At 36.4% G+C, this 50,589-nt stretch overlaps 2 protein-coding genes across 3 annotated transcripts; both read right to left on the reverse strand.

Annotated features, from left to right (window-relative positions):
• Nucleotides 1-216: 216 nt before the first annotated feature.
• Nucleotides 217-38,767, reverse strand: GTF3C3 (general transcription factor IIIC subunit 3). Of its 2 annotated transcripts, none has more exons than XM_026492276.4 (18): nt 38,571-38,767; nt 37,602-37,713; nt 35,081-35,271; nt 33,976-34,099; nt 25,504-25,695; nt 24,830-24,995; nt 21,466-21,613; nt 20,872-20,941; nt 16,910-17,013; nt 15,832-16,003; nt 13,617-13,819; nt 13,191-13,292; nt 11,693-11,828; nt 9,591-9,828; nt 8,788-8,978; nt 6,616-6,740; nt 3,235-3,387; nt 217-1,625 (listed from the first exon to the last, which is right to left on the reverse strand). In XM_026492276.4, exons 1-18 carry the CDS (start codon nt 38,670-38,672, stop codon nt 1,503-1,505), a joined length of 2,652 nt encoding a protein of 883 aa, XP_026348061.2. In that variant the 5' UTR covers nt 38,673-38,767; the 3' UTR covers nt 217-1,502. The 2 variants fall into 2 exon arrangements, with proteins under 2 accessions (XP_026348061.2, XP_026348060.2); XM_026492275.4 differs by having other exon boundaries at nt 35,081-35,295; nt 38,571-38,745.
• An 8,664-nt stretch (nt 38,768-47,431) lies between these two features.
• Nucleotides 47,432-49,573, reverse strand: CUNH2orf66 (chromosome unknown C2orf66 homolog). Its single transcript, XM_026489500.2, has 2 exons — nt 49,454-49,573; nt 47,432-47,611 (listed from the first exon to the last, which is right to left on the reverse strand). Exons 1-2 carry the CDS (start codon nt 49,571-49,573, stop codon nt 47,432-47,434), a joined length of 300 nt encoding a protein of 99 aa, XP_026345285.2.
• Nucleotides 49,574-50,589: the final 1,016 nt, after the last annotated feature.

The raw sequence follows: 50,589 nt of genomic DNA on the forward strand, positions 1-50,589 counted from the left end.
CCTGGGATCATAACCTGAGCTGAAGTCAGATGCTCACCCAACTGAGCCACCCAGGCGCCCCAATAGCCCAGTGAGTTTAATTCAAAAGAAAAACTCAGAACATGGAATACTTAGTTCAATAGGATTCAAAGATAGAAACCTAACCTGCACGCTAGCAGTTAGCTTTATCATTACCTGCAAATGGCATGAAATAAAATATATATAAGCATATGAAACTAACTTTATAAAAATAGAATTTATTTAAATTATATACACATTTAAATACACACATGCAGAGTGCATGATACATTTATTTATTATATGCAAACTTTGCTTTTCAACTACAAAGTTATATATACAGGATAAAGAGCAGTTAAGAATTCTTAAAAAGCCCTCATTGTATTTCTTTACCCTAAGTCTCTTGTTTCCCTTCTACAATTAGACTAGGTCTTATAATCCACACGCACATTTATTATAGCATTTTGCTAAAAATGAGAAACTTTTGAAAGCTGTTAGTAAACCAACGGTGTATCTTAAAAGTATTGTTATCTTAGATTCAAGAACATACCATATTTAATTAAAATTTTTAATCTAGTTTTTGTAGTTTATCACAGCAATACTTTATTCCATACATAAAATTCCCTAGTCTTCCTACATTCCTAGTGATCTTGAAATGCAAACTAGGTCACATTATTGAATGTGGTCCTCTCTTTTCTATTTTTTTGTCAGAAAGCCACCAACACTGGTAATGAATTTTTTTATCTGCCTCAGAACAGGATGTTTTGAATTATGCCAGCCTCCCAGGTCTTGATCTATACAACTAAGATATATGCAGGTGAAAAGTAAAAGATTAACTCAATTATGTGTCTTCCTACTACATAACCATTTCTAATAATTTTCTTAGGAGCCAAGTGAATTACATAATTATGCTGACATGAGAAAGAGTCCCAATTGGTCTTTCCTTTAATAAGGAACCTCCTTTTCTATGTATTTGAGAAACTGCCCATGCAATAGCAACAGAGCAAAAATAAGTGGATGACTGAACAATGATAATGTAGGCAGAAATACAGCAAGCATCTCTTTCAAATGAATATATACTTAAGTTCTGTATTTAAAGAACTGTATGGAGCGGTCACTTCTGCCCTACTACTGTATTCCAAGCACCCATCACAGGGCCTGGTACACAGGTGTTTAATACATAGCACTGAACGCACAGATGAATAAATGACATGAGTAAAAAATTAGCATATTCCACCCCAAGCTGACTTAAAGGCTAATATTCTCCATTTCACCCTTGGGGACAATTTTACCAAAAAATACTAAAAGAAAATGACAGAAGAATGTACAAATTCTTATAGGAATGATAATTTTGCATATCAAAAGATTATCACATATTAAAAATTAAATACACAGATAATTCTCAAATTGTCATTTCCAATTTGGGGTTAATACTAATAAGCCCTTAGACAGAAAATACTGGTCCACACACAGAGCACCAATGCTTCTTTCTCAGTTGAGGTACTTTATATACAGCAATAGGTATACAAAAGCTTTTGAGCCATTCCAATATTCCCGCTGCTCTGATAAATGAGAGACAAGTTGTAGGCAATATCTCTTCGTAAGTCTAACTGGTCAACTTCTATACCCTAGGAGGAAAAAAATACATGAATGAGTTATATTTCAAACTGACAACCAGACAATTTTACGGCAAATAACAGTTTCATAAGTGTAAATATTCAAATATTAAAATTCATTATACTAAAAAAAAAGTATAAAACTAGGCATAGACCTTGGATCTAAATTTTTATTAGGCAATGCTGATTCAGTTAATCACTATAATAACTGTATCATTAAAAAATTTAAAATGTCTCACCAGTAAGTTAAAGAAAACAGTCTCATCCACAAGCCACAACAGAATAAACTCCAGATAAATTAAGAATTTAAGATTAAAAAAATGAAACCATAAAAGAAAAAAAATTATAGTTCAATAATATAACAATATAACCTTGGGTAGGAAAGGCCCTTCTAGTATAATACCAAAAGTAGAAACTATAAAAGAAAAGGTTAATAGATATGATTTCATTAAAAAACGTAAAAATTACGCATCTAAAAAAGAAATAAATTATAACACAAATGACGAGATGGGAAAAAAATACCTCTACTATATAACAAAAAGGCATTTTAAGGATAGGTCTAAGAAGGCATACACCAATTTAATAATAATAATTACACTAGGGGTGTTATTACTTTTTTTCCTACTTAAATAGCAAAGCAATGAACTCAATGGAGCACATTAGATCTATGTTTCTAAATCTTTCCCAATACAAAATTTTGGAGTCAACCGTAAAAATATCTGCAACAATGAAAAATGATACCTATAAAGCTTAAGGAGCAATACCCAAAGGTATTTACGAAATAAAGAACACAAAAGTGTATACATTTCATCAGCATAACTATAAAAGTATGTATTCATTTGTTTAATGACTAACATTGAACAAGGGTAATACAAAACAGTTGTGAGGGCATGCAAGGATTATGAGTGCGACTTAAAAAAATTAACAATGAAAACAATATTTTTCTTCAGAAATTAAAATGAGACTTTAAACACAGATTATCATAGTACTATCAACACGTTACCCTGTATTACATTATCTTAAACAAAACTACATTTATACTGGTTTTTCATCTTTATAAAGAAACATGTTAGTTACACTTGAACTTGAAAATGAACAATGGCTATATTACTAAATACTCAGGCTTTGTGTCTACCAGCTCGTACCTGTAAACCACAGGGGCTACCTTAAGGTAACTGAAATGGTCATAACCACAAGTTGTGTACGTGTCCACATGGTTGCTGATCAGGTCACAAGGCCAGAATGACAAAGATCTACTTGTTGCTGAACACAATTACATAAATACATTCAATAAAGAAAAAATACATTCTAATACATAATTTATTTCACTGTCTGGACTACAACATGAGCAAACTGCACTTATCTATAGATGAAATGAAGTGACTCATCAGTTTTTAAAGTAAATCATACAGGGGCGCCTGGATGTCTCAGTTGGTTAAGCACCAACTCTTGATTTTGGCTCAGGTCATGAGATCAAGCCCCATGTCAGATGCCGTGCTCAGAAAGAAGTCTGCTTGAGATTCTCTCCCTCCTTCTCCCTCTGTCCCTCCACCTGCTCATGAGCTCTCTAATAAATAAATAAAATCTTTAAGAAAAAAACAAAAAACAAATCATATAATACCTCTACCACAAGTGGAGGGAGTTCCAGGGCCTTCTGATAATAGTGGATTGCAAGATGAATCAGCCCCAGTTGGTGAAGGCCACGGCCCAAATTGTAGAATGATTCCTGGCAAGGTCCACGTATACTGAGGTATCGATTAAGGAAGGAAAAGCCCTACCAAAAAGATAAACAATTCAGTATTATAATCACTTGACAAGTATGTATTTGAACCAGTATATGTGCCATGTATATTCTGTACAGAATACAAATACTAAAAAAAGAGAGAGTCCCATCCTAAAAGAACGTATGTGTAGTGCAGTGCCATATCACAGTGTAGTCAAGAGCTCTTCTGAAGGTATAAAACATTTTTTTTTAAGCTAAGGACAAAAATATTCACAGAAAACAAAGCCGAATGCCACAACTGTCAAAGATCCATAATCTATAAGAACACAGGATTTTTTTTTAAGGATCCAAGTTGGCTTTTGTGACGTGAGAGGCCAATAAACTTTTTGATTTAGGATGTCTAAAACCTGGAACAGAATATAAAGTCTAAGCCCTTAAGATAATTTTAGAAAGGTGTCTTCTCAGGGAGAAGAAGCTTTCTGAGTAAATGGTACCTTTTTGTAAGTTACCTCAGGACCTTAATAACTTAACCCAAAAACTTAATTTTTTTTCCTTGAAAGCTTCTGACTCAAAGACTTTATGGAAAAACAGGTTATTTCAGAGCACAGCTATAATAATGCAAGCTCCATGTGTGTCACAATGTCCGAGAAGCAACTTGCTTCTTTCCTCTCCCTGTATTAATTTCCCCCTTTAATTAGCTTCAAGTTACTAGCCACAGAAAGTTACAAACTGCAAAAGTGCAAGTGTCCTATGTTAAGTAATTAAATAAATATATTATCTGTGAATAGAGAATATAAAATGTAAGTATTCCCTGGGTGATCTGCTTTCTAATAAATGGTCACAAATTTTTCTTCATAAATAAAAAAATAATAAAAATGAACGAATTCTTTAGAATTAAAGCATTTTAGGGATAAAAATAATTATGTTCACTAAACAAATCATACTTTCTGCATAATAAAAGAACCTACTTATATATGTGTATATGACCTCTATGCCACTGAAAATTATGGTTCTGTCTTAAGTAAAGCAGACAAACTATTAGTCTCAGAGAAATATCAAATCTTCTTATTTTAAAAATGACAAACTGCAAAAATCTGGCGGAAAATAGTAAGTAATCACAGATGAACTGTTGCAACCCAAATAAACTTGCAAGTCTTTTGATACAATAATAGGATTTAAGTTACCAGCTGCATTTTAAGAAATTTTTAACAAATTTAGGAGACCTCTGAAACACTATTCAAATAATTAGTGATTTAAAAACTAGGTCATGGGGACATCTACTTTATCTCTTAGGTATACTATGAATCATCAAATATAAAAACTACAAAAATGTGACAAAAAATTTTTAATGAAATAGAAACAAAAGAGTTCTTTTTTAAGTATGTTACACTTCAAACATTTTTATCACATTATTCACTAACAGGCCCAAGTATACACTGTCTATAAAATACTAAATACAGATAGAAAAAAATCATAAAAGATTTTACTTTCATAGTATAATATAAAGGTAGGAAAGACAGTAAAACGCATGAAATTAGTTTGTTTTTAAGTACTCCAAAGGGAAACAAACTGGTCATGTAGCATGAAGAAAGAGATTCATTCGAAATTAAAACAATTTAAGAATCATGGTATTTACAGTAAAACTTGTTTTTAGAAACTTTTTTTAATGGACAATGTTTAACACACACAAAAGTACAGAGATGAGGACAACAAACTCCCATATACCAATCTCCTGTTGTTTGATCTCTATCCCCAACCAATTAAAAACTGTGGTTTAAATATAAGTGATTTGAAATTTAGCTTCTAAATTACTTTGAAGTACATAAATTTTTTCCCTACCAGGCCAAAGAACTACATATTTTAACTATTTAATAATGAGTAAATCCATAAAAATTTCCTATTAGTATTTACCAAAATACTTCATGAGGGCAAGGAATTCTGCCTGTATACTCACTGCTGTATCCCCAGTTCCTAGCACAGTGCGTGCTCATTATATATTTGTTTTTACTTAATATAGCAAAAGTATCCATTAAGAGAGAAAAAAAAGCATAGAGCAAGAAGTGGACAAATATCACAAATAAATACCTAAGAAAAGGAAAATTTCTGGGTTTTTTGTTTTTATTTTTTATTATGAAAATTTTCAAATATACAAAAGTAAAGAGAATATTATAATATAGAACTCCAATACCCAGCTTTAACAATTACCATCATTTGAATTTAGGTTTTCTTTTAACCATTATACTTTAAAACACTAAACAAAAAATCCTTTACTCAATCCTGCTACTCCATTCAAGCCAACATTTTCTTTCCTTCCATAACTATTTAAAAGAAAATGTCTTTGACATGCATCAAACATATAAACATAAAAACAACACAAAAGTTTTAAAGACACAGTGGTGAACAAAACAGACTCTCTGATCTCTTGGAATTTATATATTTATATATATATATAAATATATATTATATATATTAAATATATATATTATATATACTTATAAATATATATTATATATATTAAATATATATTATATATATTAAATATATATAATATATATTATATATAAAATATATTATATATATTAAATATATATAATATATATATATATTTTTTTTTTTTTTTTGAGAGAGAGAGAGAACATGCCCCTGGGGGGGTGGGGGGGGTGGAAGAGGGAGAGAGAGAATCCTAAGTAGGCTCCTCACAACCCTGAGATCATTACCTGAGCTGAAATCAAGAATCAGACGCTTAACCAAGCGTCTGAGCCACACAGACATCCCTGGAGTTTATATTCTTATTAGAGAACACAAGCTATATAAAAAAGTAAACAAGAAAATAAAAAGGCTAATTTCAAATCGCTGTAAGAACCAAGAAAGTTTTAAAAGAGCAATTTGTTGGTGATGATGTGAGGAAACAGTCACACAGTCACATATTCATATGTTATTGAATGTATATATTACATATATTTTTAAATGGATTTACAATAAACCAATCTTTAGGACCGAGAAGGCTGGAGGCCTCAGGGGCTCCAGAGTATAGGGAAACCTCCGGATTCTGCCGTGTCTTCTTTCTGTATGATCTGGCTGTGTTCCCTTTCTACATGGCTACAAAGCCTTAGCCAGGAATACCACTAGTCCATGAGTGCTGAACACAGGAATAGCTACTGGGAACGCTCAACATATATACTAAGCAGGTATTACTTTTGAAGCAGGACAATAAAAGCATTATGTATATTCATTTTTAAAGAACATAAAACCAAGTAATGAGAAATCCAAATGAATTACCTGCACAGTAAGAGCATGTCTCCTTAATACATACTTCTGAGATGCCATGTGAATAAATGTTAGGCCTATACAGAGGCTATAGAGAGGTTCATGGGGATGGGTGCGAAAGGCTTGCACATATTGTCCTGAAAAAAAGAACAGTGATGTCAGATGGTGTGACATGAGCATTGTTCCTTATTTCTTCACTTATTCAAATATATTTTATGCCTAAACAGTACTGATTTTTAACATATGCAAGGTGTGCTTTCTAAAATATCAACCAGAAGCACGTTAATTTGAATTTTAAAACAGTGTATAAAATATAACAAAATGAGGAGGATTTACCTATAAATGTATCCTGACTATGAAGATTAAATATGAGCAACTAAAAGTAACTTTCTTTTAGGCGCAGCTAGACACTTCCATGTAGAGTAGTATTTCCAAAATAAACGATTTATCAATTGTGATCATAATTCTATTTTATGATTTTTTTTTTAAGTTTTTATTTATTTATTCGACAGAGGTAGAGACAGCCAGTGAGAGAGGGAACACAAGCAGGGGGAGTGGGAGAGGAAGAAGCAGGCTCATAGCGGAAGAGCCTGATGTGGGGCTCGATCCCAGAACGCCGGGATCACGCCCTGAGCCAAAGGCAGACGCTTAACCGCTGTGCCACCCAGGCGCCCCTATGATCTTAAATCTATTTTAAAAGAAACAAGCAAATGTATCTTCTGGCAAATTCTTTTGTAAAATTAATTGATCTGTCTTATAAATTCAAATATGATGGATCTGGAGGTGAGAAAAAGAAAAATAGTTCTGTTTTGTTTTTTAGATTATATGTGTTTTTTCCTAAATGCAGCACTATTTTGTTTTTCCTGAGAAAAAGATGTTTTCCTTTTTTCCATGTATTCTATATATGCAATTATTTCATGTCAAAAGCTTAACCATACGAGACAGGGGAATTGAAACAAATTTTTAAGCAAATTTTTCTTATAAAGGGATGATCTATCTATAATTTATGAGACATAGATAAAAACCTCCCTTCTTTCCAGCTCCTGTGCCAGAAGGAATGGCACCACAAAATCTCGTTAGCAGCACAGATGGTAGACTGCTACTTGGACTTTCTATTTTTATATCTGTAAGAGGTCCTAAATATAAGACAACAATATAAATCTCTATATTCTTAACATTAAACAATTCCAAAAAGCACACAAAATAGAGGACAGTTTCAACATCTGATGTTCAAAGGTTACTGGCCGAACAATTATAAAAATACCAGCCATACATGAAGAAACACTGTTAAGTATTAAATAGCCAACATCCTAGATTATCCAGAAGTGAACCTGACAACACTAGCTTTTAGGCAGCAAGAGATACATGCCTCATTTTAGGTTTAAACATTTGGCCAGGTATTTTTCTACTTGTTTGCTTTTGATTCATTATTACAGAAAATTTCAAGTGATTAATTAATTTTCTGAGTTTAATTAGAATTAGCAAGCACCATGTAATAAATCTTGACATAAAGACTTGTCTCTTAGAGGAACAAACTATCAGCAAATCTTAAATCCCTTTTTGTACTACAGCAAATTAAAATCAGGTGGCAAAGCATCCATTATTAATGATAATTATTTTAAAAACAAGCCGGGGCGCCTGGGCGGCTCAGCTGGTTAAGCTTCTGGTTCTTGATTTCAGCTCAGGTCTGATCTCAGGGTCATGAGATAGAATCCTGTGTTGGGCTCCACGCTGGGTGTGGAGCCTCCTTAAGATTCTCTGTCTCTCTCTCTCTCTCTGCCCCTCCCCCTGCGCGTGCATGCTCCCTTTAAAAAAAAAAAAATCAAGCCTAATCAGGGAGAATTGTTAACCTTTAAAATGAATTATGACTTATTTCAGCCTTTTGAAACCAAAGCTTCATAAGGAAAACAAGTATTATTATCATTGTTGCCAAATCCTATTGCTACTTACTGTATGTGCCAGGCATTTTTTAAAATACTTCCTATTAACTCATTTAATTTTCATAATAATTTATAAGGTAGGTCCAATTATTACCTCCATTTCAAAGATAAAGAAACTGAGGCAGGGGGAGGTAGAATAACTTGTCATGAGGGAGCCACGATTTAAACACAGTTCCGCTCCAGAGGCCTAGCTGTTAACCACCACACCGTCCACACTTGACAAAGTCATGTCCAGGACACTTACCAAGCGCATGCTTAAAACTACCAGATACGAATGCATTGTGTCCATTTAAGACACACAGGGCATGATTATCTGGGTTTTTCAGCATTAGGCGAAGACAGAAGCGATGATGTCGTACTTCTTGGGAGTGCATGGTAACCTGATTGAAAATGTTCCAGAGCTGCGGTTTATTGACATTTTCCATTACCATTACCCTAAAGTTGCAGAAAGAGGGTGAGAGTAAAAAATTATGTAAAAAGAAAAACTTCTGATTTCTAAGAATGAAATCCTTCAGTGCAGCAACATCTTCCAAGGAAAAGCAGATTGTCTCAATGTATTTAAGCAGAAACATTTACACAAAGATTTTTCCCAGAAAATGCTGCTTAAGTTAGTATTTCTACACCTTGTTTGTTCTTTTCACCAAACTTTTAAACAACAAAAAATCAAATAGTTTAAGTTTCACCGTTTCTCCCCCTGCCCCTACAGCTGCAGTACGATGAACAGTGAAAAACAGCTAACAACGATGTGTGCCAGACTTTGTTAAAAGGTCTTATATATATAATAATTCATAATAATTCACTTAATCCTCACAAGAATCCTACCAGGTGGTAGTATTATGATACCCATTTTATAAATGGGGAGACTAAGGCACACGAGGTTAAATATGTGAAAGGGTATGCCTCTGAGAATCACCAATGAACTGAATTAACCAGTAAGCAACAAGAGAGTTAAAATAAAACAACTTATTAATTCTTGAGCATAAGAGACTAAGTCAAAGTAAATACACATACTCTCAAAGAATCTAAAATAAACTATTGGAAAATCACCTGATATAGTTGTATGCCTTTCTGAAATTTTTGTCCAGTATTGCAGCAGAAAGACCAAAGTATTCTAGTTCTTTGCGTTTCTGCTTGTCATCATAAAATGAATAATATTCCAATGAAGAATCCACAAGTAACTCAGCCTCCTGAAATCGGGATAGGTCACACAAGCAGTATATGGCCTTCAACAGAAGGTTCCACCAGTCATCTTTTGTCAAGACACTCGTGAGTACAGCAAATATTGCTAAAATGATACCAGTGAAAATCAGTTAGAACACTATATTTTCAGAAATAGCAGTATTAGAAAAATTCATATGATCAATTTTAAGGTTACACTTAGTAACCACAGTCCTATGGCTCCGAATTCTTGCCAACGCTCTTCTGACAATATGAGAAGTGGATAGTTGCTTGTTTACACTACTTCAACACCACCCTTTCTGCGCTGCCTAACAATGTGCAATCCCGGTAATTCTTACTTTGGATTTGTCTTTTATAAAGTCCAGCTATCTCATTTATATCTCTCAGTGCTAGCTAGAATATATGGTCCTGTAGGGCAGAACAAGTGTGTGTTCCATGACTGAAGTTGGATACAGGATTCTACACATACAAAGCATTCAAATGTGTGTTTAACAAAGGACTTGAAATTCGTACTTTGAGATTCAGATTGTTCTTGATCTTTTTATAATCTTAATTTTCTTTTCTCTGCCTCAAAATTTCTTTTCCTTAAGAATCTTGCCTTATTTGTAAGAAGCCCCCTTTTTATAAATTTATAATTCTTGACAAATACCAAAAGCCACAAAAGTTTTTTAGTCTTTGATCCAGAATTCTGAGACTCTATCCTACACAAAAATATGGATATACAGGCATGAAGATGCTCACTACAGTATTATCTATAAAGGAAAATTATCAGAAGCAACCATATATCAAAAAATAATAAGGGAATAATTTAAAGTATGGAACTGCTATCCAACGGAATAGTACACATTCCTTAATGATAACAGCTATCAAGAGAAGAGAGCAATATGAGAAAAAATCTGTGAGAAAATGCTGAGTGAAAAAATCAGAGTACAAAGATGCATGTAACATAAAGAGGGCTTGTATCCTATCCTGGTACATACCAGGGTAATGTGATCTCCACCAAGAGGAAATAAACTAACAAAAAAAAAACGTTATGAGCCTAAGAAAAACCAACAATGGATCTGAAATGAGAAAATACTGAAAGAGAAAACCAGGCAGGATCACATATACAGAAAAATATAACTTAAGGAAATATAATCTTAAACACATGAAGCGGAATCTACCTTTGGGATGGGCCCAGAATCCCTGGACTGTTGAGGGCAGGACTCTGAGGCATTTATGGCTAGATTATGAACAGCTGACCCTCATTCCTCTCCTGATTCTCCTCCCCTGCAAAACCTTGCTTAATGTTAGGCCCTTATAATGTGCTTACAGAGATTCAGCTCTTCCGGATTCTAAAATCCTATCCCATGGCACACTGCCATGCCTGTAACAATTATTTAATAAATGTCTATTGAATTAATTAACAATGAAATAATTTTCTGCCAGACTGATGCCTCCAATTTAGACTCTTTTCAAGTTTTCTGAGTAATAACCTCACCCAAACATACTAGCTAAAAATAGATGCCTTTTAAAGTCACATTACTTGAGATTGGGTCAAAGCAATTTATTTTCAGAGTTTCTGTGACTATTGCTACATTTATCAAACATGAATTTAACAGAGAATGAAATATGTAATTGAAGTCACTGGACAAATATAGTAATTTATATTGCCATCTAGTCTTCACAAATTTCTTAAAATAAGGTATATTTTCTTTTTAAAAAGTCAAAAGTTCTGTTTAGTTTTTTTCACAGGAAGATCCAAGCAGATGTTTTCCTTTTAATTTTTAAAAGTTAAACTATTTACATAACCTTCCTTTTCTTTTTTAACATCAAATGAGTTTATTATATACACTTAAGGGATCTGGATAAGAAAATTTCATTTTATTTGAATAGGGTATATTTTCAATTAGGTTACTATCAGGTGATACTTCATAAGTACTTTTTCAACTCAGCCAAATTTTATGTAATAAAGCAAATGAAAGAATTACCTTTTGCATCACAATTTGCTGTCTCTTGGTCACTGTTGTCTGATATTTTGTCTCTTGACACTTTAATAAGGTAGAGATGCCTCTCTCCAGATTTGGAACTAGATATCAAACAAACCTGGGCTCTATTCATTGCTACCTGAATTGAAGATAATAATTTGAGAATTTTTAATCATATAATTTCTTTTTAATATTTTAAGTAATCTCCACACCCAACGTGGCACTCAAACTCACAACCCCAAGATCAAGAGTTGCAAGCTCTACTGACTGAGCCAGCCAGGTGCTCCACTCATTTAATTTTTTAAAGAAAATCTATTGAGGGGGGGTGTTGACTGGGTGGCTCAGCTGGTTAAGTGTCTGACTTCGGCTCAGGTCATGATCTCAGACTCCTGGGACTGAGCCCCGCATTGAGCGCTGTGTTCAGTGCGGACTCTGCTTGTCCCTCTCCCTCTGCTCATGCACTTGCTTGCTCTCTCTCTCTGAGATAAATAAAATCTTAAAAAAAGCAAGGAAGGAAAGAAGGAAGGAAGAAAGGAAGGAAGGAAGGAAAGAGAGAAAGGAGAAAGAGAAAGGAAAAGAAAAGAAAAAAGAAAAGGAAAGAAAGAAAAGAAAGAGAAAATCTGTAAGACCCAAGTATTGCAGGTATGCCTGAAATCTTTAGTAGGGGGAAAAAAAGGCCAAATTATTGTGTATTTAAACACCTAAAAGAGAATGAATAGACTTATTTTTTTCTTACCAGAGGAATTTAGATCACACCTTAGTAGGGAAAAAGAAGGTACGTAAATTAACTTATACACACACACACACACACACACACACACACACACACAAACTACTTCCCTGCAAAAACACTGGACTCAGAAATGATGTCACATGTGGAAAACATTTTTGCAAAGCGAACAATTTTAGTACATGGTAGTGTCTTGCAGGCCAATAATCGATTACACTACGGTTCTCACTTTTCTAGATATGCACTAGCAAAGATTTTACTTCACTTACTTTACAGTCAACTTTACACTTTCATGTAGAACTTTCGATTATAGTCGACCCTTGAACAACACGTTTGAATTACAGATTCACTTATACAAGAATTTTTTGTAGTACAGTACTGTAAATGTATTTTCTCTTCCCTCTAATTATCTTAACATTTTCTTTTCTCCAACTTCCTTTATTGTAAAAATACAGTACATAATACATACAACATATAAAATATATGTTAATCAACTGTTCATGTTGTCAGTAAGGCTTCCATTCAACAACAGGCTATCAGTAGTTAAATTTTTAGGTCAAAAGTTATACATGGATTTCCAACTGTGTTAGGGTTGGTGCCCCTAATTTCCATGTCATTCAAAGGTCAACTGTACATACCATTAACTTCTAAGTCTTCTGTCTATATCTGACTTCCATTTTTTAAAGTTTAATAGCTATCATCTATGTTTAAATCAAATTCTAAACATTTAAAAAGTCAACAATGCTAATATACAGAAAGACCATTACCCACCTTTAATAGCATGGCTAACATGGTAAGTAAGGTGTCCACATAACCACACATTTTGCCTTGAGAAAATAGCAGAGTAGAACGATGAAGCAGTAACTTCAGTTCCTAAATAAAGGAGCACATGATAATGAATGTGACAAGATTCCTTTCTGCAAGTTGTTTTGTTTGCACAGAAGTTTATTTTAGAATCAAACCTTAAGAACATTTGCTTTATGATCTTTCACAACTTATGATCCAATAGATACTGTAATTTACAATGTCTAACAAGAGTCTGAAACTTAAGATTCAAAAATCACTTTTCGAACACACTGAATTTAATACACTAAAATAAACTTTTTGGATATATGCTGTAGAGATATCCTTAATGGAGGAAAAAGTTCAAGAACATAAGCTACCAATAAAAACTTCCTTTTACGTGACAGAGCCTACCTGCTGTGCAGCATTTGCATCTTGTGCTAAAGTATCTGGATCATACATTGGTTCCAGAGCTTCCAGAGCTTTCTCAGGACGGCCCAGCTGCTGCTGAAGGGTTGAAAGTGAAATTCTTGCATCCAAATGAAGCGGGGCCAGATCAACCACTTTGCCATAGCTTTCCGCAGCACGTTCCATATAGCCTAAGGCCTTTAAACATTCTAAGATGATGTTAAAATAAAGCATAAATATAATCTACATATTTGTAAGCTTGCCAAGATTATTTTTCCATTTTAAGGAAACATTATGGCAATATAAAAAGAATTATAACAAAAATGAAATGCATAGTCCTAGTACTTTAAAACAACTATCCCTTCTAATCTCCATCTACTGATTGATCAATCTATTGATTTCTCTAACTAAATCCAAATAGCTACAAGGATGTAAACAACATATATACACTTTGGGGTTCTGCTTTATTCACTTAGCATTAAGCTTTCAACACTTCCTACATCTTCCTTACCATTTTGAATGGTTGTAACATTCAACTGATTATTTATTTAACCATATTATCTGATATTTAGGTTATTTCCAAATTTTAACTCTAATAAACAACACTACAGTAAACATTTTCATGTATATAAGCCATAGTTTAAAACTGGCAAACCAATTTAGCCAACAGATGTGTTTTTTAAGCCACAGTGCTGTTAAAAACAATATATGTCTACATTTTTTAAAATTAGGATTTTTATGAACTCCCAAGTTACTGGATTCTTTTGAAAAATCTGGATTTGGCAACATGAGTCTCCTGTTCCCAAATGGCACATCAGCCTATGCTGAAAAACAGTAGCAGCAGCCTTTAGAGAGGGTTCTCCAGTTCTTCCCCCACGCCTGAGCCTCTTCACTTGCCCACTTCACTCATCTTTGTAACTTGCCAGGCTCCTGGGTTTTGTGATCCCCAAATATAAACTATCTCCCCTCATCTCACTCAATTATTTCCTCAGGATAAGTTCTCAGAAAGGGCATTACTAGGCTCTATTCCTCAAATTTTATGTCAATTAATCATTAAGTCCCATCAGTTGAACTCTCCACTGTAATAGTGACAACATTAATCTAGGCCTCTTTCATCTCACTCCTTTTACACTGCAATTACACCTCCTAAAATGGTACTTCTGCCTCCAATTGCTTTCTTAAATCTCAAATTTCTCAACTCTCTGCTGAGTATCTTTAGGTTAAACTTCGATAACAAGCAATAAAAACACAACTCCCTGCTCATGTTTTTAAAATTCAAATACCACAAATAATGTAAGTTTTTGATGGTATCACATTTGTATTCATGTTCACTCATCAAAACCGTAAAGAGTTATCTTTAAGTGTTTTTTTGCAATTTCTTATCTGTGATATGTCTCAAAATAACCCAAATTGTCAATCAATGCTTCTCTAGTTAGAGTACTTTCAACCATTATGTAATATTTTAAGAACTATTAGAACTTTCTGCCATCATGCAGTATTTTAGACAAAGACTATTCAAATTTTAATGCATCTTTTATGTGAATTCAATACGAAATCCTGCTAGAATATTTTTGGCTTTTCTACATTTAAAAAATTTAGTTGTTTTTCTTAAGATATTTTTCTACTTCATTTCAGATTATTATAAATTTACATACAATAAAATGAAATGATACATAAAACCCAATCTTGAGCATATCTGCAGTTCAAAGAACACTGAAAATACATTAACTTTTTTTCTCAAAATAACATATTTAATATAAATTCATTAAAACTCTTTAAAATTAGACTGTACCCTAAGTCTGACATCTATTACTAGAAATTACAGCCTATGGTTAAGACAGGTAAAAGACATTTACAACGTATTTTTTTTAACACAGACATATTAGTCCTACTTCATTCTGGTACCATTCAATGAATCATTCCTCCAAAGCATTAGTGTGGGAGAAATCATGTAGTGGTATACCAAGACAATTTAAAATACTGGCATTAGTAGGATTGTTGAATCACTATGTTGTACACTTGCAACTAATGTAACATTGTATGTCAACTATACTCAACAAGCAAACAAAAAAACCCGACTTTCAAAAACTGCCCTGAAACCAGAAATACTTTGACTTTCACCAAGATATTAGTATTTTAAAGTAATTACTGCCATCTTGGGAAAGAAAGGTCTTGCCTGCTTATGTGATTAAAACTTCTCTCTCCCACAAAAAATTATTACCTGCATGTCGAAGCCAAACTACTGCAAGGTTGTATCTTTCAGAGCAGACTAGTGCACTAAGGAGGGGAAGTGCAGAATTATATTCACCAACATCCAGAAAAGCTTCAGCAACATCTAGATAGAGGTCTCCCATATCTTCAGGATTCTGTTCCACTAGTGTGGTCAAGAGAGGCTAGACCCCAAAATAAAAAGCCTCAAGTCAAACATTCATTACATATATGCATATCTATGTGTATTTCTTTTTTTTTCATATCTATCAGTTATCTGAGGCAAGCCTAAAAGGAGCAAGGCTTAATGAAAACAGCTTTAAATAATTTTTCTGTTCATTTCTGCATCTCTATTAAAAAGAACTCATACTGCCATCATTCACTCATTCAACACAGTACTTTTGAAGCCTGCTATAAGCAGACATGGCAGGAGGTAAGAAAACAGAACTGCTGTGCCCTTCCTCTGCCAAGTCAAACATACCCAAACTTCAGGGCCTCTGTGTTTGCTATTTCTGTCATTATCCAAATGTCACCTTTTCAGAGAGGCCTTTCCTGACCACCCTATTTAAAACTGCAACTCCTCCTACCCCTAATATTCTCTCCTCTGTTTGATTTTCTTCCAGAGTATTTATCTCCAACTAACATCCTATACTTCACATATTTATTTTAGTGTCTATTTAATCCCATTAGAACAAAAGATCCATGATGGCAGGGATTTGTATACTGTATTCAATACCTTATCTTAAGGTCTGCAAAGTAAATGCCCAATAAATATTTTTATTCAATGAAATACTTAGTCCAAAGTTGGCAAAAGAGAAGAGCTGTCAGAATTTACCAACTGTCTAAAAAGCCAAACCTCAAATTCTGATCTCTGGATTGTTCTCATTTTAAAAGAAAAACAAATTATTGCAAGACCTGTTCAGCTTTTATAAGATACTCACACACAAATAATTTAAGGCTTACGGTGACTTCCTGGTTATTGAAAAATGTGAAATTTAGGGTAAATTTACAATTTCTTACAATCTCCTGTCAAAGAAAATAATGTGGATTTGATCTGAAGTATCTCAAGGGCAGATCTTAATGTTACTTACATTAAGTGGTTCAAGGATGTTGAGATGTACAAGGCAGACCATCAACTTCACCGTGATATCTATTGGCACACCATCAGGTATAGTGCAGGTAACATTCTCACCAGCTTTGGATTAGACAGACAAAAAGCAGTTCCTCTATGCAAGCTTAGAAAGTAGGACAAATGAAGCAAACTACATCTTCTACGTAAGATCTCATTTACCTCATTCAGGGTAAATGATTCCACAGTCAATTCTAATTTGACCAACTCTACTACTAGGTTTTTATACTTCCTTCATCCTGTCCTTTGGTAGGAATCATCCCTCCTATTCTTTTCCTAACAGTTTATCCACTTATCTGAAACCTACATAAACTCCCACACCATCTATCAAAACTACAGAGAAAACAAAAAACAAAACAAAAAAAAAAGGAGAGAAAGACAAAAATGACCAAAAAGGATATATGAACTCTTTTTCTTTTTGAATTCAAAAGCCTCTTTTCAGGGTTTTACAACAAAGAGTCTTAGAAAGGAATAAAATAAATACTGTTGTTTTCTAAAACTTCATTATAGTAAAACAATTTTTAAAGTCCTGAGAAATTAGTCAAAGGAATTTTTATCCACATTTAAAATATTTTATATTTTGTAGTTTAGTAAATTCCAAATAAGTTTCCATTTCAGAAAAACACTGATGCATGGAGTAACATCAGAGATTTATTTATCGTAAGTGGTGGAATAAAAACTAAAATTACATTAAAATGAAATAACTTCATGTTTCATAGAATTTGTCATATAAATTATAGAACTCCCTAAAATTATAAAGTCATAGAAGGATTTGGACAAGTTTAATTAAGAGACTATTTTTATTACTAAGCTCCAATACAATAACTGACACAGAAATCCAACTTAAGAAATTTAGTCTGCTCAATGAGAGTCATAACATTTAAATTTACTTACACTAGACTATGAGCTCCATGAAGATAAAGACTAGTCTATCTGACTCACAACTATATCCATAGCACAATTCTGCAGACAGTGACTATGGCATACCTATTAATACAGTGTGTACAGACATATAAATAAAAAATTTGATTTCAGAAATAATCACAAAGTGAAACTCAACTTTATGTTGAAAGTAAGACACATGCCTAAAATCATGTAACTCAAAAAGGCTGAAAATAAAAGGACAAAGATATAGTAGGCAAATGCAAACAAAAAGAAAGTAGGGGTCACAATCTCATCAGACAAGGTAGAATTCAAGTCAACTGTATTTTATTAAGAGGTAAGAAGGACAATTTACAACGCTACAGGACAGTGCTACTCAAAGGGAAGTCTGGGACCTGTAGTGGTCCACAAGCTGCTACTAGTTCAATCAGGTAACTACAAGAGATCAGAGTAAGCATTTAGACACTTTAGTGGCAATTTGGCAATGCTAAAGAAGGCAGTAGATATTATTTATAGACCCTACAGCTTAAATAATAGTTTATTAACATTTAACAGAAATGTATTTTAAACCTCATTTTATTGTGAACCTCAACAGAAATGCTTAATCAAAAAAAAAAAAAAAAAGGTGCTTAATCCACCAATAAATGTTCTCCTTTTCAAAAATGCATACAAAGAACAACCATCTTTGCTCACCCCAGAAGTGTTTTAATGTCCCAGTCTTCTGGATGTATCTTTTCTTTTAAAGTTATTTCGTCAACGCTAAGATGTCAGATTTCAGATGCAGCATTATTTTATATACTAAGAAAGACAAACACCACTACTTAAACTGTGGCATATCATTGATTTATGTTAAGATGTTTCCTGAGTTCAGAGGCGCCTGGGTGGCTCAGTCGGTTAAGCGGCTGTCTTGGGCTCAAGTCGCGGTCCCAGGGTTCTGGGATTGAGCCCCGAATTGGGCTCCCTGCTCAGCCGGGAGCCTGCTTCCCCCTCTCCTCCCTACTCGTGCTCTCTCTAGCTATCTCTCTCTTTCAAATAAAGAAAATCTTTCAAAAAGAAAAAAAAAGATGTTTCCTGAATTCTTGCTAAATCATTAAGAATGCAAAGAAAGAAGGAAGGAGGGGTGGATTAAGGAAGCACAGCAAAGTGCTTTCTTATTTTATTTATTTTACTTTATTTTATTTATTTCCTTTGTTATTTTAAATAACAAAATAAAATATATCTATAATGAAAACTTGAATGTAACTCTTTTCCTTAATATTTTCATAACAATGGACAGCAATAATTTTCAACAGGAATGTAATTTTTGGGATGAAAAATCTTAAACAGAAAATATAACTGCAAAACAATTTGAGACTTGGCTCTAGGTTAGACCAGGTCCAAGAAAACTATCAAAATTGGCAGTCTTTCAGATGCCCTAATTCATGCTTTCATGGCATTACAATTCCTACTCCATTGTACTAAAGTTGTACTCCAATCTACTCATTCATACCACCCCTAATACTCAAGATCCTCAACCAAAGCACCTTATCTAATCCTATCCATACCAAGCAGTGCTCTCACAGCCTGTGACCTCTCAGTCTGAAATGCACTTCCCCCTAGGAGTTTACTTAAATTATGCTTCTAGAAAACCTCCTCTGATCTTAGTATATTGCTCTTGTCTATTTTCCCATAATACCAGGTTTACTACAGAAATCATCACACTATTCCTCCTACAATTGTATATACTTCATTTGAACCCCTCTTCCCCTCGAGGGCAGGTAATGTCATTCTCAACTATATACTCCCCACACACCCAGCATAGAACCTTGTAAGAAACTCTTCGAACTAGGCTTCTCATTCCCCAACAACTTTCCTCTTTAATACTTATCTGTCCCATGTCTCATCTTGGGCCTTGTCCTCTATGAATTAGCGTACAAATTAATTTGCAAAAATGAATTACTACTTTCCATTAGGATTGATCATTTAAATAAAAGGCTTTTGTTTCTGCATAATTATGCCTTAACCCAAAATATATAATGATGGAATTTTTAGGCACCATGACAGGCCAGGGAGGGAGCTATTCTGAAGCAGGCAGTACTCAAGTACCAAGTACCTCCCCCTTCCCCCCCACCACCAAAAGTATCATGGGGTAGAGGTAGAAGTTATTACGTAGGAATTTCCTTACAAGAAAAGGAACATCTACTCTCCCCATAGAGTTCAATTTTGTTACAACCTCAGATAGGGTCTTGCATGCTAATATTTTCACAGAACAGTTAATGGGTGTGATACAAAGAAAAGAGCGTGGATGAGGAAGAGAACCAGAAGAGACACTGTAAGTCACACTTCAGGTATGACTCTCTAACCAGATCCCTAATTACATACTTTAAGTTTTCAAACAATGGACAATAATCATGTTAGTTTCTACTTTTTATGTGAATGCTTAAGTTTGAAGTAGAATTTTTTTCAATGAGAGTATTTTAAGTCCTTTTTGAAAATTAAACTGCTTTAGATCTAAAGGTTTTTGATATGCTGTTCAGTAATCCATTCTTTTTCCACATGTCACTAAAAAGACCCCAGAAAATGAGAAATGCCATGTTCAAATGTATGTATTGAGAAATAAAAAGGGACTAAAAAGAATTTTTAAAGATTTCTTTTGAGTAAATATTCACAAGAAAAACATACGAAATCTTGGGGCGCCTGTGTGGCTCAGTCAGTTAAGTATCTGTCTTTGGCTCAGGTCGCAATCCCGGGGTCCTGGGATCAAGCCCCACATTGGGCTCCCTGCTCAGTAGGGGAGTATGTTTTTCCCCTTCCCCCTGCTACTACTCTCTCCCTCCCTCACTCACTCCCTCTGTTTCAAATACATAAATAAAATCGTAAAAAGAAAAAAAAAGAAAGAAAGAAAAAGAAAAGAAAAACATACAAAATCTGTATTTTTTTCTGTGAGGAAAAAAATGCTTCCAGGAAAACTTGTTATGAGAACATTCACTATCAATTTCAAAATGCCTCTCTTATAAACAAGAGATGATTATGTACACTATCCTATGCAGAGGAAACTACAACCTTTATTCTCTTCTGAAGTTCCTTCTTCTGTATTTTTTTCCAGCACGATTCCAGAAAAATCAGTAATTACCTAAAAGAATGGAGAAAAAAAAGAAATGATACAATAGATTTTTATGAAAAACCTTTTCACAATGCAAAGATTTGTATAGTTAATTCAAATAATCCTTATAAATGGACTATAAAAAGCAACAGTAAGTCTCTTTAAAATAAGGAACCACTGTGATATATTAACGTTTTTATATCATATGAACTAATGCTTAACTAAGGATATAGAATTCCTCCATATCAAACCAAACTACTTTTCCCAACAGCTTAGGAACTGAATCATAGCAATCAGTCTGGCTGCTGAGTCCTGCTTCTCTGAAGTACAGACATGTCTGGCACCTGTGATAATGGTGAGAGCTCTCATCATACAACTACATGTTATATTTCATATGGAATTACTATGGAATCTAGAAATCTGTTTTCATACAGACCTTAAATATATAATTTAGTATATATATAACTAAAATGAGGAATTGTCAATTTGTCAGAATTTCTAAAATGCAGAAATGTGTCCAAAATCTAACAGAGAAACATATTACATTTTCCTACCTCCAAAGCTTTATCATAATGTTTGTTAGAAATGTACAGTTCAGCTGCTATGTTAACATCTTCCATGGAGACAAGGCCCTGATGTTTTGAGAAAGCTTCTTCAATTATGTTAATAGCTGAAGTAACATCATTGGCTTCATAGTAACTCCTAAAACAATAAATGACAAAATGGATGAATATTTATTTAATTCAGGTTGTAAAATTTATAACCTTGCTTAAACTATCTATTAACTATGATTTCCATTTTCTTAAAATTGGGGAGAAGAAAAACTTTTCTTTAAAATCATAATCACAGCTGATACAGAAAAAAATGGGCAACATCAATATGACAATGTCATCATGTCAAGCATCTCGCTCTCCGAAAGCTACCTCATGTCATTTCAGCTCATTGTCCCATCACCCAATTTCAACAACTCTTCCACTGCAGTGGGATCTACAAAGCATTCGTCTGTTTCACTGTCCTGCTGCTTCGTGCCTTACTTTCCTCCTTCTCCACAGACCAACATTACAATTACTCCCTTGCACATCTCCTCACTTCTCCTCCCCATCTCTCCTTTCTGATGAAGTCATGCGCTAAAACCCCAACCCTTGTTATTCCAAATATACCTACTCCTCACCACCACCTGTCCAGCTGACCATGCTGACTGGACTCTAAATTAACAATCATAAGCCTCAAGTGGGCCCATGGTGTTGATAAACAATCTTGCTACAGTTACCTTGTCCAGTACTCTTCAAACTTGAATATGCATGCAAAGTAACTGGGGATCTTGTAAAAAGGCATATTCTGATTCAGTAGAGCTGGGGTAGAGCTGAGATTCTACATTTATGACAGACTCCTAGGTGATACAAATGCTGCAGCAAGGCCCCAAGGACCTAGACAATTATTTCTCATCTTCTCCTCTCTTCAAACCTCCAAAACTCTCTGATCCTCACTCTCAGCTGATAACCTTGCTTCTTAGTTTGCAAAGAGAACCAGATCATAACAACTCACACATTCCCAACACATCTTCCTACTTACACATACCCATGGCCATATCTTCCACCTTCCCCACTTATAAGGCTGACTCCCAACTAGATTCCATTCCCTCCAACCTACTCAAGGGTATCACTCAAGCAATCATCCCTTCTCTCATGAACCTTCAATGTGTTTCTCAATTGTGGATTATACCATCTGATAATTTTTCCCAACTTAAAAATTATCTCTTACCCCTAAAACCCATACCAATTATCTCCCCATTCCTCTGCTCCCCTTGTAAATTTCTGCAAAGAGCTGCCCATCCCCCAGAACTCCCACCCCGTCTCCAGTGTCAATACTCAGTCCTCATTTTATATGGTCTATCTGGACTATTTCACATAGATGACCATCCTTCCTCCTTGAAGTGCTTTCTACAATATTTCTAGAATATCATATTCTCTTCATTTCATCCTACTTCACTGACCATTTCCTGTCAGTCTCCCTGCTGTTTCCTCCTCATCTTTCTGACTTCTAAACACTGGAGTACCTCAGGGTTTGGTCCTCAGAACTCTTCCCTTGTCTGTCTGTCTGTGCCTATCTGTCTGTCTGTCTCTCTCTCACATACACACACACACAAACACCATTTCATACCAGAAAATCCTGAGAGCTCAGCCTTCAGAATATATCCAGAATCTGATTACTTCTCACCGTGACCTCCTGCACTTTCATCCTGGACCAAACTACTATTAACTGGTCTCCCTGCTTCTGCCCTTATCACTCCTCAAACTATCCTCAAAATAACAGAACTGATTTAAAGTTTAAGTCAAATTATGCCACTCTTCTACGCAAAACCTTCCAATGACTTCCAAACTCATTCAGAGTAAAACCCAAAGCACAAGGGCCAAGTGACCTTGTCCTGATACCTACCTGCTATGCTCCCTTAAACCTTCAGCTTGTTGTTCCCAGAGCATATCTCTGCACTTGCCATTTCCTTTGCCTTTGACACTCTTCCCTAAATATCTGCTCTCATACCTCATACCTCCTTCAGTTTACTTTCAGGTCACAAGATCATAACATAGGGAACTGAATCCTTCTCCAATCACCCTATTTAAAATAACATACCCCTACACTTCAACTTCCTAGCCCTTCTCTGCTTCATTTTTCTTCATATCCCTTATCAACATCTGACATATTATATATTTAGTTGTTTCTGTTTATTGCTTGTCTCTCTCAACTGAACTGTAAGCTCCACAAGGGCAAGGAAAATTAAAACTCATTCAATACTGGATCTCCCGGTGTCTTATACACTGCCTAGCACACAATTTATACTTAATAAATATTTCTGAAAGAAAAGTAGCATCTGAGAGAAATCCTAATAAACTGAAGTTACAGTAACATAATTCCATGTAGGAAGGACCTCTACGGCAATGGCAAAACTATACATCCTCACCCTTTCCCAACAAAAATATTATAAATAAAACACGTGGAAAACAAATTTACTACCACAGGTCAACTAATAGTTCACAAAATAGAGGCTTAGTGGGCTAACCACTGTTTCAGCTAGAGATGTGACTAACAGCAGATAACCTGAAAGTTCCTCAATGCTCATCATATACATGATCAACTTAGGGTTGCCTTGCCTCAACACATTACCTAAAAATGCTTCTAGTATTCCTATATAACTCATCCTTATGATAACAGGGAGTGTTTTCACAGCTAAGCATGTTCATGACAATGGCCACAAGGTTAACAGGGTTAACCCTAAGATACCCAGATGAAGATGGCTGATCCTAGGCTGAAATACTATATAACCGATATCCCTAGAACAGAGAGCTTATGACAAGACATTATTTAGCCGAATGATTCTTGCTTTGCTTTGATGTAAAGCACATTGGAGAAGTAAATGCAACAGTACGTAATATTTTAGTATAAAATATATACCATAGCCAGTAACATGCATCAACTATAAAGAACATTTTTTGTCTTAAAATGTTATTCTCGTACTAAAGTTAAAATGATTATAAAAAAACCCCAGACCACAAACATTTCATTAGCACATTTACAACAAACAATTTAAAATAATATAACTGCAAATGTATGCAACTTTAACTAAGTTATGGAAACCTGGCAACCTAATCATCCTTTTAGAACATGACCTATTTTTAAGCTTCTGAACACTTAAAGGCAATTGTATATACAAATTTTTCTAAGTAATCACACAGCTGACTTTGAAACAGAAAAGTACTGGGAAAAAAAACACTCTACATTTAAGCACAGTATAAAAATATAGGAAGTAAAACACTCTTTGAATCGCAATAAAAAATATACTTTACAAGTCAAATACGTGTTTTGACTTGTAAAATAAAATGATTAATAGAAGCATCTATATATACTTTACTCCAAACTTACTTTGCCATATCTCTGGCCAACTGCATAAAACGTTCTCCATCAGATGGAGATAAAAGGTTTAAAATACGTCTATAACCATCCATTGCCATCTTATGATCTCCCATCTGTTCATAAAGACTTGATCGCTCCCACAGATAACGGACATTAGTAGGTTCATATTTAAGAGCTAAAAAGAAAAAAAAGAATTACAGATTTACCACAAAAAGGGGTTCATGATACCTGGGTATGACCAATCCTCTTTTCCAAAAATTTAATAAACACTCTAAACTAATTCTCCAACAGAGCTAAGTGGGTTACTCTGGAACAAATCTACTTTCACAGGAACTCTCAACTAGGTTTAATCTAAGACCAGACAGAACCTGACTCTCTCTATTAATCTTCATTTGGTAATTCTAGTGTGATGTTAACCCTCAAGGAACAGCTTAGAACCAACAACAATCTCAGCAGGAAATTGAAGGTACTGTTCTTCTACCAACTTTTGTGCTGTATTAGCTAACAATATAAAGTTGCTGATGAACAAGAAAGCAGAGAGAGACCCCAAATATTTACCTCTCGGATGCCAGAATATAAGGAATAAATCTACTTCACCTAACATCACCCCAGAGTAGCAAGTACAATTATCAATCTATTATGTAACATTTGACCAAACAAAATAAGAAAAACATTTTAATTACCTTTTGTGTAGCAAAAAATAGCCTGCTTAATATTGTCTTGTTCCAGAGACATTTCTGCCAATCTAACCCATTCTTCAGTGTCACTAGGATTTAAGTGTGCAGCAATCAACTCAAACTGAAGAGATTTTTCCATGTCACCTTGGTCCTCATATATCATAGCAAGAGTAGAAAATGGCTCATAAGCCAGAGGAGCTATAAAGAATTAAAAAAACAAATTCTACTGGCTGAAGAAAGAGGCATGAGATGATGTCAATCCCACGGTTCAAACTATGGATCCTTTTTTTTAATGTTTAAACACTCTTTAAAACACTCTAGCAGAATTATACAAACTATTTAATAGAATTAAGAATAAACATCGGATTAAATATACTTTACTTCATGTTTACACATGATTAGTGTTTCAGTATTATTATCTCTGAGCAAAGTGTAATTTCATGAAAACCTCTACTCTCCATTATGTACCCCTCATAAAAATCCCCATTTGCTAAGGCTAAACATGACTCAATAACTCAGCAAGTTCACCTGAAAGAGCATCATCACATCAGTGTTTAATCTTCATGATCCAACAACCACACGTGTATGGGATGAATGGACTAAGGATAACTAAACTGCACCTAAACTGAGGATATCATAGTGAATAGTTAATCTACATTTCTGAAATGTTTCTGAAATGAAGTTCTAAGATCACAAGGGATTAAAATCAAAGGTAATTGTTAAAAATAAACAATTATAAACTGGAATAAAGGAACAGTAATATTGGAAAGTAGAAACCAAACAAAACATCCTCAAGAAAAAGTTTGGTTAATTTTGTTTCTGATGGGGTAGAAAAGAAAAAGCAGTGACCTCAAATTATCCTAATGAGTAATCTAGGAAATTTTTTTTTAAGTAAGCTCTATACCCAACATGGGGCTTAAACTCACAACTCCAAGATCTAGAGTTGCATGCTCTACCAACTGAGCTGGCCAAGTGCCCCCAATCCAGGAAATGTTTAACAAGATTTTCAGGAGGGTTGGCTGGGAAGACGGTAGAGCAGGAGGACCCTAACCACACCTCATCCAATGGATACAACTAGATAACACTCATTTCAGCATAAATTATGCAGAAAATGATCTGAAGACTGACAGAACAAATGTCACAATTAAAAGTAGAGAAGAAGCCACATCAAAGAAGGAAGGAAGGGCAAAGACACAGTCTGGGAGAGAAATGGATGGGGCCATCCACAGTGGGGAGGAAGCCGGTAGTGTGGAAAAGGGTGAAAAATAAGACCTTCACAGTGAAGAGCCTAAATGAAAGAAGAGGATCAAACCACAGCAAGAGACCAAAGCAAAACAGATATAAGTTATAGGCCTGACAGAGAATTTAAAATAATGATCATGAAGATACTCACTGGACTTGAGAAAACAGTGGAGAACCTCAGCGAGACCCTTAACAAAGAGACAAAAAAGAGCCAATCACAGATAAGAACAGGAAAAAATGAAATTACGAATATACTCGATGGTTGGGACACCTGGGTGGCTCGGTCGATTAAGTATCAAAGTCTTGATCTCAGCTCAAGTCTTGATCTCAGGGTTATGAGTTCAAGCCCAACGTTGGGATCCTACTTAAGAAAAGAAAAGAAAAGAAAAGAAAAGAAAAGAAAAGAAAAGAAAAGAAAAGAAAGAAAAGAAAAGACAAGACACTTGATGGAATAAACAACAAGCTAAATGAAGCAGAGGAGCAAATTGACAACTTTGAAGACATAGTATTAGAAAGTAACCAAGCTGAGCAAAGGAGAGGAAAGAAAATTATGTAAATTGAGAATAGTCTTAGGGAACTCAATGACTCCATCAAGCATAACATGCACATTATAGGGATCTCAGAAGAATTACAGAGAGACAAAGGGGCAGAAAATTTATTTGAAGAAATAATAGCTGAAAACTGTCCTAATCTGGGGAACAACACAAATGCCCAGATCCAGGAGGCACAGAGATCCTCCCAACATGCAACCCAAGGAGGTTCACACCCAGACACATAGTAATTAAAATGGCAAAAAGTAGTGATAAAGAAAAAATTTTTAAAGTAGTAAGAGAAGGGGTGCCTGGCTCAGTTTGTTAAGCATCTGACTCTTGATTTCAGCTCAGGTCGTGTGTGAGGTCAAACCAGACGGCAGGCTCCATGCTCAGCGGGGAGTCTGCTTTTTTCCTTCTCCCTCTGGCCCAACCCCTGCTCGTTTTCTCTCTCTCTAAAATAAATAAATAAATCCTAAAAAAAATGCAGCAAGAGTAAAGAAGACCGTTATATACAAGGGAAACGCTATACAACTATCAGCAGATTTTTCAGTAAAAACTTTACAGGCCATAAGAAAGTGTTACCATATATTCAAAGTGCTGAAAGGGAAAAATGTGCAGACAAGAACACTCTGTCCAGCAAAGCTATCACTCAAATTAGAAGGACAGATAAAGAGTGTCTCAGACAAAGAAACACTAAAGGAGTTCATCACCATTAAACCAGCCCTACAAGAAATATTAAAGGGGACTCTTTGAGTGGGAAGGAAAGAATGTAAGTGAGAATATGAAAAGTAAAAAACACAAAAGCAGTAAAAATAAATATTTCTGTAAAAATCAGTCAAGGTTTCATAAAATAAGAGGATGTGAAATATGATACCATATGCCTAAAATGTGGTGGGGAGAGGAGTAAAGAATGGATTTGAACTTAAGTGACCATCAACTTCATATAGACTGCTATATGCAGAAGATGTTATACACAAATCTAATGGCACAAATCAAAAACAAGTAATAGATATAGGGATAAAAATAAATAAAGAGAAAAGAACCAAAGTAGAGCATTAAAGAAAGCCAACAAACCATGAAACAGAGCAAGGGAAGAATCAGAGAAAATCTATAGAAACAACCACAAAACAAGTAACAAAAGAGCAATAAATACATACCTATCAATAATTATTTTCAGTGTAAATAGACTAAATGATCTAATCAAAAGACGTAGGGTGGCAGATGGATAAAAAAATAAGACCCATCTATATGCTGCCTATAAGAGACTCATTTCAGACTGAAAGACACCAGCAGATTCAAAGTGAGGGGATGGAGAAACATTTATCATCCAAATGGAGGTCAAAAGAAAGCCAGGATAGCAATACTTATATCAGACAAAAAAGACTTTAAAATAAAGACTGTGGAGGGGCACCTGGGTGATGCAGTCAGTAAAGTGTCCAACTCTTGGTTTCAGCTAGGTCGTGATCTCGAGGTTGGGAGATCGAGCCCCACGTGAGGCTCCAGCTGAGTGGAGGGGCTTCAGAGTCTCTCTCCCTCTTCTGCCCCTCCCCTCCATGCACACTCTCTGAATAAAACAAAGACTGTGGGGCACCTGACTTAGTCAGTAGAGCTTGAACTCTTGATCTCAGGGTTGTAAGCTCCAGGTCCACATTAGGTATAAGCATTACTTTAAAATTACAAATAATGATAATAATAATATGAAATAAAACAAAGACTGTAACAGAGACAAAGAAGGACATTATATAATAATAAAGAGGCCAATCCAACAAGAAGATATATCAATTGTAAATATTTATGCACCTAACATGGGAGCACCCAAATACATGAAACAGTTAATAACAAACACAAAGGACATAATAATAATACAATAAGAGTAGAGGCCTTTAACACTCCACTTACATCAAAGGACAGATCATCCAAACAGAAAATCAACAAAGAAACAGTGGCTTTGAATGACTCCCTGAACCAGATGGATTTAACAGACATATTCAAAACTTTCCATACTAAAACAGCAGAATATATATTCTCTTCGAGTGCACATGGAACATTCTCCAGAACAGATTAGATATTAGGCCACAAAACAAGTCTCAACAAATTCAAAAAAATCAAAGTCATACCACGCAGCTTTTCTGACCACAATGTTATGAAAACTAGAAATCAAACATAGGAAAAAATCTGGAAAGAGCATAAATACATGGAGGTTAAATAACATGCTATCAAACAATGAATGGATCACTCAAGAAATCAAAGAAGAAATAAAAAACTACATGGATGGGGCACCTGGTGGCTCAGGTGGTTAAGTGACTGCCTTTAGCTCAGGTCATGATCCCAGGGTCCTGGGATCACACCCCATATCAGGCTCCCTGCTCAGCGGGGAGCCTGCTTCTCCCACTCCCTCTGCCACTCCCCCTGCTTGTGCTCTCTCCAGCTCTCTCTCTGTCAAATAAATAAATCTTAAAAAAAAAAACAAGAAACAAAAAACAAAAAAACAAAACAAAAAAAACCCAACATGGAAATAAATGAAAATAAAATACAGTGGTCTAAAATCTTTGGGAGTCAGCAAAAGTGGTTCTAAAAGGGAAGTTTATAGCAATACAGGCCAACCTCAAGAAGCAAGAAAAAATCTCCAATAAACAACCTAACCTTATACCTAAAGGAGCTAGAAAAAGAACAAATAAAACCCACACCCAGCAAAGGAAGGAAATAATAAAGATAAGAGCAGAAGGGAACCTGGCTGGCTCAATGGGTAGAGCATGAGTTCTTGATCTCGGGGTTGTGAGTTCGAGCCACAGAGTGGGTGCAGAGATTATCTAACAATAAAATATTTTAAAAAAGAGAGCAGAAACAAATGATACAGAAACTACAAAAACAATAGAACAGATCAATAATTCAGAACAAAAGCTAGTTCTTTGAAAAGATCAACAAAATTGATAAACCTTTAGCAAGACTCATCAAAAAAAAGAGGATGCAAATAAAATCATAAATGAAAGAGGAGAAATAACAACCAACACCACAGAAATACAAACAACTGTAATAGAATATTATGAAAACCTAAATGCCAAAAAATTGGACAACTTAGAAGAAATGGATAAATTCCTAGGAACATACAACCTACCAAAACTGAAGCAGGAAGAAAGAGAAAATTTGAACAGACCAGTTAGCAGCAATGAAACTGAAGCAATAATCAAAACTCAAAAAAAAAAAAAAAAAAAAAAGTCCAGGACTAGAAACCTTCATATGCAAATTCTACCAAACATTTAAAGAGTTAATACCTACTTTTCTCAAACCATTCCTAAACATACGAGAGAAAGGAAAACTTCCAAATTCACTCTATGAGGTCAATATCACCCTGATACCAAAACCAGGTAAAGACACCACAAAAAAAGAGAACCACAGGTCTCTATCTCTCATGAATATTGATACAAAAATCCTCAACAACATATGAGCAAACCGAATCCAACAATACATTAAAAATCATATACATTCAAATGGGATTATTCCCAGGATGTAAGGGTGGTTCCTTATTTGCAAAACAATCGTGATTGTTAACAAGATAAAGGATGAAAACTACATGATCATTTCAATAAATGCAGAAAAAGCATTTAACAAAGTTTACAACATCAACTCCTGATTTAAAAACCCTCTGCAAAGTAGGTCTAGAGAGCACATACCTCAACATAATAAAGTCCTTATATGAAAAACTCACAGCCAGCACCATACTCAATGGTGAAAAACTGAGAGATTTTCCCTTAAGGTCAGAAACAAGACAATGACATCCACTCTCAGCACTTTCACTCAACACAGTACTGGAAGTCCTAGCCACAGCAATTGGAAAACATAATGAAATAAACACATTCAAATTGGTAAGGAAGAAGTAAAGCTCTCATTATTTGCAAATGACATGATACTATATACAGAAAACCCTAAAGACTCCACCAAAAAACTACTAGAATTGATAAATGCGTTCAGTCAAGTCACAGGATACAAAATCGATACACAGCAATCTGTCACATTCCTATACACTACTAATGAAGCAGCAGAAAGTGAAATTAAGAAAACCATCCCAGGGGCACATGGCTGGCTTAGTCGGTAAAGCACGTGGCTCCAGATCTCAGAGTCATGAGTTCAAGCCTGATGCTGGGTGTAGAGCTTACTTTAAAAAAAAAGGAAGAAAACAAAAAAAATCCCATTTACAATCACACCAAAAACAATAAAATATTTAGGAATAAACTTAACCAAAGAGATGAAAGACCTGTATTGTGAAAACTATAAAACACAGATGAAAGAAATTCAAGACATTGCAAAGAAATGAAAAGACATTTCATGCTCAATGGATTGGAAGAACAAATATTGTTAAAATGTCTGTGCTACCCGGGTGTCTGGGTGGCTTAGTCAGTCAAGCATCTGCCTTCAGCCTGGGTCATGATCCCAGGGTCCCGGGATGGAGTCTGGCATTGGGCTCCCTGCTCAGCAGGGAGTCTGCTTCTCCTTCTCCTTCTGCTCCTCCCACCTGCTCGTTCTCTCTCTCTCTCTCTCAAATAAATAAAATCTTTTTAAAAAATGTCTATCTTACCCAAAGCAATCTACAGATTTAATGCAAACCCTATCAAAATAGCAATAGCATTTTTCATAGAACTAGAACAAACAATCCTAAAATTTGTATGGAACCACTAAAGACCCTAAATAGCCAAAGTAATCTTGAAAAAGAAAAGTAAAACTGGAGGTATCACAATTCCAGATTTCAAGTTATACTCAAAGCAGGAGTAATTAAAACAGTGTGGTAGTGCCATTAAAATAGACACATAGATCAATAGACTAGAACAGAAAACCTAGAAATAAACAAGAATTATAAGGTCAATTAATCTTCAACAAAGGAGGAATGAATATATAATGGGAAAAAGTCTCTTCAAAAAATGGTATTAGGAAAAATGGACAGCTACATGTAAAAGAATGAAACTGGACCACCTTCTTCAACATACACAAAAATAAACTGAAGATGGATTAAACCTACATGTGAGACCTGAAACCATAAAAATCCTTGAAGACAGCACAGGCAGTAATGTCTCTGATACTGGCTACAACATTTTCCTGGATATGTCTCCTGAGGCAAGGAAAATAAAAGCAAAGACAATCTGTTGGGACTACATCAAAATAAAAAGTTTCTGCACAGCAAAGGAAACAATCAACAGAACTAAAAGGCAACCTAGTGAACGGAGAGATATTTGGAAATGACATATCCAATAAAGGGATAGTATCTAAAACATATAAAGAACTGATACAACTCAATACACAAAAAAAATCCAATTTAAAAATGGCCAGAAGACATGAATAGACATTTCTTCAAAGAAGACATCCAGATGGCCATAGACATATAAAAAGATGCTCAACATCACTCAAAATCAGGGAAATGGAAAGCAAAACTATAATGAGGTATCACCTCACACCTGTCAGAATGGATAAAATCAAAAACACAAGAAACAACAAGTGCTGGCAAGGATGTGGAGAAAAAGGAACCCTCGTGCACTGTTGGTGGGTATGCAAACTGGTGCAGTCACTAGGGAAGACAGTATGGAGGTTCCTCAAAACATTAAAAATAAAACTACCCTTGGACCCAGGAACTATACCCAAAAAATACAAAAACACTGCAATGTTTATAGCAGCATTATTTATAATAGCCAAACTATGGAAGCAACCTAAGTGTCCATTGCTAGATGAATGGATAAAGAAGATGTGTATGAGAGAGAGAGAGGGAGAGAATGGAATATTATTCAGCCATAAAAAAGAATGAAATCTTGCTATCTCCAACAACACGGACAGAGTAAGAGAGTATGATGCTAAGTGAAATAAATCAGTCAGAGAAAGACAAATACCATTATGATTCATTCATATGTGCAATTTAAGAAACAAAACAAATGAGCAAAGAAAAAAAAGAGAGCAATGAACCAAGAAACAGACTCTTAACTATAGAGAACAAACTGATAGTTACCACAGGGGAGGTGGGTGGAGGGATGGGGAAACTGGAGATGGGGATTAAAGAGTACATTTATCATGATAAAAAAAATAAAACAAAGAAAAAAAGACTTCTAAAAGGACCCTCACCCAGATAAAAGGAAATGCCAAAATATTGAAAAGATAAATTAAGAGTTCCCTGTATTACAACTACCCAAGCCACTATGCAGGGCATTATTTGGCAACACACCAGGAAACCAAAATAATAAATATAAGTGATTAGTCAAAAAGTCACTTCTTAAGATATCCTTCCATATGCCCAAGATTTACAGTTTAAAGTTTATACTGTGTCTTTTACCAAAAAGTAGATTAAAATAATCTAGCTGTGACTAATCTGGAAAGTGAAAGAAAAAAAAAAGAACACTTTTAAGTGGTTTTAACATGTGCTGGCCATATTTAAAAAAGACTAATGCTATAAAAGTCTAAAACCCCAAAATGAAACATTAAAAACAAACAGAAACAGAAAAGAAGCCTGGTAGAGTTCAATAAATATTAATATTTCTTTAAGCCATATTCAGATTTTCATTTTCTTGGTAATGACTTCTACTCAATGTGAAAGTGGCATATCACTGTTGTAACAATCACCTCCAAGCTTCTGAATATATTTTCCAAATAGTACAGTGAAGCGCTCCTCCATTTATTTTAAAAGCCACACTATTAAACTGCTATACTCAATAATCCCCATAAAAAACACCTTGTCTTATGATTTCCATGCACATCAATATCGCCTCTTCACGTTCTCCTCGAGCAAAGCGAATGTTGGCTTCACCCATGAGACCCCTCAGAGCCCTGGGAAGTTTACTTCGAGGCCTTTTCTCCTACATAGAAAAAAAAATGACATTTAGCTAAAATATAGTAATATCTTAGATTTCAATTCCAACCAAATTAATAAATGCAGAAGATAATGAAAATGAAATTTCCCTTTAAAACTTATCAATATTGTAAATTGAGAATCTAAGGACTAAATGACTACAATACTGACTCATTACCATTAAAATCTGTATTTCAGGAAAAAGTCTAAAATTAATCTCGGTAAAGAAATTATTCTAAAATACTCTCCAAAAAGGAATACCTCAGAAAACTAAAACAAAAAACAAAAACAAACTTCCTACAGTATAAAGTTCAAAGCACAGGAAAATATATGAAGAAAGCAAAAAGCAAAGTGATCAGGAACCACTAATTACTATTTAGAATAATAACAAACGTAGAACCTGATGCTGCAAATGGATTTACGTGCCAGGAAACTTCTTATAATATAACCTATGAAGATCTTCCTTCCTTCAAATTTATCTACTCAAAATAAACTTGGTTAAAAAAAATACCATGTTATATTGGGGCACCTGGGTGACTTAGTCCGTTAAGTGTCTGACTCTTGGCTTTCGGCTCAGGTCATGATCTCAGGGTCAGTCATAACATGGAGCCCTGCATGGGGCTCCGTGCTCAGCAGGGAGTCTGCTTGAGATCCTCTCCCTCCCCACTCCCCCACCCCAACAACCCTGCCCAAGCACACACATGCGCTCTTACACTCGTATATAAATAAATCTTTAAAAAAATATGTCAAGTTATAATATGAACTTTTTAATAGCAAAACCATAGTATATTTTGACACATGCATAATTGAGGTTTTGCATTTTCAAAAATCTCTACAAAGAAACATAAGAAACCAGTAACAGTTGTCTCATTTTTCCTTTCTCACAGTTTGAATTCTTTCCAAATATATGTATAATTTAAAGATTTCTTTTTCAATTACTATGTCACATTTTTATATTCCATTTATAAATACTAAAATAAGTATTTACTTTCATCATTTTCTTGGTTTCACGATTGAGAACCATCTCTAGTACAAACACATCGCCTGCAGTGGGTTGCTCAGGTGTTTCTTCCTCCTCCTCCTCCTCTTCTTCCTCTTCCTCCTCATCATCTTCATTCTCTCCAAGCATGGAAGCAAAGACCTTGTGAACTGACTTACTGACTCCATCTGACATTTCTCCTGAAGAAAGACACATTGAGGATGCTGGATAAATGAGATAGTGAATACGTTTAAGGAAGGACAAAATTTTTTAAAAACCCACATATTTTGAGCAACAAATAATTATTCTCATGAAATCTTAACAATCATCTTCAAGAATTCTGAATATCCAAAATAAATATAAAGAGAAATGTGTAAGATATAACACTGCCAATCAATAAAATTTATTCCAGTAATAGAAAAAAAAGGGAAAAAAATCATGTGATCATTTTGATAAGGAGAAGCATTTGATAAAATCCAATACTCATTTCTAATAAAAATTCTTAGTCAACTAGAAATGGAAGGGAATATCTTGAATTTGATAAACAGTATCTACAAAAAACTTTCCACAAACACAGTTAATGGTGAATTATTCAGTTATTAGAAATAAGATGAGGGAGGATGCTATCACCACTCCTTTCAACATTTTGCTGGAGGTCCTGGATAATGTAGAAGAGAAGAGGCATAAAGATGGAAAGAAGAAATAAAACTGTCATTATTCACAAATGATGTGATTATGTACATAGAAGATCCAAAAGAATGTATGTACAAACTGCCAGAATACATGAATTAAGCCAGGTTCCTGGATTCAAGGTCAATACACAAGAATTAACTGTAGTTTTTCTATCAGCAATAATGAACTGAAAATTAGATTAAAAGAAGGCCCTATTTGCATGGTGTGTAGGAAAGGTACTCAAGAGCAAGAATTTAACAGTGATATTCAATAATGTACAGGAAAAAAAAGACAATTAATTCTGGTGGTCATATATTCCAATTAGGAGACTTTGTCAAATTTGTTCAAAACTTACCCTTCTTTTGTTCTGAATATATGTTCACACTCACCAAGGGTCCTGACAGTGTTCTGGGATGATTCCTTCCCAGGAAATGGGGAGCTTTATATCCTAAAAGGACTGATGGGATTATTTGAACTGAGGCAATCTAATACATGTATGCCTGACTGCTCCTGATGAGCAAGAATAGACTCAGTCCCTTTTTTTAAGGGAGGGCCTGACGGCCACTTCTCAGGGGCAGCTTTAGTCAACCAGGACTGGGAGGCACCCAGTGGTGCCTGCTACTACTGTTATACCTCAAAGACCTGATGATGGAAGAGCTATTCCTCCCCTCAGCTGATAAGGAAAGACCCACAAGTTATTAGAACAACTTCAGCCCCCTTTTCCACCCCACTTGCCTGAAAAGGTAAGAAACTATAACCCCAATTTGCTCTCCTTTTTGCCCTTTTTTCTCCCCTTGGTCATAAGGAGGCAGGAATAAAGCTTATTTTCTGTCTATCCTATTAGTATATATTCTCTGTGTAAAGAGAGCTGTTTGCGGGGGGTGGGGGAGGGGGAAGCCTCTACTTCTACTCCCTAGAATTAGAAAGTTCAATTTAGTTCTCAATCAGACACTATACACAAAGTTACTCTAATTGATAGTTCAGTATCCCATGTAACTTGTCACGGGTAAATAGATACTATGAACTATTATCAGTATTCTGATGACTAGGAAGGTATATCGATCATTAGAAATTAATGAATTTGCATACTAGTTCATCAATTAGACTCTGATGGCTTTAATTAGTTTGGGACTAACTAAATCCAGTATCTGGACATGCAGAGCTGAGGACTGGATCCTAGAATGAGGCAGCATAACAAGACACCTGTACTGTGTGTAAGGACCCATCTGGGCAGCCAACAGGACTTCCACTCTGGCATTTCAATCTTATCTCCTATAACTAAAGCAGTGGTTTGGAAGCCACTTTGTATAGAAGTATAAACCATTACAACTTGGGGAAGTACAGTCTGGAAGTAATTAGTAACTGAAAGAGCCAATTTAAAAAACAGTGACTCCAAAAAGGCTCCCAAATACTGATGTCAATTTGAAACACTTTTCCACAGGGCACCTGTGCGGCTCAGCTGGTTAAGCGACTGACTCTTGATTTTGGCTCAGTTCATGATTTCAGGGTCCTGGGATCCATGGCATGGGGCTCTGCACTCAGTGGGGAGTCTGCCTGAGGATTCTCTCCCTCCCCCTCTGCCCCTTCCCCTGACTAGGGCATGTGCATGCTCACTTTAAATAAATAAATCTTAAAAAAAAAAAGAAACACTCCTCCACAAAAATAACCCACAAAAGTAACCATCACCATATTCAATAACTCCACAAATATTTATTGAGCACCTATTATACACCATGCACTATGCTACTGATAGACCAGGTAATCAACAACAAAATACCACTGCAATGGAAAAATAATTTTTTCATTAAATTATTAGGTACTTAATATTTAGTACAGGTGGCAAATGATTTTAACATACCTTCGTTGACATCTTTGCCTCGTGATTTGGTGGAGTCAATTCCTGATGATGATGGAACTTCAGAGTCATTTGGGTTTTCTTCAGCTGATAACTTTCCTTTTTCCTGAAGACTCTGTGATTGAAAATTAAAGATTCCAAAAAATAATGCAGATTTCGTTTTCTCCAGTTGGGAATAGAGCATTTCCCTCATTTTCTATAAAACTTGAGCTCTGCAAACACATACAGTAAGTGGAATCCAAATTTGAATAGTCAAAGCATTTCAGAGTTAGATCTCATCCGCATGGCTGTCTGCATCAGTTACTTGTAAAAAATAATTTAAAATACCTTGATGATTTCATGAATCTACACATTGTATCCTACTTTTTAAATGAAAAGAGATGGATCATGATTAGCTGCATGAATTAGGAAAGAAGCCACCAGTTAATTTCAAAGGGTGCGATTATTTTTATTTTCCCTCGGACTTCATATAAGCGAGAAGATAAGGAAAGTTCAGATATTCTAAAGTATGAAAAATTATGTGAGTGAAGATTCTGTTATCAGACAAGAAAATTCGTTTTGTGGAAGATTACATCACACCACTGGGAGATGTGTCAGAAACTGGCCCTCGGTTGAGAAATTAACTGCCGCGTAAAGGAGGGACGTGAGCTGCTCACCCGCACTCAGAAAAAAATTTAGCGGCAAAGCTACGACTAGAAACAGAAACTGACGGGGTGAAGGAGGAGGGGGGTGGGGAGAAAGACAGAGGGAGAGAAGAGGTTACCACAGAAACAAGCTTTTTGGTGGGGGAAATTTTTAAAGAGAAGCTTAGCACAAGGATGAGAGGTGAGAACCGGGGTTTGGGTAAGAAGGGTTAGCAGCTGCTGGGAGTTCCGGCCCGCCCCATCACAACAAATGGGGCCCTCTGGGTCCCCAACACCTAGGTGTATTAGGGCGACAAGACAGGAGAATCCTGGCCTAGCATCGCCTCACTTTCTTCTCGCGGGTTTTTCTCTCTTCTCTCCGCCTTTCGAACTCCTCAAAGGAAATCTTCCCTTCCAGGTAGTCGATGAGCTCCGGACTGAAACCCGACATGTCTGCGGGGTGCAGCTATACAGCACCAGGAACCGGGGGAGAGAACCGGAAAAGCAAGATTTTATCCTGCTCCGGGGCGCCGAGAGAAGCGACACGGCGTTCTCCTGGAAAACGGGCCCGGCTGGCGCTGCAGCCGCCGCGCTCGGGTTCCGCGGGAGCATCTGGTCCGGCTTCCTTCCAGGCGACGCGAGTGGGATCTTCTGGGCGGAGTCCGGTAGTCCGGGCCTGGCGTGCGGCGCTGGCTTAGACCTCCTATTTAAGATGACTGGGGAGTTAAAAAACAAAAAAAAGCTTTAAAGAAATTTTCCTTAATCTAGATCGTTTCCCTCAATTCTTCAGTAGGATTCTTACTCCCAATCCATTTCCTTTTCTGAATGTTTGTTCTTTAATTTCAAGTTTGCTGTAGTGATTATTTTCTTAACTGAACCATCTGCACTGCCACGTACGTTACACTTTCCATTTTTCTCCTGGCACGGAAGGCGAGAGTCCTCTGGCAGTTTGTGCTCGAAATCTCATCTCCTCCACCAACGGCACCATCAGTTTTCCTGTCTTCCACGAATCCTCAAACTCCCTTTCCTCAGGCCCCCTCTCAGTCCGTAAATATCAGGACTTCATGTTCCACCTATCAGTCGTACCTAAGTTTTCTTTTCTTAGCAAACTTTTAGAAAGAATCAAGTGTTTAATGTGATTACCATACACTCTTGCCCATTTACTATAGGCCGTGTACCGGCTTATGCATATTACATACGTAGCTCAAAATAATCCTTAAAAACGGATGTTGCTATTCTTAAAGCCAAAGTCCCATATTATCTAATAAGCTACAGAGCCAGGATGTGAACCTTGGCCTATCTGACCCCAAATGTCATGCGTGGAATTAATATGGTATATGGCCTCCCTTCAGTACAACTATTCTTCACCTCCTGAACACTCCTATGCTCTGTATTTTACCTTGTATTGTAACTATTTTTCCGCTGTCCTGTTCTAGAGACACTATCAACCTCTTGAGAACAGTACTACCTGATGCATCTTTGTGAACTCTAGTAATCTGTGCTCAAAACACATTTATGAATTAAATTAGATGGAATTCAAAGTGTGTTGGAAATGGGAAAGCGTTGAGGTATGGGGAATGCATCTTGACATAAAGCTAAGTTTAAAGACAAGTTACAAGGAGCCGGTCACTTAGCCATTAGTACCTCTTTCTTACAATCCAGATGAGAATAAGCAACGGAATGACGGCAGCATGAGAGCCGTGACTCCAAGACTTCCAGGTGAGAGAAAAATACCTCACGGCTAGAAGTCATTCCCTTTCTCATGATGAAGAATCCTCAAGACTCTACTTGGGCATAAAATATGGAGGCTAGCAGGGTGGGTTGGATTAAGGTTCTCAACAGAAATCATTCATAGGGAAATTATCCCCTGAATTTCTCCAGGCAATCAGGGAACTGCACCTAAGAGAAGTCAAGGGTCTGGTCCTAACTCTCCTAGGGGAAAAGAAGGGAGTCAAGAGCAGGAAAGATGCTCACCTCATAAGAACTCCCTCCTAAGACCCAGATGGCTTAGACCAAGTTGTTTCATTATTAGCTCCCTCGAAGATGGAATAACACTTGTGAAGCTGTAGATTCATGTTGGGCAGAATAGAGAACAGGGAGCATGGGGTGGAAGGACAGCTTTTATTCTGTTGATAAAGAGACAACACCAAAATGGAATCACTTGTGCTAAACCCACATCACAAAACCAAGACTTAATACCTAACTTAGTTACAGTTTCAACCTCTCTCAGGAGTAGAATTTTTTTTGTTTTAAGATTTTATTTATTTATTCGACAGAGAGAGACAGCAAGAGAGGGAACACAAGCAAGGGGAGTATGAGAGGGAGAAGCAGGCTTCCCGCTGAGCAGGGAGCCCAATGTAGGGCCCAATCCCAGGACCCCAGATCATGACCTGAGCCAAAGGGTGGCTGAGCCACCCAGGCACCCCTCAGGAGTGGAATCTTAAACTGGTCAATCGGTAATTACCTGGTCAGCACTAGTGAGGTGACCTCACTGCATGAAAGACCTCTGCTGTCCACTAAAAGGAGGTGACCTTGCCACAAATAATCCACTCTCTGCTAGTAACTTCCTTGTCCACCTTCTTCTAGCTACAAAAGGCTTTCATTTTGTACAGCTCTTTGGAGCTCCTTTCTATTTGTTAGATGATGCCCAACTTATGGTTCATTGAATAAACCAATAGGATTTTTAAAGTTTACTTTAAAGTTTGAATTTGGGTTTTTTAAATTTTATTTTTATTTTATTATTTTTAATTTTTTTGACTTCAAAATGGATTTTATTTTTTAATTTTTTAAATTTAAATTCAATTAATTAACATATAATATATTATTTGTTTCAGGGGTACAGGTCTGTGATTCATCAGGCTTAAATAATACCCAGTGCTCATTACAACACATACCCTCCCCAAGGTCCATCAACCAGTTGCCCCATCCTGCCCCAACTCCAGCAACCCTCAGTTTGTTTCGTAAGATTAACAATCTTTTATGGCTTGTCTCCCTCTTCATCTTGTTTCATTTTCTTTCTCTTCCCCTATGATCCTCTGACTTGTTTCTTAAATTCCACATATTAGTGAGAACATATGATAATTGTCTTTCTCTGATTGATTTATTTCACATAATACCCTCTAGTTCCATCCACTTCATTGCAAATGGCAAGATTTCTTTTTTTATTGCTGCGTAATATTCCATTGTATATATATATATATATACCACATCTTCTTTATCCATTCATCTGTCGATGGGCATATGGGCTCTTTCCATAGTTTGGCTATTGTGGACATTGCTGCTATAAATATTGGGGTGCAGGTGCCCCTTCGGGTCACTACCTTTGTACCTTTGGGGTAGATACCCAGTAGTGCAATTGCTGGGTCATAGGGTAGCTCTGTTTTCAACTTTTTTTTTTTAAGATGTTATTATTTGACAGAGAGAGAGACAGCCAGTGAGAGAGGGAACACAAGCAGGGGGAGTGGGAGAGAAAGAAGCAGGCTCCCAGTGGAGCAGGGAGCCTGATGCAGGGGCTCGATCCCAGGACCCTGGGATCACACCCTGAGCCGAAGGCAGACGCTTAACGACTGAGCCACCCAGGCGCCCGTTTTCAACTTTTTGAGGAACCTCCACACTGTTTTCCAGAGTGGCTGCACCAACTTGCATTCCCACCAAGAGTGTAGGAGGGTTCCCCTTTCTCTGCATCCTCACCAACATCTGCCGTTTCCTGACTTGTTAATTTTAGTCATTCTGACTGGTGTGAGGTGGTATCTCATTGTGGTTTTGATTTGTATTTCCCTGATGCTGAGTGACGTTGAGCACTTTTTAACGTGTCTGTTGGCCATTTGGATATCTTCTTTGCAGAAATGTCTGTTCATGTCTTCTGCTCATTTCTTGATTGGATTAATTGTTCTTTGGGTGTTGAGTTTGATAAGTTCTTTATAGACTTTTGGATATTAGCCCTTTATCTGATTTGTCATTTGGAAATATCTTCTCCCATTCTGTTGGTTGTCTTTTGGTTTTGTTGACTGTTTCCTTTGCTGTGCAAAAGCTTTTTATCTTGATGAAGTCCCAGTAGTTCATTTTTGCCTCTATTTCCCTTGCTTTGGAGACATGTCCAGCAAGATGAATTTGGTTTTAAACACTGCTATGGAACACCTTGTAGACACGAAAGTTCTTTTACAACTCAGACTACAGCAATATATCTTAAAAAATTGTAATCTTTCTGTTTGTCTTTTCTCCACTTCCTTGTAAGTGATTTGTCCCCTGGTGAGTCAGAGGCATCCGCATTACTTTGAGATGAAGCGGAATTGTTCTAGAAGTAACGAAAATAGCAAGAAGAAACATTTCAGACTTTCTGACTGCTTTTGGGAATCAAAATGGAATGTCTGAAGAAAGCAGAACATTGAATTTGTGCTATGACAATAGAATTAAGAGTACACAAGAAGAAGATGACTCCATCCTTTCTCCTTGTCAAGGAGAGGAAATGGAAGGGTGTGACCCTTTTGGGGAGATAATTTTTCCATAATTATCTCATTTCTCTGCAAAAGCTTGTGATAACTTTCAATCTGGGCTATATTTTCAAAGATGTCTGTAGAACAAACAACCTTGAATGACAGAGAAATTATCTTTCTCTGGGGCAGAGAATGGATTTGTTTTCTGACAAGTACAATAAATATTGCCCTTCTGGGGCAAAGGTTGGGCATGTTGCTAGTAGCCCTTTATAAAAGTGGGAATTTCCTAAGTTTGGGGTTCCTCAGCTATGGCACAAACCCACTTGTATGCAGTATATACTTGAACGCACCTCCATGTGGCTCCCATGATACTTGGGGGACAAGGAGAACCAATGTGGACGTAAAACTCATGCTGCCTGCAGCACCATGAGTTATAAAGTCTGTTGCCTCAGCCCAAGAGTCTCACATGTCTGACAGAATCTGAAATTGTAGTAGGATAGCGTGCGGCTTATAAGTAGAGAACTTCACACCCTTAACAGTTCTTGACTACCCTAGATCTGGGGTAGGGGATGACTGGTCATGTCCTGAGAATGGGGTACTCATCAAAGAGAAACAGAGTCAGTGTTGAAAGGCTGTCAGAGACCTATGTAAAGAATTACCATGGGCCCCTTGAGAACCTGGATCACATGCAAAACATTCATTTTCATTGGAGGAAACATGACACTTCTGCTGTTTTCCTAGCAATGGCTCTCAGCCAAGATAAAAATCACTTCCCCAGTGGGCTTTTAGAAATGTGTGTAGGGAAGTTTTGGTTTTCAAAATAATGGGGCAGGAGTGGGGAAATGACTGATATACAGTGTCTGAAGACCAGGTGTGCTAAATGGTCATACAAGTGGAGACTTGTATGTCCTTCCCCAGTTGCCAATAGCATCACCACCAAGAAACTCTAGTCAGTACGGAGTGCAGGCCTTCCATCAACAGCTACCTACCAATGGTGAGGAGTTTTACAGAAGAAGGATGCATGCTCCTGCCTTGAGACTTTGTAAGCTCCTAGCTAGAAGTCCATGTGGATGCTTTTCCTTTTCAAAGGTCCTGAAACATAAGCATTCCCTTTGTGGAGGTATTGACACCCAAGGCGGGAGTGGTAAAAGGGAAAGGGAAAAGCAGCCTCTAGTACTTGAATAGAACTGGACAGTGATAAAACACTCCTTACCACTCTACCCTTTATCTGAATAGCTTATATTTTTATGAGGAATAGCTCACCATCAGTAATCACTTATATCTTTTAAATGGTAGAAACATAATCTTGACATTAACTAGAAGCAACTTCTATTACTGTGTGAATAATAGCAGAATAGCACACCTTCACTTCACTTCAAGACATAGCTATTGAACACGTGCTACATGCAGAGCATTGTGCTAGGTGCTGGAAAATAAAAATGGCTTAGATATGATCTCTGCTCACAAAGACCTCACAACACCCCAGGGAAAACAGGCACATATACAACTACTTAGAACAAATTAGGTTTGCCTGGGTGGCTCAGTCAGTTAAGCGTCTGCCTTTGGCTCAGGTCCTGATCCTGGGGTCCTGGGATCGTGCCCCAGCGTTGGGCTCCCTGCTCAACGGGAGTTTGCTTCTCCCTCTCCCTGTGACTCTCCCCCTTGCTGGTGCATGCTGTCCCTCTCTCTCTCTCCCTCAAATGAATAAATAAAATCTTAAAAAAAAAAAAACCAGAACAAATGAAACCAGATGCAGAAATCTATTTTTGCATAAATATTTTATTATTGATATTGAGTATCAATGATCCACAAAAAAGCCACAGAAGACTATTGTGGAAAGTACAGACTAACATTACTAGGACACCGATGTTTGCATTCTAGTACAATGTTCTTTTTGTAGGAATTACAGAGAAAATGATGCAGCTCTCCATAATGATATAAGAACAGTAGCTATTCCAAATGAAAATATGAGAATCGAATAATTCAGCCTGAGCTGGTGGGGAGAGGAGAAGATTGGTCATAAAAGAAGGAAATTCCACCCATTTCTACTCTCCCTTCTAAAGGGCGTGTCTGGAGAAAAACCAGAGCTGGAGTGTGGCTAGGATATCTCGTGTAGCGGCAGGGAATATCTCCTAGAGACCTTAACAACTCCTAGAATCCAAGTGTTTTTTTTCTTTCCATTTAGACTTAATTGTGGGTATTTATCACTTCTTCTCCCTTGGTATGAAACTGTGAGGTTTCTCAATAACATATGCTGAAAGTGGGAATGCATCTGCTTTTCAAGAAAAAGACAATGTTAACCCAAATCTCTATTACATATAATAAACTATAGTAAAAATGAGCACAGTCTCTTTCAAATAAAAACATTAATTAAAGGTAATTAGCATCAAGTTTTAAAGGGAAGCTTAAAAGAAATGTAATTTACAAGATCACCATCTCTTCTGACTCTGCGGGTTCGTGTCACTCTTACAAATAGGGGCAGTGCTCTAACAGTGTTTATGGTTTATAGAGTGGAAAAAAGACTCCAAAACTATGCACATAAGATGCATATGTCCCAAAGGTCAATCTATATATATATATGTAAATCTGGAAATGTAGAATAAAATCATTGTAAATTGACAAGTAAGTAGAGGGGGGGAAAGGTTTAGCCATGCCCATGACTGAATTTTTCTAATGAGAAGCTTCATCTGTAGTTTTAAAATAGCCAGACACCTGAAAGAACAAGAAAATGTTATCATAAAGTAGAAAGTGAAGACTATGCAGGCAACACAACGGCCCTTTATCTTTTTTTTAAAGATTTATTTATTTGAGAGAGAGAAAGAGAGTGCAGGGAGAGGGGCAAAGGAAGAGGGAGAGGAAGTCTTAAGCAGACTCTTTGCTGAGTGGAGAGCCCGACATGGGGCTTGATTCCATGATGCTGAGATCACGACCTGAGCAGCTGCTCAACCAACTAAGCCCCCCAGGCGCCCCTGTTTTTCTTTTCGAATTAGAGATGTTAGGAAAGGAGTGCATGTAATTATGAAATATTCTCCAGATAGAAGCTTAGCTTCTCTCATAAAGTTGAACAACTCCTATTACATTACAATACTACCAGCTGAGTGCTTTCTCTGTTTCCTGCCCTTAAACATTACCGCATTATATGCTCATGTGATGTTATTTATTTGATATTTTCTCTGATACTTTCTGTGAGTTTGAGATCAGTTCTGCAATTTATAAATGAAGAAGCCAAGGCTTACAACCAACTTGTATGCAATTCTGTCTCATAACGAAGCGGGTACTGTGGTATTAACAACTATTCTGTTTTAGTGTCTAATAGCCTAGGGCCTAAGTGTGAAAAATAGTCAAGGGACCCTTCATTAACATCTTTCTATTTATTCTGTTTTATTTCTCATTGTAGGAGCTGTTAAGTGCATATGCCACATGGTGAATTGCATCTTCCTGTTAGAATAACAATCATTATTTTAAAAAATCATCACATTTAAAAAGGAACTGATAATCAAAACCCTTTCATACGCACAGTAAAGTGTAACAGTGGTATACTTCCTCCCAATTTCATCCCTAGCTTGTGGAAGAGTGGGAGTAGATTTTATTTATTATTTTTTAAATTTTTAAAATATTTATTTATTTGAGAGAGAGAGCAAGAAAGCACAAGCAGGGGGAACAGCAGGGGGAGAGGGAGAGATGCAGGTGCCCTGCTGAGCAGGGAGACCAATGCAGGACTCGATCCCAGCACCCTGGGATCATGACCTGAACCGAAGGTAGACGCTTCACCAGCTGAGCCACCCAGGTGCCCCTGGGAATAGATTTTAATTATGATTCAGTTCCCTTTATTATTCAGCCAAACAAAAAGCTAATAGACTAGAATCACTATGTATTTTCTTGGAGTGCACCATACCTGTTTTTTTTTAATGGTAAATATTTATTTGATAGGCATGGTAAGGTAATAAGAACAATAAAACTCAAATCTTAAACATAAATAAATTTCTGTTTTTTTTTTCTATGAGGAAAATGCTATCTTTAATAGTATTTTACTTTTTTTTTTTTTTTTTTTTTGCTCTGGGTGAGGAAGTTCAAGTTCAAATATATGTTTATTACTTTTTTCCCAGTAGAATCATTTTTTAAAACTTTTCTTTCTATTAAGTTCCAACTGCATTATTTGATATTTCTCTTTACGTGTGATTTTCCACATAACTTAGCTATATGACCTGGTATGAAAAAAAGATAGGTAAAAGTGTGTAGTATTCCACTGTATTTACTGATCCTATTCAGAGTGATAATTTTAGGGCACCAGTTTGGCTCAGTTGGTAGAGCAGGTAACTCTTAACATCAGGATTGAGTTTAAGCCCCATGTTGAGCATAGAGATTCCTTTAAAGAAAAAAAAAAAGAGTGATAATTCTTTTAATATATCTCTTCCCAGAAAACTATGCTTCAAAAATCATAAGCTATCATTTCTTTTTTTTTCTTAAGTCCCCATGTGGGGCTTGAACTCATGACCCTGAGATCAAGACCTGAGCTGAGATCATGAGTCAGACACCTAATCAACTGAGTCACCAGGGTACCCCAACTATTATTTCTTTTTAAAACCAGACCATGAAATACATGAACCAAATCCAAATATTAATAGTGATGGGTATTATCATAAGTGAGCACATATTTCTATGAGAAAATAAAATCATTTTTCAAATAAATACTTTCAAAATCTCTTTATGACTGAGCTGTATAACTGGACAGATCTTGGGAATAAAGGGGTATCTTACCTGTGTTCAGAGGAAACATTCAGCCTTTGAGGTAATTAGAAAAGGAGTTTTTCTGCTCTTCATAATCTGCAAATGCAGAAGCAAGAAGTTCTGATTGGAAAGAGAGAGGTCTAGGATTCTCACTCATGAAGAAAGTGTTCGGAAACCTTCCAAGATCAAGACCTCTTCCCTTAAAATATGCCTGAAGGGTTCTGAAAAACTGAAGAGAGAAAGAAAGTGTTCAATGCCATATGTAAATTAAACATCAAAAATACTCAAACACGGATATTTTCCCCCTCTCTTTTTTCCTCTGTGAATTGACTTGAGGGCTAATCTAGGAGACAGGATGTGGAAAACCCAGAAATAGTTTCCACTACTTCTCCTCCTTCCCCTCTGATGTGGGAATCAAAGGCAGAAGAAAAATTATTAAATTTCCTTACTACTTACAACCCATTAACTAGTCCTTGAAACAGGCAGAGTGACATTCCTCTAGGGACTTAGCTGCCTCAATGTTGATACTTTGCTAAGGGCAAAAGGCAATTTTAGCCCAACCCCCAGGATTCTGTAAATCTACTTTAACATATAAAAATTTCTTTGGAAACTTCCTTTATCTCAACCCCCCAAGATTCATGTTGGCAATCATCCCCCTAGCATTTGATCACCGATATACATCTAAAGGGTCTCATGACTCAGGTTTTATTAGACAGTAATAAATGACCTTTTCCCAACAATAGCTAGCCCCCTCAAGATCCTGGAAGGCTTGCTTCTAAAATTCCTTAGAGATTTACCCTACCCCTACCCGCCTCTCACCTTGAAAGTATATAATGGGGTACTCCTCATGACCCTGGTGCGGCTTTTCTCCCCATGGGTCCTGTTCCTGTGCTTTAAGAAAATCACCTTTTTGCACCAAAGACATCTCAAGAATTCTTGGCTGTTGGCTTCGAACCCTAACGTTCTTTCCTACATCACCCTCCACTGTCCTAAATTTACCTGCCTTCTTTCTGACATTTCAACCCTACACAAGATAATTCAACATTCTTGGTGGAGATTGAGAGAGAAATATCAATTATTTAACAGCATCACGGTCAGAGGGTTTGTTATAAACCACCTCTGAACCACTTAGGTGAGAGATTAAATTGAATTTCACAGTGATCAGAGCTCCTTGCCTCCTCTCTGACTGACGGTGAGCTCCCAGGCATTGTTTTCTACACCTTACATGTGCATTTTTCAGCTTTCCTTCAGGAAATGGATACACAGAAGCTTGAAAGGGCTACTTAGTTGTTTTAACCCTATATTGTTATATTTCACGTTAGTTTCCTTATGGAAACTTATTTTGAAACAGTAATGTCAGCATGTTTATTGTATTTGGCATATTTTTAAAAGAGAATTTTTGCTGATGTTTTGAATTCTATTTCCTAGATAACATTATATTGAAAATAATGCCTGGGGTAGGGGGCGCCTGGCTGGTTCAGTCAGTGGAAGGTGCAACTCTTGGTCTTGGGGTTGTGGGTTTGAGCCCCATGTTGGATGTCGAGATTACTTAAAAATAAATCTAAAAAAGAAAGAAAGAAAGAAAGAAAGAAAGAAAGAAAGAAAGAAAGAAAGAAAGAGAGAGAAAATAATGCCTGATAAATTGATAAGGTCAATTTTCAGTTTTTGCAATTGAGTTTTGCATGTGCTGGTCACATGAGAATCTGTTTTATCATCAGTTCAATCTGAACAAAAATCAATTCCCTGCTATGCTCTTGATTTTGTATATTTATGAGAAATCTAGGCTATAAAGTCAATGTGTATGTAAGATCATTTACAAATGTAATGTGTTGTATGTGTATAAAATCATCTCTAAATATAAATTTGTTTCTCCTTACAGAAACAGATGTAAATTGGCCAGAAGAACAGTAGGATCCCAGCCACTAGGCTAGCAAAGCCCTTGACCAGTCATGTTAAGGAATCTTCTTGGCACTTGGCAGCCTCCTCTCCACCGTGCTCCACTAGCCCAGGGGAGTGTGCACAGGTCCAGAGAGAAGCCTGTAGCCCAGCATATCCCAGTGTATGCGCTTACCAGATCTCGGTTTCTGGGGTTGTTGAGTGACTTCCAGTTATCTTTGTTTCTCAGCGTGGCTCCATGCACAAGCCCAAATAGCACCAGGGCAACACACAGCAGCAGGAATGCTTTCGGCATGGTGGGATGAAACTGAGTAGAAGGAAGGATGGGGAGATGTCGATGGTTAGAGAGAGAAGAGAGAAAGAAAGAAAAGAAAAAGGAGGAAGGAGACAGAGAAGGTGAAAGTGGGGAAGGGAGGAGAGAACGGAGGGCAAAAGTGGAAAAGAGAGGAAGTATTTTTAAAGAGAGACAAGCTGGAAGAAATAGTATATTGGTTCCCTTAAATTTTGCAGCCCTCTTTTTTTTCCACATTCATTTGCAAATGAAAACCCCCCAAATCCAGTTGATTACCTCAAATGAGTCCATGATGATGAGAACATTATACAGTGATAAGCAAAGCAATTATGAATACCACCTAGAAAGTCCGAGGATGCCTTTTCATCTTTGAAAAAATGCACTTTGTTGTCATCAAAGAAAGCGCAATTCTTAAGCAAAAAACCTTGAATTACTTAAGTGTTAAGAGAGCAGTCTTGATAAATGAAAAAGGACAATGAGGAGGAGGAGGTGGAGGAAAAGAAAGAAAAGAAAAAATATACCCCAAACTGAGAAATATACTGTACACACACGTCTGAGACAGACACACAACACACCAGCATAAGCATAGATTGTCTCCCACCCCAATGTGTGAGGTGGAAATGAAACATACAGGAAGGGCTAATAAAGCTTACCTGGAGTTGGGCTTTGGCTGGCCCTCCTTGGCTACCCTGTTTACAATCTGCAGGGCAATTCATGGTTACTTATAACCAGTGGACCGGCTGGAGGTGGGAGTCAATGACGTGAGCAGGGGGAGTCAGAAAATAATGATTCCATTTTCATGCATGGTACCAAAGACCCTTGAGAATCACGTCTTCAAGCTTCCTCGGGGGTGATAGTGAACTTATTTGTCTTATAAATACAGCAGCCGCTCGCTCCTCTAACCTTTGAACATTTTATGTGGTTTTTATGAAGCACATAAGGAAGGCACTTCTACACAGCAAAGTGGCTTTTTATTTTTTCACTCTTAAGAGAAGGGTATACACAGCGGCTGGCAATAT

The sequence above is a fragment of the Ursus arctos genome, unplaced genomic scaffold (assembly GCF_023065955.2).
Source record: "Ursus arctos isolate Adak ecotype North America unplaced genomic scaffold, UrsArc2.0 scaffold_1, whole genome shotgun sequence".
Lineage (NCBI taxonomy): Eukaryota > Metazoa > Chordata > Mammalia > Carnivora > Ursidae > Ursus > Ursus arctos.

Bases quoted from the DNA above. Each gene is read 5' to 3' on its own strand.
- CUNH2orf66 (XM_026489500.2), bottom strand. From the start codon at position 49,573: ATGCCGAAAGCATTCCTGCTGCTGTGTGTTGCCCTGGTGCTATTTGGG. The intron at 47,612-49,453 runs GTAAGCGCATAC...TTCTCTCTTCAG, and splicing joins ACCCCAGAAACCGAGATCTG to TTTTTCAGAACCCTTCAGGC.
- GTF3C3 (XM_026492275.4), bottom strand. From the start codon at position 38,672: ATGTCGGGTTTCAGTCCGGAGCTCATCGACTACCTGGAAGGGAAGATT. The intron at 35,296-37,601 runs GTATGTTAAAAT...TCATTTATCCAG, and splicing joins AGGCAAAGATGTCAACGAAG to CATCCTCAATGTGTCTTTCT. The intron at 9,829-11,692 runs GTAATTCTTTCA...GTATCATTTTAG, and splicing joins AGCAAATTGTGATGCAAAAG to CAATATTTGCTGTACTCACG.